The sequence below is a fragment of the Osmerus eperlanus genome, chromosome 17 (assembly GCF_963692335.1).
Source record: "Osmerus eperlanus chromosome 17, fOsmEpe2.1, whole genome shotgun sequence".
Classification (NCBI taxonomy): Eukaryota; Metazoa; Chordata; class Actinopteri; order Osmeriformes; family Osmeridae; genus Osmerus; species Osmerus eperlanus.
The window spans coordinates 3,435,710-3,497,845 of record NC_085034.1 but is presented as its reverse complement, the minus strand read 5'-3'; the positions used below and the strand labels follow the sequence as shown (position 1 = coordinate 3,497,845).

Here is a 62,136-nt window from a genome sequence, read left to right as displayed (position 1 = left end):
GATTTGCACTTGGCAGTGAGGAGGTGCTTTGATCAGCTACCAGGTGCCCTGACCTTCTCCTCTCTGAAGCTGGAGAGATGCTGGAGCTTGTTCTCCACACTGGCCTCTCTCTGTTGATCCATACATCACACCAAACATCCATTTGTTTTGTATCCGATCTTTCCCTCTCTTTGTCCTCTCCTCCCTGTCCCCCTCCCTCCCACACACACACACACACACGTGGATCCTGGTGTGTTTATAGTGTGTAACTGTGTTTGTGTGTGTGGATGAATGAGCGCAGAACATTAGTGCCAGGATATGTTCAGGAGACAATGTCCAGACAGCATAGAACAGTGTGTGTGTGTGTTTTCCAGTCTCAGGACTAGGGTAGCAGGCTGCAGAGTCTCGTTAGTCCCTGATTAATCAAATCTCTCTCTACTTCTTCCCCTCTCTCTCTCTCTCTCTCTCTCTCTCTCTCTCTCTCTCTCTCTCTCTCTCTCTCCCTCTCCACCTCTCTCTCCATATTAATGAATCCTACACAGCTCACTGTAGAACTTGGTCCGTTCAGTAAGAATGGACCAATTAGCCAATCCCCCAGAATCAGGGATGTTATGAGCAGAGATGACAGCCAGGTAGGAGTGCTGGCCTGTATTCTACAGTATAACACCACCAAGAGAGAGTTAGTGTTGTGCATTGTCCCCGTTCTAAGTCACAATCCCCTGCCCCGCCACACACACACACACACTCTCTCACACAAACACACACACATGCTCAGCCCCTGTGTAATCAGGTCACATTAAGTGAATGAGCTCCTAATGGTGAAGGGCTGGTCCGGGGGTGATTAGTGATGTGTGCTGTGCCTGCGGATCCTCCAGCCTCGTCTCCCATGTTCCCTGGCTTTCCAGGGCCACAGACACACGCCTCCCTCCAGCCAATCTGCTCCAATTAGCTGCTGCCACCCACAGAATCACAGATCAATATCTGGGGAAGGACTGCGGCCACCGGAGAGGATAGAGGGCCATGTGGTCTCAACCTGTATATAGGGCAGAGGGTCTTGTGTTTGTGAATGGAGGGGAAATCCTACTCCGCTCTGCTCCTATGCCTATCTCTTATCTCCCCCCCCCCCCCCCCCTCTCTCTCTCTCTCTCTCTCTCTCTCTCTCATCTCTCTCTCTCTCTCTCTCTCTCTCTCCGTTACCCTGATGTCCTCCACTCACCTGTTTGGCTGCAGCGTGGTTAAGTGGGAGGAGCCGGGCAGTGTGTGGGTGGTGCAGAGTGCGTGGGCGGGAGGGAGGAATCCGACAGGGCCGGGAGCAGAGATAGTCAGAGTGGTTTTATCTCCCGAGAGAAGAGGCGGCAGCTTACAGCACTGTACACCTGTCCACTGAGAGAGAGAGGGGTGAGAGAGAGAGGGGAGGGAGGGAGGAGAGAGAGGGAGAGAGAGAGAGAATAAGTGTGAGAGAGGGAGATAAAAGAAGAGAGAGAGCAGAAAGGGATAGGCGGTAAGGAGGTGTGAGGAACAGAGAAGAGGAGGGAGGGAAGAAGAGAGGTAGAACGCAGAGAGGGAGTGGGAGGGAGCAGGTAAGAGAAACAACAGGAGAGAGACAAGTGGGAATGATGGGAGAGAGAGAGAACAGTTGCACATACTAGAACCCAATCAAGAAGCTGTTTTCATCACCAAGGTGGGTTTGTATATTGTGGCGTGTGTGTGTGTGTGTGTGTGTGTGTCAGTGCGTGTGTGTATCGCATTGTGGACCTGGAGTTGTGTGCTTAGACAGACACATGTAGAGGCTGTGTGTGGTTAGCCAGCTGTGACAACTCTACTGTGTTATTGTGACCCAGCTCTGAACCTGTCCTCTACAGAAGAACGTCCTTCAGGATCAGCACGAGAGGGAGCACGTTTGGACCAAAGAAGGATTCTACGCTGTGGTCATCTTCCTCACCATCTTCATCATCATCATCACCTGTTTGATGGTAAGCTGTTAAAAAAACCTCTCCGTATCTGTCCGTCTCTCTTTGTATCTCTTGTTTTTTTTTGCACACACACGCAAACACTCACAGACACACACTGAGAGAGGCTAAGTCAATGATTCAGCTAAGGCATGCTTAGGGGTGATGAAACCATCTAGAAAAGGTGGTAAGTGATATTGTGTTGTGTGGCTGAGAATACACTACCCCTCATTAACACACCTGCTGCTACAGCTAACTGAGGAACAGAGAACATCATCTTCTGGCACAGAACATGACCCAGGGTAACTCTGTGTAGCTCAGTGAGAAACAAGCTTTAGCATTAGCATCTGATCCATCTGTAAAGAGACAAATTGTTTGTGAATGTGTTATATATATATATATATATATGTGTGTGTGTCTTTGTAGAGATCTAAGTGACAAAGGCTAAGCTCCATGATGAGATCACCTTTGACTGGTCCAAGGCTCTCACACATGATCCCTGACAAACCCGAATGGCTGCACCTCATAGAGGGGGGCGGAGTGAGAGATCAGGGCAGGGTAATCTCTGACATCATCAGCCTCTAGAAGCCTTGGGAGAGCGTCTCCTATTGGCTGACATGCCAGTGGTTACCTCAGCCAGTTAAAACCTAAAGCACAGGGTCAAGGTCAAAGGTTACTAATTCCCATTAAATGGGGGGTGTGTCTAAATCACCAGACCTGGTTTCCTTTGTCACCAAGCCTGGTCATCTAACTAATTGACTAATTTTTCACCCACACCCTCAGTGCTGTTGTTGTACCCATTTAGTCCACTGGGGGTCTCACTTGTCCAATGTAACATCAAGGGTTCAGCCCTCCATGAAGTGCAGTTACCGTAGGTGACAGGCCCCTCTGGTCAAGGTCTCTGTCTGCATCTTGTCCCCTCTAGAAGGGTGTCCAAACAGTCGGGTCAGTATCATGACGCTGTATGAGTGTGTGCTCTGGCCTTTGCCCATCCAGGACAGTGATTTCACCAGAGGGACTGTCCTGAGGTGACAGGTGTGTGGACATCTCCATGGCTATGCCAGGCTAAGCAGATTACTAGTCCTAGGCTCCTGTTATGGGACACAGGCATATGAGGATACAGATGTAGATCTAAACTTAACCTGACTGGAGATCTAGTATGAGACCATGTACACTATTGAGACGTATTGGAACATACTTGTATATATTCTTTCTCTCTCTCTCTTTCTCTCTCTCTCTTTCTCTCTCTTTCTCTCTCTCCCTCTCTCCCTCCTCTCTCTCTCTCTATCTCTCCTCTCTCTCTCTCTCTCTCTCTCTCTCTCTCTCTCTCTCTCTCTCTCTCTCTCTCTCTCTCTCTCTCTCTCTCTCTCTCTGACCCTGTCCTCCCTACCTCTACTAATGCTCCTTATAACTTGTTTTTCTCCATTCCCCCTCCCCCACCCCTCCCTCCTGCAGGTCCTATACCACCTGAAGGAGAAGGTCGAGTACTCTGACAGGCAGTTTAAGGAGCCCCCCGCGTGCCGTGACGTCCCACCTGACCCCTGTGGCGGTCCACGGCCCCGCCCAACCTCCGACGCCCCCTCTTCCTCCCCAGCAGCATGGTGCAGGCCAATCCCGTGCCCGCACCTACGCCCACGCCTCAGCAGCCATCAGAGCCTGCCGTCCTGTGCCCTCCGCCCCCGTGCCAATCCCTGTCACCAACGGCAACGCCCCGGCATCCAATCACGAGCTCAAGCCTGCCTCTCCGCCAGCCCATTCAGGATGAAGTCAGCCGCTGGTCTGCAGGAGAGGTGAGACCCTAGCACTGACCCCTGGCGCCCCAGTGAGGAGAGAGAGCAGTGAGGAGAGAGAGAGCAGTGAGGATAGAGAGAGCAGTGAGGAGAGAGAGAGCAAGTGAGGAGAGAGAGCAAGTGAGGAGAGAGAGAGCAGTGAGGAGAGAGAGAGCAGTGAGGATAGAGAGCAGTGAGGAGAGAGAGCAGTGAGGAGAGAGAGAGCAGTGAGGAGAGAGAGAGCAGTGAGGATAGAGAGCAGTGAGGAGAGAGAGCAGTGAGGAGAGAGAGCAGTGAGGAGAGAGAGCAGTGAGGAGAGAGAGCAGTGAGGAGAGAGAGAGCAGTGAGGATAGAGAGCAGTGAGGAGAGAGAGCAGTGAGGAGAGAGAGCAGTGAGGAGAGAGAGAGCAGTGAAGAGAGAGAGCAGTGAGGACAGAGAGCAGTGAGGAGAGAGAGCAGTGAGGAGAGAGAGCAGTGAGGAGATGAGAGCAGTGAGAGAGGAGAGCAGTGAGGAGAAGGACCTCGTTAGTTTACTGACACTGGGATTGTTGTAGCAAAGCAGGTGTTTTCAGGAGGCGTACGTGTGATCTGAGGAGTAGACCTCCTACACTATGTGTGTGTGTGTTTGTGTGTGTGTCTGTGTGTGTTTGTGAGAGAGCTACTTCATCTATGGGAGGCAGAGTTGAATGGGTCCACAGGTCATGGCGGTGTTTATACTAAGTGAGGGTGGGGGAAATGGGGGGAATATATCCGGAACACTCTATCAGGAATGTGCCTATTAAAGAAAGAGCAAGCAGGAACACAATGGAGCAACATTCATTAGGGTGACAGGCTGAGGTGTATGTTCCTGATAGATACACACGGGAACTCTGCTCTTGGATATGATGGTTGGAGCGTTGTCAAGGTCTTCTGTCCCAGGGTGATAAGACATGATAACCCTGGGTGTTTCCAGGTGCGTGGAAGACAAACACGGCTAGGTACCCGGGAATCTAGACAAGATCAATGACCTGTTTTAGTATCAAAGTTTTAGGACACTTCAGTCGAAACCTAGATGAGTAGTAAAGGACCTGCTTGTGCAGTCAGTGACACTCTGTACCCCCAGGTCTGGTTCCAGACCCGCAGACACACCAGGACACAGACTGACAGGGTGGGGGCTCGGCTACGTGTCAGCTGACTTCCTGTACAGGATACCGGCTACTTCCTACGTTGCTCCCTGGCTGATTGGACCTGGGATGTGATCCAGAGAGGGCCAGGCTCCACCCACCTGCTCTGCCAGGTCCTATAGAAGGACAGGAACTCTGGCTTCGTAAATGTTCGATACATTTACACACTAGCAGAGAGCCTGAGGATCAAAACTTGACTGACTTAGTTTGTTTAGGTGGCAAGTTTTCTAGTATGGTTGAAAAGTATGCAATAAGGCTAGGAGACTAGACACTGATTTGGAATTGATGACCACAGAGGCCAGTAGGTTCTAGCCAATCAGAGCTTAGAGCATAGGAAGGAAGGTTCTGTACACAGTGATTTGAGAGACAGAAGGGTCATTCTATGACCATGTTGTTGTTGTTCTACAACCCTGGGCCAACTCTGGACATTTTACACAGCTCTCTGATTGGCCCAGAGTAAACAGAGGGAAGTTGAAGTGATGTGTACGTGCAAAAAGAGCAAAATCGAGAGAGAAAGATAATGTGATGGGGTGGGGATGAAGAGAGGTTAAAGAAAGGTGACAGATTAATGTCTTGTCTCTCTATGCAGACCTGAACTATCCCCAAGGACTCTAGCTGTGTCAAGATCAGAAACCAAGCGGATGTAGTCCTCCAGCCAGGACAGCCTCTAACCTCTCTCCCCCTGTCCTCCAGTCCTCCAGCCAGGACAGCCTCTAACCTCTCTCCCCCTGTCCTCCAGTCCTCCAGCCAGGACAGCCTCTAACCTCTCTCCCCCTGTCCTCCAGTCCTCCAGCCAGGACAGCCTCTAACCTCTCTCCCCCTGTCCTCCAGTCCTCCAGCCCCGGACAGCCTTTAACCTCTCTCCCCCTGTCCTCCAGTCCTCCAGCCCCGGACGGCCTCTAACCTTTCTCCGTATCCTCCAGGAGAGGCTCCAATGTGTCCCTGGTGTTGGACATGTCGGCCCTGGGGGCGGTGGAGCCCCTGAACTGTGGGGTGGTGACCCCAAGAGAGAGGGCCTCTCAGGAGTACCTGCTGTCGGCCGGCCGGGCGCTCACCCGGCAGCGGCTGCAAGACGTGGTGCTCCACACACAGGCGCTGCATGCCGAGTTCGCCGTGAGTCACAGCCCCTCTGTTCCCACGGCAACCACCCCAGACACAACAGCAAACCGAGCTTACGCTCAATCTCCCCCGCACCTTTTAGAACATTTGATGGCGTACTGTATACATTAATGTGCGTGTGTTTGTGGTCTCACTGTTTTTGTTGTCATTGTCTTGACGATCTTCCTGATCCAACTGTTGTGTCTGTGTTTGTCTGTGTTTGTGTTTCGTTCTGCTTGAAGGAAATTCCGATGAACTTTGTGGATCCCAAGGAACTGGATATTCCCAGCCATGGAACGAAGAACCGCTACAAAACCATACTGCCGAGTAAGTCCACTGAACCGTACCACGAGACCTCTCTTTCTAAATCTTGGTTGGGCCTTCTGATCTGCCCAAGGTCAGAGATCATTCTTTTAAGGTGCATTTATCTCCAGGGCCTGTGTTTGCTAGGCCACAGTAACACAGGCAGGAAGTGTTTAGTGCTGTAGCTCACTGGGCTGACGGCCTACAGCAGGAAGAGTTCAGCGGTCAGAGGTTAACCACAGCCCAGTGAGATGTTCCTTCCTCTGGTTACCACTGTCACAGTCTCTCTCTCTCTCTCTCTCTCTCTCTCTCTCTCTCTCTCTCTCTCTGTCTCTCTCTGTCTCTCTCTGTCTCTCTCTGTCTCTCTCTGTCTCTCTCTGTCTCTCTCTCTCTCTCTCTCTCTCTCTCTCTCTCTCTCTCTCTCTCTCTCTCTCTCTCTCTCTCTCTCTCTCTCTCTCTCTCTCTCTGTCTCTCTCTGTCTCTCTCTGTCTCTCTCTGTCTCTCTCTCTCTCTCTCTCTCTCGTTCTCTCTCGTTCTCTCTCTCTCTTCCAGTGCACAACCTGATTAGCTCCTTATGTAACACTGAGAGCTGATTGGCTGCTGGCTCGTTATCAAGATCCTGCTTGGGACAGTGCTCTTCCTGCTGCACTCAGAGTGGGACGGGGGTGAGGGGTGGCGGGGGGGGGTTCCTTCCTGCCGTCTAATGTGTGCAGTAAGGAACCCCTTGCCATGACCTGACAGAACATTAGAACACTGGAACACTGGAACACTCTGTTGGCTTTGGACCAGGCAGGGAAAGAACGGTCGGACGGTTTAGAGTAGAGGGATGGAAGGAGACAGGCAGGGAGGTGTGAGGGAGGAAGGGAAGGAGGGATGGAAGGAGACAGGCAGGGAGGTGTGAGGGAGGAAGGGAAGGAGGGATGGAAGGAGACAGGCAGGGAGGTGTGAGGGAGGAAGGGAAGGAGGGATTGAAGGAGAAAGGCAGGGAGGTGTGAGTGAGGAAGGGAAGGAGGGATGGATGAGACAGGCAGGGAGGTGTGAGGGAGGAAGGGAAGGAGGGATGGAAGGAGACAGGCAGGGAGGTGTGAGGGAGGAAGGGAAGGAGGGATGGAAGGAGACAGGCAGGGAGGTGTGAGGGTGGAAGGGAAGGTGGGATGGAGAGATGGAGGGAGGTGAGAAGGGAGCGAGGGAAGGGGACAGAGGAATGTGAATCACAGGTAGAGTCATTCAAGTGACAGTACACACCCACCCACAGCCGTACTGGTAGTCAGTGTGGACCCCACGTCACACTTGTCGAGATGAGATAGTTGTGAGAACAGAGAAGGTCTGGTTGTCACCTCAACTCATTCTTTAATAGACATTCTTGATAGCAGCAGAAAAACCAGTGTGTAACAGTGCAGATTGACTCTGCACAAGGTTAAACCCTGCAGAAACTCCCTCTCAACTGTGTTGTGTGTGTGTGTGTGTCATCTGTAGACCCCCACTCCAGGGTGATTTTGAGGACCAAGAATTCGTACAACCCACTCAGCAGCTACATCAATGCCAACTACATCAGGGTGAGTGTCAGCTCTCAGCCCTCCTCTCGTACACACACCCCACGCTGCTTCCATCATCCATGACATCTCCGCTCTGATCACTGATGTCCCCTCGCCAAACATCTCTTTACTCACATCAGGCATGCCAACTCATTATCTAACTGATTCTCAGCCTAAATTAGACAGGTGGTCGCAGTCTAGGCTAGGCGGGTTCTCTTAACTCAGTCTAGACATCTCCACTTAAATGAATCCTGTTCTCCTAATGACCACTATTTACTCTGGACAATGACACACAGTGATGGCATGATTGATGAAGTAGTTGGTTTGTTTAAACGATTGTTGGCTGTTGGATAAACAATGAACACTTTCTTATCAGATAATGGATCTGTGGAAGAATGTGGAGGAGAGGAGTGTTTATTTAGTCTCCACAGAGAGAGGATGGGAGGAGAGGTAGGTGAAGGGGAGGTGAGGAAAGTTGAGGGAAAGAGGGGAGAGGAGAGGAACTAGTGAACTTACCTCATCGAGGCTGGAGAATTTACCCCCCACAATGGACTGACTTCCTGTTACAGGAAAACACAACAACCAGATTTCTCTTTCACCCTGAGGGGAGTCTATTGACTGTGACACCACAGTGAGGCAGGCAGGGTGGGAGGACGTATTGAGTGTGACACAGGGCCAGATCAATGCCCGGGGAGTAACAGGATGTCATAGCTGCCTACATACAAATATGGAGCTGATACAGTTGCCTTAGTCACTCTGCGGTCTAGACATCCACAACATGCCCTCAGTCACACAAAACCAGGATTAGACATATTCTTTATATGGAAAAAAACTATTTTAATTTGGAATTTCAATCAAAGCCATGGGAAAAGAACTATCCACTCCAACTGTCTTGTTTTGTCAGTTGAAAACCATGACCGTGCTGTGCTCTCTCTCCTGTGGGGCTCGCCCTGCGTGACAACCTCCAGTACGTCATCCACAGTGAAACACAAGCCGCTACACTGATAACACACATCAGACAGTGAATCAGGTTGAATCAGCGCTGTGATTGGCTGTAACCCTTTCCCTTCCTCCTGGTGGTGGCAGGGTTACCTAGGAGACGAGAAGGCCTACATCGCCACGCAGGGGCCGATGATCAACACGGTCAACGATTTCTGGCAGATGGCCTGGCAGGAGGACGCACCCGTCATCGTCATGATCACCAAGCTGAAGGAGAAGAACGAGGTCAGAACACACACTTGCACACACACACACACACACACACACTTCAACACACTCACACAGACATTCGGTCTCTGTACTCTGTTCCACTGTCTTTCAAACACACACACATGTTGTTGTATGTGTCAGAAATGCGTACTGTACTGGCCCGAGAGGAGAGGGATCTACGGCAAGGTGGAGGTTCTGGTCAACAGTGTGAGCGAATGTGACCACTACACCACACGCACGCTCACGCTCAAGGTAAGCTCTCCACTCTGTATCCTTCGCTATATAACATCATCATTGTTGAGCTGACCTCATTAGTGTGTGTGTGTTTGTGTGTGTGTGTGTGTGTGTGTGTGTGTGAGAGCAGCAGGGGGGTCAGAGTCACGTGGTGAAGCACTACTGGTACACATCCTGGCCCGACCATAAGACACCCGACAGCGCCCAGCCCCTCCTTCAGCTCATGGCTGACGTGGAGCAGGACAGACAGGCCTCTGGCTCTGCTGGACCCGTCATCGTGCACTGCAGGTGGGGCCCTCACTGCACCCGCCCACCGTCCTGCACCTAGCTGCTGGGTTACATCACAGGCCTCTGGCTCCATCAAAGGGGGGGGGGGGGGGACACGGCAGTCTCTGAGACGAGCCTCGGAATTGGCTAACAGCAGTCCTTTACCCCTGTTTTGCAGTGCTGGCATTGGTCGGACAGGCTGCTTCATCGCCACGACAATAGGCTGTCGCCAGCTACAGCAGGAGGGAATGGTGGACGTGCTGGGGATTGTCTGTCAGTTACGAGGAGACAGGTGAGCAGACAGAGAGACAGGCAGGTCAGGGAGGGAGGTTAGTAGTACTACAGATATACAAGCCAGCTCTAGATGTAATAACAGGTAAACCTCCCTGAACCCAACTCTAGGTGAGTGAGAGAGAGCGAGATTCATTTACACAGAAATCTCAAATGGCTGTTAAACCATGTTAATGTCAGTACATGGAGCATTGAAACTGGAAGCATCATTAAACTGTTAATATGAGTAATGAAGGGGCTACTGAGAAGCCTTTGGGAGACTAATTAACATAGAGTGAGAACATTGGCAGTTAGTCTCTCCTAAAGGAGGAAAGAGAGAGAGCGAGAGAGAGAGAGAGAGACAGACATATTAAATTGCAGTTATGATATCTATTAATGCAACTTAAATGTATTTTTTAATATTTATGTGTATGTCTGTGTGTGTGTTTCTGTATGTCTCTGTCTGTGTTTCTGTGTGTGTGTACAGGGGGGGCATGATCCAGACAGGAGAGCAGTATGAGTTTGTCCATCACGCCTTGAGCCTCTATGAGAGCCACCTCTCTGCAGACACCGGCCAATGATTGACCAAAGGAAGTTGACACCGGATTGGCCAGCTTTACCAGGAAGTGTAAACCTTCCATGGTGGGCAGCTGGCTCCTTGGAGGCTGACTCCTGAACGAGGAAGTGAGGTGTGGATGGGCGAAGGCGTCTATCAAACACAGACAATCAGGACTGCTGTAGAGTCAGAGACAGAGGCAGGGACAGAACGTTTCTTAGAATGGAATGTATCCTTTCTTCTTCTCTACTTCCTGTTCTTATTCTTCTAATACTTCTATTTCCTGTCTCGTGAGAAGCTTGAAGTACCTTGTGAAGGACCTGCATACTTTACTGCTTGGCCAGTTAGACTGCTCTGTGTCTACTGTCTAACCACTCTCTACTTTGTCATGGAGACAATAGGGTTTACTTGGATGCTATGTGGTTGTCATGGATACTCTATGATTGTCATGGATACTCTGTGTTTGTCTATGGCGATGGTGTTATAAAGTAAGATACATGTAGAAATGTAGAAATAGCACTTTGTTTCTGTGACTTTTCTGTGAGAATTGTTTTCAACAATGATTAGTACAGAGTCACAAAGGGTAATAACGTGAACCAGACTGTTAGCTCATAGCTAGGTGGTAACACCTGTTACTGTACGTTAAGATCATTCAAAGTTCCATGCCAAAGCTTGTTTCCATTTGTACCTGCATAGTCCCACCCTAGAATGGCCTGTCATCATAGCATCATCAGTGGGTAATATCTCAGTTAGCTCTCAGCTCCAGAGGTTTCGGTGACATTGTTTTATCGACATTGACAATTCACCACTGCAGCCTACCAGCTTCAGCCACTGTGAAAGGCGTTTAGAGGATGATGGTGCAGTTATTATAAAATTCTCTGATTGTTGTGTCTGTGTTTCATCGCAGAGTCGTGTAGATATATATTATTATTTTTATACAATATTGACATGTTTTGATATGTGTGCAACCCATGATATTTGCATTAGTCTGTGGTAGAATGGAGGTTCCTCTCTGACTGTCTGAATGGTTTAAATCATCAATACATTTAAATGTTCTCGCTTAAAATAAGACATTCAGCTCACTAACGACTGTTAGTTAAACAGCTAATCCAATAGCTAGAGTCACATTGTTGTCTAAACCACAGATTATCCAAAGATAAGAACTGGACTTCATTCCATAGAATTCCAAAACTAGTTGGAAAACAAATGGCCTCTATGTCTTCCCCCTCCTCCTCCCTCCTCCCTCCCTCCTCCCTCCCTCCTCCCTCCTCCCTCCTCCCTCCCTCCTCCCTCCTCCCTCCCTCCTCCCTCCCTCCTCCCTCCCTCCTCCCTCCTCCCCCCTCCCTCCTCCCACCTCCCTCCTCCATCCTCCCACCACCCTTCCCTCCTCCATCCCTGTTTTACAACAACAAACATGCACTCATTTCCTTATCTCTCTAAGTAGTCCCACTTTTTCTGAAATTCTTAATCTCTTCAGTTCCCACCTTCACTATCATGTGTTCACGCCTTGATTCATTCTAATAATTACACAATTAATATATTAATAATATTAATATCCACTCACAACATTAGACTTCAAAGTTATCTTAAATCCTCATGCATTCACAAATCTTATTCTAAATGTGTTCAGCCAGCCCTATTCCTCTAGACTGTTTGCAAGTCTCCTCGAAGGGCATTTAGTACTGAAGGTTCCTGTGTCTAAATGCTTGTCTTCATAATCATGTGTGTATACATTTATATACACAGTATGTATTAGTTGAGGAAAATGTACTCGTTAAAGTGCTATTAACTTTTATGTGGACAGGCTTACTGTATCTTCAAACCACATAAGAATCTAGCTGCTAAAACTGCAAGTGTTTGGGTCTCTAGATTAGGTGGAAGGGGAAGAGGAGGAGGAGGTGGAGGTGGAGGTGGAGGAGGAGGAGGAGGAGGAGGAGGAGGAGGAGGAGGAGGAGGAGGAGGAGGAGGAGGAGGAGGAGGAGGAGGAGGAGGAGGAGGAGGAGGACAAAGAGAGCCGTGATTGTTGTCTGACATCAAGGAACATTTAGGTCACCTGTTTTTGTATGTACTGATGATTTTTTATTATTATTTGTGATACAAAAGGGTTTTTGGAATAAAGTATATTTGTCTACTTATTATTATTACTTACAAGTAGTTAGCAGGTAAAATGCACAATATGTCAGAACTGGTTGGTGTTTGTTTCTACTCATGAACGTTTGTGCATAGTGGTGACTGTAGGTACTAGAGAACTGTATCCACTGTGTGGCAGCTGCAGGCCTTCAGACCTGGGACAAATAGTATTAGAGATCATTTGAGAAATGTTAGGTGCTCGCTTGAGTCTGCCTGGAATGTACAATAGGTGGGAGGTATCAATTTTTAGGACTACACCAGTCAAGATCAGTCAATGACAGATAATGTATTTGAAAAAACTACAATTTGACCCAGGTTTGAATGCCATACTAGCCAGTATATTCCAGTCCTTTCCTATGTATTACTAACCAACATGAATGTTGTGATCGGTTCACTGTCCAGCATAACCACTATCTAATTATATACTCTACCTATCACTATAACCTGTACATAGGACTATATGTATGTCTGGATGTAGTTGAGTGGGGAGTCAACTTGCGACGAGCTGACTTCTAGGTCAGCATCACCTAAAAGAAGGTTTTGTAGCTCCGACAGTACTTATAGAACTGTGATGGGTTCGAGGAAAAACCTGAACTTTGCTCTTGAACCTGTGTATGATGAAGAGACAGAATAAGTACAATAGGAAATGTTTGAATGCTCGACTATCTGTGGGGCTTGTTTTGAGCAGTTGTTGACAGTCTACATTAGCTACAGTAACCAGACTGAGGTTGGGTTCTGTTGAGATTCTGTTCACTTTGCTGGTTCTGACCTAGTTCAGATTCTGTTGAAAGAGATTCTTCCTTGTGTTGTGAAGATCTGTGCTACCTTAAACAGACAGAAAATCAGTCTGGTCAAACCTACTCTGCTATTTACTGTGCTGCTCTGTACTGTAATATATTATACTGTACTGTACCTTACTGAACTGAACTAAACTGTACACTCTACCTGTATCACTCTGACTGTATAGTCCCTACTGCCAATAAAGACTAAACTGTTTTAAACTACTCCTGATATTGTTCATAGTATTTTGTTCTTGGTACAAGGTTATTTGAATATTAACACTTGGAAAACAGTAATTGAAAGTTCAGAAACGTTTTTTTCTTGTAAGCAGTGGCCAGGAAGGGGAAACAGCTGGTTTTCTGTGGTAAGAGTTCTAGATGAAGACACAGTCACCAAATCCTACAGTAGCACACCAGAATAACACTTACATTTACATTTAGTAGACGCTCTTATCCGAGCGACTTACAGTAAGTACAGGGACATTCTCCCTGAGGCAAGTAGGGTGAACTGCCTTGCCCAAGGACACAACGTCATTGGCATGGCCGGGAATCAAACCGGCAACCTTCTGATTAATAGCCCGACTCCCTAACTGCTCAGCCATCTGACCCCCCTGATAACCTTCTGGTTCTCTTACTTTCTTCTTCCCTAGAACAGCTAGACCACAATGAATAAAGACTTAGTAGAAAACACTTGCAATGTTTAAAATAAACAGTCATACAATTAATATAAGCCTACTATACTAAATAACAGAGAAATTCTCTCACACACAGTAATGGGCATACTGTACATTCGGTGTACATTCACCAATATGTAATCACAAGCCATGGTTCACTTGTACAGCATAGTCTTCGACCAATTATTATAAATATAAATATAATTCCCACATGGGGGATGGGGGGTATGGAAAGGGCAGGAAGGAAAAAGGTGTGTACAGCCCTGAAAGTTGTTCAAACCACAGAACAAAGCCTTTTCATGCACTCCTACTTGGCGAAAGTTAAAGAACCACGCAACTGCTCCTTTTAGAAGAGACTTTTCAGACAATAACCGATCAAACTTTTAGCACAATCAATCCTTCTATTTCATACAAGGGAGGTATACTCAGTATATTATACCGTATTCGGACACAATAGTTGACATTGTTATTGTTCTGTTGCCTTTTGAAGGGTCCAGGTCCCTGCTTGAGGAGTGAGTCACAGCAATGTAGAGCTGATTAAGGATATCCTGTAGGGACTCAAGTATCTGAGTGTGTCTCTGATGGCTGCCAGCAACCGTTAGACACCAGTACAGTTCATCTACAGGAGTTACAACTGCGGGATACAGCTGAATTCTGCTTCTCTGGACCTTTAAACCGTTTAATCGGTGCTGCAACCGATGGATGTATAGATGAACGTAACTGACTAAATGAGGACATATCATTTCTAAAGGATTATATCGTTGGGACTATGGTTTTTAATGAGCCTTTGGATGCATTGCATATTTTGAGCGTCAAGGATATACAAGAAGAATCACAATGCTGAAGTGTAAAAGTGTTTTTCTGTCTCTCTGTGTGTTCTCAGGGATACTTATGGTGAGGCATAATGTTTTTAAAAGTTCTTCTTTACATTACTTCGAGTGCTTCGAAACAAAACTCCCATTTAACTAGTATACGGTATAGTCAGAATTTCATCGGTGAGGTTTCTATAAGCATGTACAGTTTATTTAACATCCTTTCACCACACATTTCACTATTTCTATTTCTTTGTTTACCAATATGAACATTGTTTGACCTTTTAACACTGAGCATAGCCGTTCTCAATAGCACCTCGATGTCTGTTATATAACCACCGCATACCTATGTCTGTACTTCCCGGATTGTACAGTTCTACACAATGTCGAGTTGGCTGACTTGTTTTACACCCTGGTTTTACATCATGTCACTGTGTCTGTTCTTTGCTAATTGTCAATTTTGACACTCTCTATCTCCTATCTCCCACAGAAGGTGACAGCTGTGGAGCAGACATGTAGCGTTGTAGCAGCAGAGTCCACCAGCGCTAGTATGGACTCGATCTCCCTCAGACTGTCCACACCAGGGCAGCACTGTGCCTTCTCTGTGTCCTCAGTGGACAGCATCTCAGAGACCATAGACTGTGTCCCCTCTGTGGAGCAGGACCACGGGGCCACGTTCGACTGCCTGGTTGGGAACCTGGAGCCGGGGACCTCCTACACCCTGGAGGTGGCTTCCAAGACAGACGCGGAGAGAGCCAACGTCACCCTGCACACCAGTAAGTCACGGCTCTGGGGACGTGTTGACAGGGTGCGCTACTGTGGCATGAGTATATTGTTGTTGAACACAGTCACAGTACTATGGGGAAGATAAACTTCACCGTTGTTCTGGAACAAACACAAAAATGAGAATATTAGACGGGACATAGATTTACAGTTGGTAAAACGGCTTGCTGCTACAGAGGCCAGGATGCTATAGAGGCCAGGCTGCTGTAGAGGCCAGGCTGCTGTAGAGGTCAGGCTTCTGCAGAGGTCAGGCTGCTGTAGAGGCCAGGCTGCTGTAGAGGCCAGGCTGCTATAGAGGCCAGGCTGCTGTAGAGGCCAGAATGCTGCAGAGGCCAGGCTGCTGTAGAGGCCAGAATGCTGCAGAGGCCAGGCTGCTGTAGAGGCCAGAATGCTGCAGAGGCCAGGCTGCTGCAGAGGCCAGGCTGCTGCAGAGGCCAGAATGCTGTAGAGGCCAGAATGCTGTAGAGGCCAGAATGCTGTAGAGGCCAGAATGCTGTAGAGGCCAATCTGCAGCCGAGGCCAGGCTGCATGTCACTCTTGGCAGCCTTGTCCCTCCAATGATGAGTCCTCATCATGATAATGATGAGGACTCAGTCACACAGTCACATAAGCCGTCATTTTTCACCACAGAAACCAGATCTGTCTCTTTTATTGATCAGTTGTAATGTATCTGGATGCCTGATGATATGATACCACTCTCCACAATGTTTTTGTTCTGTGAAGGTGTGAGCCCTTTGTGGTTGTTTCATGCTGCTTTCCTTTGGCCCCACTGATAAGCCACAGGAAGTGTGGGCGTGCTGAACAGGAGTGATGGAGCAGTAGAAGAATGTCTGTGTGTATGTGTGTGTGTGTGTGTCCTGGCACGGGTCCAGAACAGAAGTCTGACCTTAAGTGTGTATTTCCAGACTGGCTAGTGCTCTCAGCAGCCATTTCCTGACTCCATTGTTCCTTTGTTCTTGTGGATGCGGTGGGCAGTGCGTGGGGGTGAGGGACACACACATCATTATGTTCTCAGGGATGGGAGGAGCCCACAGCCCTGCCTCTGACCTTCTCACAACACAAACCCTGTGTGTGTGTGTGTGTGTGTGTGTGTGTGTGTGTCCATGCGATACTGACCACCCTATCTTTCTAGGCTCACTGCCCAACATCTATTGACCTTTGTGATATCACTTTATATTGAGAGCTATTTTTGAAAGAACGATCATTAATTTTCAACCAGACAATCGGCCACTCTGAATGAGGTCGTAGTGCGAGTAAAAAATAAACTCCTTTCATACTGACATTGGAGCTAGATCTGATAGATTCAGGATTTCAGAGGTCAAGTACTTGACCTGACATATCAGTAGAGGATCCAAATAGTAGACTTATGGGGGCTCTACAGTGATGCAGGAGAAAAGGATGGGTTCAGCCCAGAGGGAAGCCAGCGAGAGTAGACGTACCTCAATTTCCCCATCCTTCTCCAACACCCTTAAACACACACAAAGAACATTACGTACACAAACATACCACATCCACGTACAAAAACACTTCACACACACCCTCTCCGCTTCGCCTTTCTGAAAGGTCCTTGTCTTCCTTGTCTGCTTTCCCACAATGCACTCTCAGCGCACAGGCCCGGGTCTGACCAGCACCGAGAACACTAAACAGCCTCAATACAATCTTATCTCCTTCCGCCATCTCTGACCTCCAACATAAAACACAAACCTCTCTCTCTCTCTCTCTCTCTCTCTCTCTCTCTCTCTCTCTCTCTCTCTCTCTTTCTCTCACTGTCTCTCTCTCTCTCTCTCTCTCTCTCTCTCTCACACACACACACACACACACACACACTTAGAGACACCCTACAGAGTTTCTCAGGGTACTTGTAAACCTCCCGCCCTCCACCACTCTACATCTCTCCTGTCTCCACCCGGGCTGACCATGGTGTACTCCTCTTAGACCCACTGTTGTCTGGATATAGTCATTCACAAACTCATTTGTTGATAAGATTACAAATGTGTGAATTGGTAATATGATTGAGGTACTGTAGATGTGTGTATCTTTTCAAGTTCAAGTTCAAGTCTTTTATTGTCAGATGCACAGAACAAGTCAGACTGGGCACTGAAATTCCTAGGACAAGACAACGCAAAGCAACCTGGCATAACATAACATATAAGTACTAAGAACATAGATTACATCTATAATAAGTAAAAAATATAGTAAACCTCCTAATATACAAATAATATACAATATTCAATACAGTATACTAAACCTCTAAATACACATAATACACATAATAACCTATACTAACCTTATAAACCTATACTAATATATCTAATATGTAGTAGAGCCATCAATATGGTTGGAGATGTTCCTCAACCTGTCCTGTCTGCCTCCCAGGTCCTGCAGCGGTCAGCGGCCTACACGTGTCTCAGTCCTCCAGTAGCCTGGGAGTTTCCTGGCAGGCTGGCCCGGGGAGGACAGAGCGTTTCAGGCTGCGGCTGACTGATGAGTCCGGGGTGGTCCGGAACCTGACCCTGGGGAGCACCGCCACGGAACACACCCTCAACGGACTGACACCAGGTCACCGCTACAATGTTACTATGACAACAGAGTCAGCAGGACACCAGAACAGCAGCTGGATATTGGCACAGACAGGTAACATCTTAAACACACACATACACACACATACACACACACTGTATCAATGCTTAGAGGTGAAATGCTCCAGGGTTTACAGTTTTTCTCAATTGTTTACACACAAATACTGGTACTTGAGACACAATGACCACAACATGTAACTCATGCACCAACCCCATGAACCAATTGTGCTAAACTACAAGCACAATTCCTGCTTTACACTCAAATTGCAGTTCTAACACACACTTTTTTCAAAACACTACACACAATTCTCTGCATTTGGCACAATTTTCATGAAGAAAATCTTTTGTTTTCATAAAGAACACTGCCATTCAAATACGCACACTGACTCATCGCATGGACAAACACCTGTCACACAGTTTTACAATTAGCAATCAGAGCTTTAGAATAAAAGGGCAACAGGTGACCTTTTCTGTTTTTGAGCAATGGATGCCAACATTGGAAACAGAGGCAGAGGAGTGAGAGTAAGAGGAGGAGGACAGGGAGGACGAGGATGAGGAAGGCCAAGGACCATAATCTCTGATGAGATCCAAGCCGCTTTGGTTGACCATGTAGTCAACCATGGTCTAACAATGAGGGAGGCTGGGCAAAGAGTACAGCCAAATTTGAGCAGGTACACTGTAGCATCCATCATCGGGACTTTCCGAAATGAGAATAGGTAAGAAATCTACTCTCACTACAAAATTGCAGTAGGCCTACTGCATATCAATACAGTACTCAATGAGTACAGTAGTAAAGTATTGCCTGTGGACAGTTCTGTAGGACTGTAAAAATAAAGTATGTTTCAAGTATTTGGAAAATGTATTCCTACTTTGTATTCCTACACAGTATTTACAGTATTTTACTATATGTTTGGCAGAACTGAAAGATTACCAACACAAGGTGGTCGGGAACATCTTCTGTCTCCTGAACAGGAAACTGAAATCATGAACATGGTCCTAGAAAATAACGCCATAACATTACGGCAAATACAAAGAAAAATTATAATAATGTAACTGTATACACTATACAGTAAATTATTCTGTTGTTTTGTATGTAAACCACTGTATGTGCAACTGTGTGTTGGTTGGGATGTACACTGTGTACATATATGTAAAATATATTTGTTACCGTGTATTTCTGTGTTCTGAGTATAAAAACAATATTCTCAAATATTTTACAACACACTTATGTATGTACTGTCTGTAGTAAATGTAACACTGAACAAAAAAAGGCCTAAATCACTATGATGATAGTGTTTTACATTGAGCACATCAGTGTTCAAATGGTTCTTATAAATGTCGATTCATATGATGGGTTGTGTGTGTCATTTGAAGACAAAATACCATTTTGAGAAGAAATAACATTGTTTTGAATGTAAAGTTAAATTTTGCAGGAGAAGTGAGGGTTTTTTCCCATTGTGTGTGTGTGTGATTTGTGTGTAGAGTTCTGAGAGTATGAGGTATGCATTCAGAAAATGTGTGTAACCAATCGAGAAAAACTGTAATCTACATGTCTGTTTTAACTTCCATTGAAGTGGAGACAGCTGGATTGTGTGAAATGTGCCCGGGGTATTTTGAGCCCAGTTCCCAACCTTCCAACCCTCCTCCCTTCCTGGTTTCCATCAGCAGCAAACTGTCCTTGCTCATCCCTCTCCATTATGTCACTTCCTGCCTGTAGAACCACCAGACAGACACACAGTAGCCCTTTTGGAACTAACCCCTCTATCAACACGCTGGTAGAAAGGAAATTAAACACTCCCTCTCTCCCTCTTTTTCTTTTAATCTCTCTCTCTCTCTCTCTCTCTCTCTCTCTCTCTCTCTCTCTCTCTCTCTCTCTCTCTCTCTCTCTCTCTCTCTCTCTCTCTCTCTCTCTCTGCCTCTCTCTGTCTCTCTCCTACTCCAGTCCCATCTGCTGTGTCCAACCTAAGACTAGACAACAATGGAAGCCAGGACAGTTTGGTGTCATCCTGGGAGCGACCTCAAGGTGACCTGGATGGGGTTGTGGTCACCCTGACTTCTGAGGGGTCAACCCCTCAGGAGAGAACCCTCCCCCTGGAAACCACAGAGATCATCTTTGACCACCTGACTGCAGGACGGGCCTATCAGATCTCTGTTACTACGATGAGTGGAGAGCTGACAAGCCAATCGAAGGCCACAGCTCGAACAGGTAACACAAGGCTTCTGAACTCTGGTGCAGATGTCCTCATACCCTGGCTCAGATCTAACAACACAGACTATTTTCAGCAACTAAATATCCCAGATTTATAATAGCCTATTTGACAGATAAGAAGTTATAAAAACAGGAATGGCAAAGCATTAACAACATCTCAATATTAAGAAAGACTTGATTGAAAAGGAATTCCTTGCACTATTGTCTCATATTATCTGAGTAGAAGAGCTTGCGTGAGGGCTGCGATGGTAGGAGAGAAGCTGTAAATGAGATGCTCTCCACTCTGAAGTGAAAAAGAAGCACTGATGAGCTGCTGGTACTCCTCATCTAGATGACTATTCTGCCGTGTCATTAAACCCCTTCGAGGACCTCAGTGATGTCCAGCACACTGAGGGATTAAGAGGAGAATAATCAAGAGGTCTGGAGTTGATCATTAGCCTTTCCAGCAGGGCAGAACAATTGAAGAGAACCATGAAGTGCTTGTTTAATGTTGCGTACTTCAACATTCTCCTTCCCTCTGTGAGATGTTCTCCAGGATATCATGATTGTTTATATATCCGTCTCCTAAGTGGTTACTGATCCAGTCAGATAGTACTGTATGTGTTCAAACAGGGCTCTTGTCTCGAATAGCTTCCTCACCGCTCTTTTTTCGTCAGTCCCCGGCAAGGTGTCTCAGCTGGCTCTGGAGGGTGATGGGGAATCCAACAGCCTCAAGCTGACATGGGCTCCCCCCACTGGTGACTGGGAGAACTACAGCGTGCTGCTCTACAATGGGACACAGCTTCTGGTTAATAAAACGCTGAAGAAGGAAGCGCTGGAGGACAGCTTCTCTGGACTGCTTCTGCTTCCTGGGCGGCTGTACAGGGCAGAGGTCAGAGTGGAGAGTGGTGCTCTGGGCCCCGAGGAGGCCTGCTATGGGGGAATAGGTAAGCTGTCCTCTGGCCTAGGATCTGTCTTCTTCCTGGAAGGGCATGAATTAATTCTACAAGCATTTGAGCATTGAATCAGACCCTGTATTTGTGTTCAACACCTAAACACATGGACCACATCTATCATTTTACTTTGTAAGCATTTATTTCACCCCTCTCTCATCTCTCTCTCTCATCTTTCAATCTCCCCATCTGTCTGTCTCCTTTCTTCTGCTCAGACCCTCGACCAATAGCAGAGCTCCATATCCGTCACGCAGACGAGACTTCCCTGAGTGCCCTGTGGAGCCACGCCCCTTCCTCGGAACGCGACGGCTACCTCGTGGCACTTCGCCACGGCAACGTCACGGTCAACGCGCGCGAGCTGGAGCGCCACATGAGGGAGTGCACGTTCAACGTGCTCACGCCGGGACGACTGTACACAGTTACCGTGACGACCATCAGTGGGAAGCTGAACTGTTCTGTTTCGGTGGACGGGAGGACAGGTGAGTCAGCCGTCTGTCTGTCTGTCTAGACACATGTCTGGGTTCTTGCACACAAGTTATTTTGTTTTTCTCCTATTGATGTCCTGTGTGCATGTGTGTGTGTGTGTGTGTGTGCAGTGCCAATGGAGGTGCGCGGCGTGCGTCTGAGCAGCCACGGAGTCAACAGCCTGTTGGCCTCATGGGAGAGGCCCTCCGGCGACCTGGATTCTTACCGCCTGCTCCTGTTCTCCAACAACCAGCTTGTCCAGAACCAGTCTGTCCCGGCCAACACCAGCTCTCTGCAGCTCCTTTCCCTGACCCCCGGTGCCCTCTACAGGCTGGAGGTCTACACTGTCAGCGGCCCGCTGGCCTCTCAGCGCGCTGTGGTTGAGGGACGCACAGGTTAGATGCTTGTGTGATCACTAACTTTCTGAGATGATCCTGGATAGTAGTGGTTGAATACCCCCAGCTGTTGCTAAGCTCAGCCATCAGACCACAAGCAAAGGAAACAACCATTAGGATTTAGCTTTGAACCACCTTTACTACATAACCTTGTAAAACCTGTTCTGGCCCGTGATCGGTGGTCATGACCTTTTGTGCAAGAAAGTTCAAATGACAGGTCTGAAGACAATACAACATAGGTCAACGCCTCCAAAATCAATGGCTAGATAAGATCTGTCATGCAAAATAATATAAATATTGTGTTCGAGGCAGCATGAAAATGTTAGGAATGTTCTGGAAGTTCTGTGTGTCGAAAACAAAGCTGTCAAGCTCCTGGTTCAAAGACTTCCTGTTTCAAGGCTATTGTGTTCCCACAGAAAGTTCTGGCTATTTTCATCCACACACTTCCCCTCGCATAATTAACTCTCCGGTGTGTGTGTGTGTTGTGTGGGTGTCCACACGTGTGTGTGTTTGTGGGATTGTATGTTGTGTGTATGTCTGCCTATGTGCTTGTGTGTGTGTGTGTGTGTGTGTGTGTCTTGCAGTCCCAGCAGCAGTGGGTGAGGTAACGGTCAGTAACAGTGGGCGGTCAGACCTCCTACAGGTGTCCTGGATTCCAGCAGAGGGCGCTGTGGACAGCTACCTGGTGCAGCTAAGGGACCGGGACAGGACCGTACACACGCGCGTGGTCTCCAAGGCCAGCCCCCCAGAGTGTGTCTTCAACTCCCTCACTCCAGGCCGACTCTACACCATCTCCATAGCAACCCGCAGTGGCAGTCTGGAAAACAACACCTTGGTGCATGCCAGAACACGTGGGTGATAAACACGCAGGCACACACACACACACACACACACACACACACACCCAAACAGGAGTTTTTGACCTATTTAGTGACCCAGCTACATCTTCTCTCTTTTCCCTCCCCAGAACCAGCCAGTGTCCAGAACCCCACGGCGATCCACTCGGCCCGGGACGACTTCTTGAAGGTGTACTGGCGCCATGCGGGCGGCGACCTGGACCGCTACCAGGTGACCATCCAGTACAACCACACGGTGTTGCAGGAACAGAACGTGTCTCGCTCCCAGAACGAGTGTGTGTTCAGCGGGCTGGTCCCGGGCAGGCTCTACACTGTGTCCATCAGCACTTGGAGCGGCCAGTACCTGAACGGCGTTGCCACGGACGGACGGACCTGTGAGTACAGCACAGTACACTTCTGTAGGACAGAGCAGAGTACAGCAGAGCACCACATCTGCGTCTTCATGGAGGGAGTAGAACAAGTGACTTAGGATCTAAAAGATGACAATATTTTGCTGACAGTAAACCTTTGGGAACATGTTCTATTGTGTGTTGTGCTTTGTAGTCCCTGCTGCCGTGGGTAACTTGACGCTAGGGCACGGAGACACGAGCGAGCTGTCTGTGGCGTGGAGCCCCGCCCCTGGCGACGTGGACCACTACGAAGTGCAGGTGCTCTTCAACGACACGCGTGTATATCCCTCCGTAACCCTGGGCAACGCCGCGCGGGGCCACCGCCTGTCCTCACTCACCCCTGGACGTCTCTACAAGATCGTGGTGTCCACCTTCAGCGGACCGTACCAACGGCCCCAGTTCATAGAGGGGAGAACAGGTCAGTGGACCGTACCACGGAGAACAGGAAACACACCTCCAGACACTCTACTGCTCCAAAAATGATTTGTGTTTCATGAGGTTGACATCACAATGCCTTCTGATGGATGTGTATGTTGATTGCATTAACGTGGACGTGGTGATGAAGTGGGTGTTAGACTATGACCTCCAGTGCCTGCCTCTCTCTCCTTGTTCAGTGCCCAGTGCGGTGAGGAACCTCCTGGTCACCCCTGCAAGGCAGAGCGGGAGTCTGGCTGTGTCCTGGACCCTCGGGGAGGGAGACCTGGACATGTACACTGTCTCGCTGTCCCAGGGTGCACAGCTCCTGGAGACACGCCCCGTCCCCAAACATGTGACCCAGCTGGACTTTCTGAACCTCCTCCCTGGACAGATTTACAACATTGCCATCCAATCGCTAAGCGGCAAACTGACCAATGAAAACAGGGCCACTGGCAGGACAGGTGAGGGGGCACGCAGAGTCACTCACACACACCCATACACACATTTACATACAAACACACACTCACACACACACAACACACACACAGTAGACTGGATTGTGACAGTGTATCCTTCTCCAGTCCCAGCTACAGTGACAGCTCTACAGGCAGACAGTGACCACACCACACACAGCCTCACCGTTACCTGGGAAACCCCTGTGGGCGTGTACGACAGATACAGGATCCAGCTACTGGAGGAGGCTGGCACGCTCCTGGCCAACACCTCCATGCCTGCAGGCACCACCAGGCACCTGTTTGACAAGCTCACCCCAGGGAAATGGTACCATGTCCGGGTTCAGTCGCTGAGCGCTGGGGTCTACAGCCTGGAGGCCATCGCAGAGGGACAGACACGTAAATACACCTGCCTTAGTTGACAAACACACAAATGCCTAAATTGACTGGACTCACCTGGGTTATACTTGACAACAGTACCTGGAAGTGTTCGTGTGTTCATCTGCAGAGTCCTCAATGTAAATATAGAGTGGATGTAGAGTCTCTTTCTTTCAACTGCTCCCCACTCCCCCCCTCCCACCCCCTCTCTCCCCTCCCGCCCCCCCCCCTCCCCCCCCCCCCCTCTCCCCCCTTCCCCCCTCCCCTCCCTCCTCCCCCCCACAGGTCCAGCAGCAGTGAGCGGCCTGGCCGTCCTGTCCTCCAACTCCTCCTCCCTGAGTTTCTCCTGGAGCCCGTCTGACGGCTACGTGGACGGCTACGACGTCTCGCTCAGCGGCCTGGACGGAGCTCCCAGGGGCCGCAGCAGCCTGGGGGCGTGGGCTCGCCACTGCGCCTTCACGGGATTGGTCCCCGGGACGCTGTACAAGATGGCAGTGGTGAGCAGGAGCAGAGAGATGAGCAGCGACTCCTCGATCCTGGCCAGAACTGGTGAGACACACACACAGAGATCCACACATCCGCCTACACGCACACACACACACGCACACACACACAGAGATCCACACATCCGCCTACACGCACGCACACACGCACACACACACAGAGATCCACACATCCACCTACACACACACACACGCACACACACACAGATCCACACATTCACCTACACGCACACACACACGCACACACACACAGATCCACACATTCACCTACACACACACACACACATACACACACAGATGGACACAACACGTACTGTCACACACGTACACTTTACACACACGCATTTACTCCACACACACCTTCATCGATACACTTTGGTCATACATACTGAAATAATCTAATAGACCAACAAGTGGAAGGCCATCAGGGCTTACCTCATTTCCCTTGTCTCTGTGTATCAGTCTGGACAAAGTCATCAGTCTGTTTAATCAAATGTGAACACAAGCTTAATAGATGTTCTACTCCCATCATTAATCATCAGTCAGAGAAGCAGACAGAAGCTGTACTCATAACTCAATCTAGAAGCTGATGAGTCATGGACGTCTTTCTGTTTGTCTCTCACGCTGTCAACAGTTTGTCAGTTCATAGGCGACTAGCTACAATCTAAATGCTAATGAATAAAGTCTGTGAGTCATTGACTTTTATTTGTTTATTGAGATGAGTGGCGATGTCTCTTCCTCCGTCTCTCTCTCTTTCGCTCGTTCTCATCGTTTGGGGTCTTTTGACTGAGAGCAGCAAGGAGAGAGAATGAGACTGAGACTGGGCAGATATGGACTGAGCATCTATCCTTCTACTCTCCCTAACCATTAGACCTGTCCTCTCCCTCTCTCTGTTTCTCTCCCTCTCTCATCTCTCTCTCTCTCTGGCTCTCTTTCTATCTCATTCTCTATCTCTCTCTCTCTCTGGCTCTCTTTCTATCTCATTCTCTATATCTCTCTCTCTCTCCGGCTCTCTCCTCCCCCAGTTCCAGCCCCAGTGTCGTCCCTCCGGGTGCACAGTGGGGGCCGTACGGACCGCCTGTCTGTGAGCTGGGCGCCTGGTGAGGGGGGGTGCAGCAGCTTCCAGGTCATTCTCCTCAGCCCTGGGGGCGCCACTCTGGGAGGACAAACTCTGGGAGTGGAGACGAGGGGCCACATCTTCGCAGGACTAGTGCCTGGCCGCCTGTACCATGCTGAGGTCATTACCCACAGTGGCGAGCTCACCAGCACAGCCTCGGCAAAGGGACGAACAGGTTAGTGTGCTGTAAATCACACACACATGCTGTCAATGCACATACACAGGCATCACAAGCATCTGTTTATCTCTATTCTCTCCCAATCGCTCCCTCTAACTCCCGCATAAACAGAACCGAAAGCCTTTATTCCCCTCACGTCCTAACATTCCTCTGCGTATACCTGCCACAGCTCCAGAGCCCCCCACCCAGGTGTCCGTCAAAGACGGCCCAGCCAATGACACGATGGAGCTCTCCTGGAGTGGTCCCGCCTCCGGGGACCATGACACCTTTGACCTGCAATGGACTCCTCACGACCAGCTGTCAATCACAGCCTCTCAGCCAACCACTCGCCTGCTGAGCTGGATGTTCCCCGGTCGACTGTACAACTTCACAATATTCACAGTCAGCGGGAAAGGGGAGGATGGAGGACCTGTCACTAGGAGCCAGCCAATCCAGAGGAGCCTCAGAACCAGTAGGTAGAGCCTCCAGAAACAGAGGTCTAAGGTCATAACTGGTGTGGTGTTCTGCCGTATTAGTGTGTAGTTGCAGATATTGACCAATAGAAGGCAGCATTTTGCAGATAGTGTGTGTATGTGTGTTAAGGTCTGTCAGGGTTTGAAGTGGTCTAATGAAGGTTCTGCTGAGCATGTTTCTCTCTATGGAATTACAGGTTGAGCTGAGGTCAAATAGAATGGAAAATTGAGGTCCTGACAAGATTGAGAGAGGGAGAGAGAGGGAGAGAGAGAGAGAGAGAGAGAGAGAGAGAGAGAGAGAGAGAGAGCGAGAGAGAGGGGAGAGAGAGTGAGGGAGAGAGAAAGGGGATGAGAGACTCTTGGCCTAATTCAAGCGTACCCCGACCTCGTTGTTGCTATCTTATCTTCTTCCAATTCCTTCACATTTTTATGATAGTGGGATACACACATATCCGGCCACACACACACAACATAAATAAGCTAGAGGTTCATCCCATAATATTCCATTTGTTTCTAATTCAACATGTGTAACTTAATTCTAGACTGACAGACTCATTTGAAACCCTCTAGGATAACAAAGTAAAATGTGTTAAGTCTGCACTCCCAACCTCAGACTAGCACAGTCTCACAATACTCAGTGTCCTATATGTCTGTATACAGAGAGACATGTTGGTGGCCGCCTGGTTCATGGTTTATTCATCGTGGATTTACTGAGCGGGCTTTGGGGCTGCAGAGAAGAGGACAGGGAGTAAAAGAAGGAGAGAGGAAGAGAGGAGCGAGAGATGATAGGAAGAAGAGATGAGCGAGAGATGATAGGAAGAAGAGAGGAGAGATAGCGTCCTCTCAGGCTTTCAATAGCCCGTGGCCCAGTTTCTACTCCAGAACTCAAAGAGTGCTCCACTTGGTCCAAACGAACCATGTTTTCAGGCCACACCAGAACCAAGACCATCTGTTGCAGGGCTTCTCATGCTAGGAAAGGAAGACAGTGAATGCTTGAGTTCTTGATGAACAAGAACTCACGCAAAACTCCTGGCCTTACCTATGGAACATGTGGAGCTTCTCAACCTAAGGTTCTCAGCAGAGCCTAAGGTCTAGACCTGAGCTGTTAGAGGCAATTCTGTTCTGACAAGGCTCCTTTGTTCCAGACCAATCTTCACCTGGCTCTGTAAAGCCAGCCCCTCATATAGGAGTGTCATGTGATCCCAGTGCAGATGTCATGCCACAGTGGTGTGTGTCAGACTGGTGAGGCATTAGACCCTGCCTCAGTCACGGATGGCAACCATGTCAAATCAGATCAACCACAGGCAGTTGACAAGACCCGAGGGACTTTGTTCTCCTGATTGAACATCATGGAGAGCCGGAGCGCTCTACAGACTGGGCTCGGCTTCCTTCTTTTCGAAGAAGCTCTCCCTTTGTCTGGTGAATATTCATACACCACAACAATCCACACTTGAGCGATGTGAAGGAGGTGGTGTCTGGTGGAGAGACAGGCTCGTCAGGGGGTATTGTGGCCGTCTGGGAGGCGAAGGGGAGCCAGGACGGAGGCAGCGGAGCGGGGGGTGTGTCTGCGGCGCCGGCTGAATTGATCTGATTGGAGGATTGATGGCGAGGAGCTTTAGCGTGCGGCAGCTGTAATCAATGAGGCTATTACCAAACGGCAGAGTGTGAATCTGTGGAGACGGAGCTACCGTAGCGACTCTCGGCTTTCGTCAGTCACACTTACCGTGAGACTTGAGTCATCACTGCCGACACACACACACAAGCACATCCACACAGACACTTAAGTCATTTCTACAGGCACGCACACACGCACACACACACACATACACAACGCACACAGACTTACTCTATGCATCTTAAATCCCTTGCTCTCTCTCTCATATGCATACAGGACACATAAACAGTAGAGTAGAGTATCTATCAAACACTCTATATGTCTCTCTCATACACACGCACACACACACACTCTCACACACAAACACACACACACACACATAATATGCAGATCCACATAATGATAGGGTGCCTGCCGGCTCAGAGTTAGTTCTGTGCTGTGAGAGAGCACATCTCCTCTAGATTGCTGTCTGCTTGTACTCTTGGACATCTGTCATCTCTACAAAATCTGACACCATGCTTATCTCCTCAGCAAGGTAGAAATAGGATATTAGCCTATAATGCGATGGCATATATTATCTTCTATCATCCTTCCAAGGTTTCCTTGGTCATACACAGTCTTTGTGACCCTCCACATTGTGTGTGTGTGTGTGTGTGTGTGTGAGAGAGACAGAGAGAGGTTCTGTGTTTAAGGCTGTTGTTTGTTTTGAAGGACAAAGGGATGTTGTGATCAGTCCTAGTTTATCTTCCAAGGCAAAAGTTGTCAGATTGTGTAGGGATGCCGTCTGTAAGTGTAGGATTATTGTTTTATTTCATACCTTAGGTCTGACTGTCCTTGAGTTCGAGATACAAAGCACATACTGTACCCTTGCTGGCTGGTTAGAGTGATTGTGCATAATTGTGTGTCTATGTGTGTGTGTATAAGTGTGTGTGTGTCTGCATCCATCCATGCATGTGTGTATAGGTGTGCGCATGTGTGTGTGTAGGTGTGTGTGTGTGTGTGTGTGTGTGCAGGTGCGTGTGTCAGAGGGGCGAGAGGGGGTCAGATGGCTGAGGGGGTCAGATGGCTGAGCGGTTAGGGAATCGGGCTACCAATCAGAAGGTTGCCGGTTCGATTACCGGCAGTGAAAAATTATGTTGTGTCCTTGGGCAAGGCACTTCACCCTACTTGCCTCGGGGAATGGCCCTGTACTCACTGTAAGTCGCTCTGGATAAGAGCGTCTGCTAAATGACTAAATGTAAAAGATGACTAAATGTGTGTGCGTGTGTGCAGGTGCGTGTGTGCAGGTGTGCCCCTTGCCCTCCTTAATCAGCAGCTGGCTGGCTGTGAGTCACAGCAGAGGCAGACAGACAGACTGATGATGTCACTGCTCAAAGGTCAACGACTACATCAAAAGCCTTCATTAGAATCTACTCTACAATGTCACCTATTTTGCTCTCTACCTGTCTGTCTCTCCTCCTCTCCATATCATCATGTTAGACCTGTATCTGACAGAGAGAGCAGGTGGCCAATTATACACTCTGTTTCTGAACTACAGTTTAGAATGAGAAGTAATGAGAGTGTCTTCTGTGCATGTGTCACTGAGGGCATGCATGTCTGTGTGTGTGTGTGTGTGCCTGCGAGGGGCTATACATGGCCAGTGAATAGGTCCCTAGTGTGAGGGATTAATGAATGAAAGTGAATGGCTTTTGGCAGTATGTATCTCTATCTATCTTCTGAGAGAGACGTCTTTGTACTGCTGCCTTGTACAGTCAGACCATATTATGCACACACAATACACTGCATTAACCAGCGGGGATACATACACACATACACACACACTCATTGTCATTCAAATGGAACTTAGAAATGGGAAGCTGTGGATAATGAGAGTACAGAGCTACTGTGTAAATTGGCCAAATACGTTTGTTCTCTTGGGATGAAGATTATATCTTTCTGATTGAACATGTAAAGCCATACGAGCCATACAAGGACATTAAGTAATCCAGTAAAAAAGTTTAATGAAGTTAAAGCAATCCATCAACTCTGTCTCAGAGATGCTGTCCCTCTCTCTTCCTATTTGGGATCCATCCCTGAGTTCCACCTGGTGGTTCCTGACGTTCTCTGTGTTCTCCGCAGACCCGTCCAGTGTGAGGAACATGCACTGCTTCCCCATCAGCTCCTCCTCCATTTCCTGTACCTGGGCTCTGCCCCTTGCCGACTACGATGCCTTTGAGGTCATGTGCCGTCGCCAGGACAGCGGCGAGCTGGTGTCCGGCCTGCGTCTAGCCGGGGACAGCAGCGTGCTGGTCCTGGATAGGCTGGATCCCTCCCGCCGCTACGATGTCATTGTGATGACCGCTTCCGCTGGCCTCACCAGCCAACCAGCCCACGCCAGTGTGGTCACCATGATCGACCGTGAGTACCATGTCACCTAACACTGAACCTCCATCATACTCTCAATGTTGCACCCAGAAACACAAGTCAGGTTATTTTATTTATAATGTCTATCAATACCCGCCATGCCACCACCTTTCCACTCATCTTATCCTCTCTGTACCCCCCCTCCACACACACACACACACACACCCAACATGCATATCCAAGACTCCAGTACTTTGCCTGTTAGAGCGGTTGCTGAGTCGTGACCCTCCCAGCTCCCTGGCTGACACGTCCTCTCCTAGATCACCATGTCTCAACAGTCAGCTAATCTCCAGGCACTTCATCAGCAGAGGAAGCATCCCATGAACCAGGCTGGCCTTCCCCTCCCCAGAACAGGGACCACTCAATGAGCCGTGAAGCTCTGAGGAATATCCCAACCTTGGCTCACAGCTAGCGTCAGTGTTTGTCTTCTTTATAGAGTCCCGTCATTCGATTGAATGTAAGGGTAATGGTCTTTCAAAGCTCAGGTAATTCTCAAGCTCGCTCATAATACTTGAATGAAGCTTTAAGGTAGCTTAACTACGTTAGTTTATCAAAGCAGTTGTCATGCAGAAAGATGAAAGAAATCATGTCTTGTCCTTTTATGTGTGATAAAAAGATCTAATCTCTGTGATATCTAGTCCTCTGATCAAGGACATCGGGACACCTCATGTTGGTATGGTTCTTTCTGTCTGTTGTTGTGAGGAACTGAAGATGTGGAGCTGAAACTAAGCTGGTGTTTAGTCATGAGACTGCTCCACCGTCGAACCTTTTTATTTTATTAGATAAGATGGCCTGCAGCCCTCCTCTGTTGCTTTGCATTCCAGTTCTGTCAAAATGATTTATCATTTCAACAGCAAATAGGTAAAGGAAGGGAAGGAGAAAGAGAGAGAGAGAGAGAGAGAGAGAGAGAGAGGACATCGCAATAATAAAAGTTTTGTTTGTCCATATTCGATCATTTTGGCTCGCGTGAACTTCGACTTCTTGGAATGAAAAAACGACTAAAAAATAGAAAGCTATTATTTTACAGGAACAGCAACAGATTAAGTGTAACGTCTAAGAAGAGGGAAAGATGAACAAAGGCCCCAAAAGAGACACAGAGAAGTGGAGCAAGAGAGCGAGAAAGAGCACGGGAATAAAGATGGCGTCTTCAGATGTGCGCTCTCAGGCTGGCAGGGCTGGGGCGTTTGCATTAGTTGAAATCAGCTCTGGCAGCTTGGACGTGGTCAGCTCAGCTGGCATCATCTCCTGTCCCACAGAGCCAAAGAGCCGCCCGGCCGACCTGCTAAGTGCCCCCGCCCCCTCTATACCCCTGCGTCACATGGCGAGTGCAGCCAGCCAACAGCCATCAGAGGCTGGTCCTAAAGCAGACGGATGAAGGCAGGTCTGACGGACGGTCGAGCCTGTCTGATGACTGGGAGCACTACTGGCTCTATCACCTCGGCTGGTTGGCTGATCAAGCCCTGTGATATCATCCCATGGATGTAGGAGAAGCGTAGTGAGAGTAGGGGTGGGTAGGGCTTTCTTGTTAGCAAGTGCTAATTGTCTCAACTCTGCTACCTCAGAGACACGCAGACACATACACAGACACACACGTACACAAACAGGCTGCACATGTACACGCTCTTGGAGCCTGTAGAGTCCCTCACACTTAAATAAAGACATCCTCAAATAGCTCAGGCCACCTGGGAAAGAGTGTCGAAGAGAGGGAGCGAGGAAGCGAAGGAGGTGACGAAAGGAGGGAGAGAAAAAGAGATTTACAGGAACAGGCAACAATCAGGGCACTCAAATCCTGTGGTTGATTTCTCCCTGGGGAAGTGGGGGAGAAATGCCAGGGATTTGGAGTGAAGGATGGATGGAGGGACGGGAGGGAGAGAGAGAAAGAGAGAGGGAGGGAGGGAGGGAGGGAGGGAGGGAGAAACGACAGACTCGTCAGAAGAAACATAATTAGATCAGTGGTGATGGAGGCCATATTAACTAATAAATCCTCCTCCTGTCTGTCCTGATCGGATGATGTTGCGCCGCACAGCACTCTCTTTTCCTTCTCAGTGATTGGACAGCTTTACGAGGCTCATCATCATGGCCGTTTTTATTTGTCTGCTAACAACACAGAGAGCTGCTCAAACACATCTGTCTCTGTCAGGACTCTAGATCCATGGATAAGCAGGTTAGCTGTGTCCCTAAGTACCCAGAAAATCCCAAATGTCCCCCCAGTCCATGGCCCCTAAACACCCACCCCTGGCCCTGAGCCCCCAGCCTCCAGTCCCTGAGCCCCAGCCTCTCAGCTGTGAGGCCTCTCAAAATTGGAGGCTGCAGGGTTTCCGGTGACTTCCACAGCACCCCAGACCTCAGGGTTCCCCTGTCCTCCATCACATCTGTTCCATCCAGCTCCTCCACCTTGCCGGTTGGAAGGTTTGACCAACAATTTGACCATTGACCTGTCTCTTCTCAGGCCCTCCGGTCCCGCCCCCCAACCTGCGGGTCAGTGAGCGCTTGTCAAGGGTCACAGCGTCCTCTATCTCCTTCTGGTTCAACTGCAGCTGGTTCAGTGATGCCAACGGAGCCGTCAAGTTCTTCTCTGTCATCGTGGCTGAATCTGATGGTACACATAGATACCATCAGTCACTGCTAATAAGGAGATAAGCCTACCATTTCATGACTCCATTTTCGATCCACATAACTTTATTAACCCTGTCTATTCTTAACAGACAATGAATTGCTCCAGCCTGAGAAGCTTCATCCCCTACCTTCCTACCTGGACTACAGACACAACTCCTCCATCAGGGCCTACCAGACAGGCTACTTTCCTAGCCGCTGTACCCAGGACTCAGACTTCGCTGGTGGGCAGGTGTTTGAGATCAACCTGGGGTCTGGTGGGAAGTGGTTGGGAGGGGCCTGCGACTCAGAGGATTTAGACCGCTATTACGATCTGGACCACAGCCATTATGATGACCTCAACCCCTTCTGTGACGGGCCACTTAAATCCAAGACTTCCTACAGGTAAACTACCCTCAGAATACTGAGACCCCACATATCTGATTTCAGCCAACCCGTTGACTATATATTGCACATCAACCGTTAATGTTTACGTGTTTGTATTTGTGGATGCTTGTGTACACTTATGTGTACGTGTATGTGTGTGTGTGTGTGTGTGTGTGTGTGTGTGTGTGTGTGTGTGTGTGTGTATGTCTTCAGACTCAGTATGCGAGCATTTACCCAGCTGTTTGATGACGATCAGGGAGAGTTTCTTCATCCTCTCTACACAGACACATACCTCTCTCTGCCCCTCCGGACACACGCAGGTGAGGCCACACACACACATACGCACACACTCATTCCACACTCCCTTACACAACACAAGTTTACTCACACACACTCTCCCTCACGGACACACACTCACTTACACACGCACCCTGATGACTTTCATCGATTTAGCAATGAAAGCTAAGCTTCCTATTGGAGAATAAAGTGTTTTAATCTGCAGCTCTTGAGGGAGCGGTTCCTCTGTTGTCTGAGAGCTTCTATGATGCATTAAAAGCACTAACTACGGAGCGTAAATAGTTCCAGTCCTTCAGTCCTCCAGTCCTCCTGGGCCCCTGGGCCCCTGGCCTCAACCAGGCCCAACCTCGGTGGACACTCAGGTTCTGCCTCCATGGTTCAGCCTGGAGGCTGGTCTCTTTATCCTGGCTAGGGTCCCACACCTGTTCACATGCAAGGGGTAGTTTTCTGGTCAACTCGAAAGGCTCCAGCTCATGTTACTGCTGTGCTGGATAGAGTAGAGGTAAATATGAATGTGCTGTTGTCCTCTTCTCCAGAGCCCATGGGAGGAGTCATCGAGGGCATCAGTGCTGGCATGTTCCTCATTGGTATTATGGTGGCTGTCATCTCCCTCCTGGTCTACAGACAGAGGCTACGCAAAGTGTGAGTGGAGCACACACACGCACTAACACACGCACACACACACACGCACACACACACACACACGACTACCCCCCCACCGGATAATCCCTTTACCATTTTCTCCCTCATGGTTGGGGTATGAGGGAGAACGGGTATTTGATTAGGTTGTATTTTCTACAAAGGGAAAGGAAGGGTATCTGGACCTGTGAATTAGCTGATTAATAATTGGTTTCCTCAGTTGCGATGTACTAATACCATATCATCTTATTAGTCATCGTTTACTCTGCATCATTGCCTGGTGGAGTCATTTCCTGTCCACGAAACATGTGGCAATGAGCCTCATGGTTCATGTTTTGTTCTAATACTGTTTATGTGTGTATGCTTGTGTGTGTGTGTGTGTGTGTGTGTGTGTGTGTGTGTGTATCAGCAGGGCAGTACAGGACAGCCCAGTGGTCAGAATGAACATGTGGAAGGAGGTTCCCAACTCTGGAATGTACGTTGGTGTCAGAAGGTAAGTTTTTATTCGCAACCCACACTCTTTACCCGTCAATGTGATCCTGAAGGAATAGATTCTCGTGATCCCTGAGGTCAGAGGATGGTATTGTACTTCAATACCAGAGTTGTAGTAGTAGATGATGGGCAGGGCAGAGGGACTGTAGGGGAAATGTAGTTTAGTAATAAGGCAACGACCATCCTCTAAATGTTTCTTGCTCTCTCCCTTTCGCTCTTTTTCTCTTCCTCTGCTCTTTCTTCCAGCAATCGTCGCATCTCCAGGTGAGTGTCCCTTATGTTGATGAGATTTTGTCTCATTAATTAGTCTCATTAAAAGTGATACTTTGACTTGGCTTTGAAAGGTCGGTCTGTAGTGGGCTGACCAAGCTTTCTGTGTGTGTGTGTGTGTGTGTGTGTGTGTGTGTGTGCATATGTATCCCCTCTCCTCTCAGTCCAATCAAAGCTGCCCACTTTGAGTCTCATCTCTCCAAACTCCAGGCTGACTCCAATTACCTGCTGTCTGAGGAGTTTGAGGTAAACACAGACCACCAATCAATTAATCAATTAATCTACCCACCAATCCCTCAGTCAACCACCAGCCAGTTGTTAACTCACATCTCAGTAGAGAGTTAACACATGGTGATCATATTGACCTGCTGTGACCTTTGACAGGACCTGAAGGATGTGGGGAGGAACCAGGCTCTGGAGGCAGCCAGACTCCCTGAGAACAGGGGCAAGAACCGTTACAACAACATCCTGCCCTGTGAGTCGAGAGGTGGAGGGAGATGGAGGGAAAGATAGAGGGAAAGACTGCAGAGTTAGTGGAAAGGATCATTATCAATGATAATTATTGGATAGGTTTAGTCACATCAGCATTGAGAAGAGTGCAAGGACACAGAGGAGTGTGTCAATGGTCCTGAACTACATTTACATTTACATTTAGTCATTTAGCAGACGCTCTTATCCAGAGCGACTTACAGTAAGTACAGGGACATTCCCTCGAGGCAAGTAGGGTGAAGTGCCTTGCCCAAGGACACAACGTCATTTGGCACGGCTGGGAATCGAACTGGCAACCTTCAGATTACTAGCCCGACTCCCTCACCGCTCAGCCACCTGACTCCAACTGCTGAGAGAGAGAGAGAGAGAGAGAGAGAGAGAGAGAGAGAGAGAGCTGCTGCCGTCCAGCTGCTGCAGCACGCGGTCCAGAACCACGAAGGTGCCGGTACGGCCCACCCCAGCACTGAGAGATGGAGGGAGGAGGACGAGAGACATGATGGGAAAGGAGAGGGAGGGAGAGAGAGAGAGAGAGAGAGAGAGAGAGAGAGAGAGAGAGAGAGAGAGAGAGAGAGAGAGAGAGAGAGAGAGAGAGAGAGAGAGAGAGAGAGAGAGAACATCATTGATCTTTTTGACTGTAACTCTTGTTCTTCTATCCTACATCATTTTCTCTAATGTTGCTCAGGCACATTAATTTAATTGGTCTGGAATGATTTGGCTTGTTGAACGTTTCAAACAAAACTCTCCTTTTTTTGCTGTGCAGAATAACAAACTAGATAGACTGGTAGCAAAATGAATGTGTTTTGGATGTAGACATTACTTTGAGTGAGTTATCTATTGAACCATATACTGTTTTGCAGTTCAGCATAGAGACAACAGCGTTATTTTTGTCAGTTTGAGTCACGACACCTCCTTCTATACCTCCAGATAGCAGCGACTGACTCAGTTTGACAACAAAGTTAGCACAAAGCTGGTGTTGATGGAATACTTCACATCACAGACTTGCACAATTTGTTAGATCATGAATAGGATTAGAACAAAGCCACAAAAGGTTTGGCTCTGGTCTCTTTTTGGTCTCTCCTCCGCGACACAGGGATTGTACTTCTTGTCTTTCCACAGCATGGCATGTGGTGCTAACGTTTTCTCCTGTCTTCTCTTCTGTGTTCTAGATGATTCCACCAGGGTCAAACTTTCTTTCTTGGAGGACGACCCCTCCTCTGACTATGTCAATGCCAGCTATATACCTGTAAGACATCCCCTGGTCACTACACACCTTTACAGCACTTAAAGCTGCATACTGGAGCAGTAACAACACTGTTTAAAGACCTATTGGTCAGAGAATGAAATCCAACTAGTAGTTGGGAACTGTTCAACTGGACACAATGTTCTGAGCCAATCAGAGTTCATGCAGAAAGCAAGAGAGTAATCAGGAAATGGATCGTGGAATGGGGGAGGGGGGGACTAATGGACTCCCCTTCAGCGCTACCACGAAACACACACACACACACCCCATCACAGCAGGCAATGTGTGTCCATCAGGCAGTAATTGGGCTGAGTGAGAGATGGAGTCTGGGGGGCCCACCAGGGGAGTGTTACATACCGTATTTCTCACTTGTGTGTGTGTGTGTGTGTGTGTGTGAAGTGAGGGGGGGGGGGGTTAGATCTCTGCCTGTGTGTGTTAGAGTGGTGTCAGGTGAGTCATACAGTAAAGCACACACACACCCTCTCAAGCAGAGAAACAGGCAGACAGATACAGACAAACATGGTTCCTGCTTCAAACAGACAGGCTATTGGAGAGGTTTTGATGTACAGCCAAACCCAGTGTGACCTTACTGGTAAAGCAAACCAGTTTTGTATGAGCCGCAGTGCTGTAGGGAGTGGATGAGGCCCCAGGGCCACACTGGTGTGGGCTCAGTCACCGAGGCCCTAGCAGGAAACTAGCCGGAGAGTGATATGACCATCATGCTGACAAACCTTCAATACTTCTGCTAAACCAACCCCGTCTCACTTTCTCTCTCTCTCTCTCTTTGCCCCCCTCTCCCTCCCTTCCTCCACCCTCCCCCCCCCCCCCAGGGTAACAATTTCCGCCGAGAGTACATAGCCACGCAGGGTCCTCTCCCGGGCACCAAGGACGACTTCTGGAGGATGGTGTGGGAGCACAACGTCTTCAACATTGTCATGGTGACGCAGTGTGTGGAGAAAGGGCGGGTGAGTGGGCCGGGGCACGCCGATGCGTTGGCCACCAATGTTGTCGTCCCCCTGACCGTAACCATGGTGACCCAAGAAAAGATAAATGGAAAGATAAGAAAAGTAAACCTTTTGTGAGAAGTCTTCCACGTGGTTGTGGAGCCTGGTCTGAGCTTGAGGCAGCTCGCTTCCCTCTCACCATAAGGACCTGTGTTGGGTGACTCATGACCTCTCCACTTGCTAAGGTCATAGAGTACCATCTGATCAGGGAGAGACAGACGGACAGAGGCTTTAACCATGTGTTGTCCTCAGCTGTACAGGCCTGTTGGTGAATGTGTAGATTAAGACATGCCTGGGACTGACTCTGAGCTGTCTCAGATGTTGTGAGGTTGGAGGAGAGGACAGATGCTGTAACTGTGTGGACGGTGTCCTGCAGGTGAAGTGTGACCACTACTGGCCGTTTGACCGGGAGCCCCTCTACTACGGAGATCTGATCGTCCACATGCTGTCTGAGTCCGTCCTGCCAGAGTGGACCATCCGAGAGTTCAAGATCAGCTCTGTGAGTGGAACTGGACTTTGTGTATGTGTGTGTCTGTTTGTCTGTGTGTGTCTATGTCTTTGTTTATGTGTGTGTGTGTGCGTGTGTATTTAAGTATTCAAAGATGGATGTGGATACCTGGTCAGTACTGACCCCCCCCCCCCCCCTCTCTCCCCTCCAGGAGGGCGCGGCCATCTTCCCCCGGGTGGTGCGTCACTTCCACTACACCGTGTGGCCGGACCATGGAGTCCCAGAGACCACCCAGTCCCTCGTCCAGTTCGTCCGCACGGTCAGAGACTACGTGGACCGCTCCCCCAGCTCAGGGGCCACGGTGGTGCACTGCAGGTACCAGCCCCTCCCAGGCCCTGACCCCACACACCACCCCCTCCCAGGCCCTGACCCCACACACCACCCCCTCCCAGGCCCTGACCCCACACACCAGCCCCTCCCAGGCCCTGACCCCACACACCAGCCCCTCCCAGGCCCTGACCCCACACACCAGCCCCTCCCAGGCCCTGACCCCACACACCAGCCCCTCCCAGGCCCTGACCCCACACACCAGCCCCTCCCAGGCCCTGACCCCACACACCACCCCCTCCCAGGCCCTGACCCCACACACCAGCCCCTCCCAGGCCCTGACCCCACACACCAGCCCCTCCCAGGCCCTGACCCCACACACCACCCCCTCCCAGGCCCTGACCCCACACACCAGCCCCTCCCAGGCCCTGACCCCTCACACCACCCCCTCCCAGGCCCTGACCCCACACACCAGCTCCAGACAGCCTCCCGCCAGACTCTCTGTCCATTTTCCCCCAACCAATCAAATTACATGACTCGCTCTCTGGCCGGTCTACTGTTGGCGCTGTTACCATGCCGACGGTCGAGAGACATCAGTGCAAAGTTGGCTCATCTGTGATTAGCAGCAGCCTGTTGTGATTAGACCACGACACGAGATGTGGCAGTACACTTTTACCATACAGGAAATCTAATTTAGTTGCTTGTACATCCTGTCCTTTAGGTGTTGCATGGGCTTAATACTGACTCCTCCATGAGGCCCAGTTCAACATGCTTACTGTAGAAACCCTGTTGAAAATAGGTGATAATGAGTGTGGCTGATGGTACAAGACAGGCAGGCAGAGAGAGAGATAGAGAGCTTGCTCACTGAGGTGAAGAGGTGGGCACATCTGTACTCTCATTGCCAGAAAATGGGACATGACTGTCTCCCCAGGCAACAACACATCACATTATTGGGTGGTAGTCTCCTGATGACACTTTCATTACATTTCCCACTTTTTAATACTTCCCCTCCCCATGTGGGTTGCTATCCTACCCACACATGGTTGTACTGTGTGTGTGTGTGTGTGTGTGTGTGTGTGCGAGTGTCTCTGTTTGTGTGGGTTGAGCATGGCAAGATCTATACATATGGTTCCAAGAGCAATAAACGTACTATTAGTAAACCAATAATAAAAAGGATGTATAGTAAATGTCAGTCATTTAAATGTAAATCAATGTTGGTAGCCTCTGCAGCTTCTATATATTGACATGTGTTGTTCTCTTGGGTGTTCTGTTCATCAAACTATATCTTAAGGCTCATGGATACAGATTATAGTATGTCATCTGAATGTGTTCCAATCTCACGCGCTCTAGCAAACATGGAGACAGAATAGTTGAAATTGCATATATGTGTGTGTAAGTGGATCTCTCTACTGTGACCTCCAGACCATGGCAAATGGATTCGTTGCCGACCTATCTGACTCACTCCTCCTCTCTCTCTCTCTCTGAACACTACCTCTCTCTCTCTCTCTCTCTCTCTCTTTCTCTCTCTCTTTCTCTCTCTCTCTCTCTCTCTCTCTCTCTCTCTCTCTCTCTCTCTCTCTCTCTCTCTCTCTCTCTCTCTCTCTCCCTCCCTCTCCTTTCCCATCATGTCTCTCGTCCTCCTCCCTCCATCTCTCAGTGCTGGGGTGGGCCGTACCGGCACCTTCGTGGTTCTGGACCGCGTGCTGCAGCAGCTGGACGGCAGGGGGACTGTGGACATCTACGGCTCGGTGTTTGAACTGCGACAGCACCGCTCTCACATGGTCCAGACAGAGGTGACCTCAACATGACCACACCACGACATCAACACAGCCTAACCACATCAGCTCTGGATAACTTCACTTAGTTAGGTCTAAACATAGTCCAGCGTCAGAGCCTACATATCTGTCTTGTGTGTAGCACCAGTACTCTAGTATGTCTCCCATGTTTCATGTCCAGTCCCAGTACTCTAATATTGTGTACTCAGAAATGTGTCTCGTACCATTGCTCTAACATAGCAATATAAGTACAGTATTATGTCTAGTACCAGTGCTCTAACATAGTGAACTAAGTACAGTATTATGTCTAGTACCAGTGCTCTAACATAGTGAACTAAGTACAGTATTATGTCTAGTACCAGTGCTCTAACATAGTGAACTAAGTACAGTATTATGTCTAGTACCAGTGCTCTAACATAGTGAACTAAGTACAGTATTATGTCTAGTACCAGTGCTCTAACATAGTGAACTAAGTACAGTATTATGTCTTGTACCATTGCTCTAACATAGCAATATAAGTACAGTATTATGTCTAGTACCAGTGCTCTAACATAGTGAACTAAGTACAGTATTATGTCTAGTACCAGTGCTCTAACATAGTGAACTAAGTACAGTATTATGTCTAGTACCAGTGCTCTAACATAGTGAACTAAGTACAGTATTATGTCTAGTACCAGTGCTCTAACATGTCTATCCTGTTCCCCGTCTAGTGCCAGTACCTGTACCTCCACCAGTGTGTGAGGGACGTTCTGCGGGCCAGGAAGCTCCGTAGCGAGCAGGAGAACCCTCTCTACCCCATCTACGAGAACTTCAACCCCGACTACTACCGTGGTGAGAGAACTCAACAACAAGATGAACTCCAGAGTTCATCTGCCCCTGAGGCAGAAGCAGGCCTAGACGGTGTAAAGGGTATTGACGCAAACAGAAGATGATTATCTTTTTTCTCACCCCAGATTTCATCTATACTGGACGCTAGAGAGACATCACGCCACAGTGGGGGACGAAGATTGATCTAACAGTGTTAGTGTGGCAAGTTTTGTTGGCTGGCATTGTTACAGCTTGCCCTTCAACTAGCGTTGTTTTTGAGCAATGTAAGAAGCCCCTGAACCAGCGTCTATGTAAGAACCAGGACAAGGACAGAGCCGTTTGTTATTTTTGTTCCCACAGCAGTTCTCTAGATGTCCATTTCAATAGGACAAGCCACAGTATGATTGTTAATATTGATGTTGTGTTAAATCGTCCTTCACCAAATTGCGAGTCTTTGTTTTGAATAGTTTGCATTTCACGTCATATAAATACACCTCTCAGAAATCTCTCTCGACTAAGATGTTCTACTCTCCTCGACGCTGTATGAGAGGGAGATAAATGGGCTTTGTAAATTTACAATGAATAAGAGATTCATCAGGGAGATGAAGCCTTTTAGTGAAGCCTTAATTGATGCTCCCAGAGGAGGGAACTATGAGCCATCAGCAGACCCTTTTGCTTCTCATAGCCTCCGGCCCAGTGGGAGGCTGAGGGCTGTGTGGATGTAGAGACAAACAGGTAGACAAACTCTATTGACATGCATTCAGACAGCCATGCTGGAGAGCGCCAGGCCTTCACAATGGTGCCAGGCTCCTGCAGGCTGCATCAGCAACACTGATGGAGCCTATGTCTGATTCAGATGCTGAACACGTAGAAACAGGAGCTTCCAAAACACAGCGCTTGTCACGTACAGATGAGATTTTCATCACCACTTGTTGCCATGTCTGAGAAGCTGTCTGTCCATATTGTTTTGAGTATGTACAAGTATCCCTGGATTAGGTCACAACACAGTACTACTGAATGCGCTGTAAATAGGTCAGTAGAAGAATTAGTAAGCATTTAGTGCTACAGACACCTGAATGACCCAGTTCAGGCAATATCAACCCCTGTCCAAAATAGACAGGGTTAGAATAATATAATTTGCCACCTGGATACACAACCAAAGAATGAACTTCTCTCTCTTGCAATCTCTCTCTCTTCCTTATCTCTCTTCTGTATCTCTCTCTCTCTCTCTCCCAGGTTCAAGGCTTGACATTTCTGTACCTGAGCTTCTCAGTCCTGCACAGACCAGTTAGTGTGGGCAAACTGCCACTGTTCACACAGGGGGACACTTAGATAAGCCTGCCAGGCATGATCCTATCAAGAGTCTATTAGGATCTGCGTGAAACGTGTCTGTACGTAGCTACATTTAAAATATCAGTCTCACAAAGTCACTTCTCTTGCCTTCGTTTGAATCTCCCACAACTGTTTTTGTTTCCAGAGAAGATGAGCTGTAACAAAGTCTTATTTCTCCCGACAAATGATTGAGTTTCATGGGCATCGATTTCTGCTGAGCCCCAGTAACCTGGACGACTGATCTAGACTGTCAGACGTAGTCATTGATTCACCAGCATATTAAAACACAGTGCAGCGCCCATTATATGATACTCCGTAGGGTGGAGTGGATCAATCCTACTCTGCCTGCCCTTTACCCCTCACAAAACACACACACCCACCTGCACACACCTACACACAACCACTTAGAAAGCACACACACACACAAACTCCTCCCTTGCTGTCACATCCCTACTACCTCACTATCAGCCCATTAAAAAGAGCAGAACAGCATTAGGAGAGATGCAGGGGATCGAAATGATGAGCATAGCATATACTATGGCCTTCAACCTCAAAGAGCTAACACTGTCTTGAATATGCTGTATCAATATCCCGGTGAACCTACAGTATAATGAACACACATGCGGCAACATATGCAAACATATTTTATATTTACACTTACATGTACCCGTCTGTCTCTATGTAACAAGATGTAAGTTTATGGTCGATGTAGACGTTTGTATTTATGTATAGAGGTTTATCTCTCTTGTTTTCACATTTGATGATATTTATGAGGTGATATGCCGACTCAACTCTTCCACACTTCCCTGGAATATGAAGTGTGCCTCTCCCCATGGAGCTGTGCTGTGTTCATTAAGCGTCTGTTAACCTGGTGCATCAGCACTGAGGCGTCAGGAACCGAGGGGTGCCAGGAACTAGTGGTCTATGTAGGGTTAGGGCTATGTATACCCAACCACTGTAGTGTTAGCCTGCCTCGAGAATACTTTCTGTTTGTCTGTCCATGAGTATGTCTGTCTGACACTGTTTGTATATCTGTCTGTCTGTCTGTCTGTCTGTCTGTCACACTGAATGAATGTGACTGTATATTAGGGTGTAAATATGAGGTGCCTTGTGTGTTAAAACTGAATCAAGCAAAAGTGCTAACATTGTTGCAATATGAGATTGTCATTATGAAATGCGGAGGGCTATTATTTTAATGCTGTATTGTGTGTTCACGTAGGACTGCAACTATGTAATTGAACTATGAGATTTGTATGCATCTTAGCTTTGTTGAGATAGCACAATGTTGTTGTTTTTATATGTGATATATAAGCTGAAATATCACCATGCTGTACCCTTGCTGAATAAATAAAACGATGCACTGTTTATATCAGTAATTGTGCCAGAGAATCACCTGAAACACTCCCTCTGACTCAGAGCACGGCTGCTGAAAGCACATTCTGTAGTTGTGTCAAAACTAGAGAGGAGAGGGTGGGAGGGATGGGAGGGAGGGAGGGGTGGGAGGGAGGGGATACCTATGAATCTTCGGGCTGGATAATGATACTCTGATATCTTTTCATTCATCAGTCTCTATCTTCATCTCTCCATCATTATGTAAGATATTGTCTGCATGGAAGGAGAGGGCAGAGCACCCTGCGCTCTGACGTCAGCACTTGTTTCCAAGGTGAAAAAGCCACGTGTGTGTGTGTGTGTGTATTTCTGAGTGGCAGTGTTTCTGCTTGAATATTCATTGATAAGACAGGGAGCAATGTGGTCTGGCTGAGGGATCGTAGTCTGTGTGATTGAAGTGCATCGTGGGGTGACGTAGTCCGTCCTTATTGGCAGAGAGCCCTGCCCTCATCTCTAATGGAAATGTGTGAATGATTCTGTGTGTGAGCAGTGTGTGTGTGTGTGTGTGTGTGTGTGTGTGTGTGTGTGTGTGTGTGTGTGTGTGTGTGTGTGTGTGTGTGTGTGTGTGTGTGTGTGTGTGAGAGTGTATGTGTGAGTGTGTATGTGTTTGTGTGATAGACCTGGATACAAGGCGTTACAGACAGACGTGTTGTCTATTTATAAAGCCAGAGCCTCCTGCCCTAGTTCCTCTCAATCTGACACACCGGGAAGTAATATCCACAATAACATTCTGTTGAGAGCTCCTGGGATTGAGAGCGATAACCCGCTGGCCCTCCTGTCCAATCAGAACAGCCGTAATCCCGTTTGTCACAACAAGGTATTCCTAGTCTGGATTACTGTGGATATTACGATGTATATTCCCACCTCTCTCCTCCTCCAGCTGTACTTTGATATAATTGAGGCAGAAATTGGAATCTTTAATCTGTAATGTGTGGTTCTGGCTGTGGTTCTGACAGGATTTTAGGTTGAGGAACTGTGAACTGGTTCACTGCATGTGAATTCTAATGTAATCATGGGGTTTGTTACATAATCATTTAAATTCTATCTGGGCTTCTCATCGATAGAGTAAAACTGGGATACACTCAAATGTGAAAGTGTTTGCCTGTGTGTGTGTGTGTCTGTGTGAACATTATAAAACTAGTCTGTAAATGTCAGTCAAACTCCCTGGTCCACACTGTAAACCCTCTCTGGCCTGACTGCGTTAGAAAGCCTTACACATTCTTTATCGACCCCCCCAATCCCCTAAGCCTCCATCTCTCCATCCCCGAGCCGTCCCTCCATTTTATCTTGTTCTCAGACTGAGAATGAAATGTCTGGGAAGGAAAAGAAACAGTTGGTTCAGCATTGAAGCAAATCTGTGGTGTAAAGACTTCGATATGTCATGTTCCCTCTCTAAGTGATATTGGGTGTTCACACCTTCCTTCAACAGTTCTGCTAGACCTCCCTGTCTCTCTGTTGCCAGTCCTCTTTTTCTCTCTCTCCCTCCTCTCCTCTCCTCTCCAAGAATATCTAAGCCATTCTCTCTGATAAGCCTGGCTGTCATGGCAACCCTCGTTAGATACCGCATAATTAGAGACAGACGTCTTCACAACAAGAGGAAGATGATGACAACAATAATAATGATGAAGAGATGAGACAAGAGGAGGAGAGGGGGGAAGGGGGGCAGGGGTGATGGGATGTGAGGAAGAGGAGGATGAAGAGATGAGACAAGAGGAGGAGAGGGGGGCAGGGGGGATGGGGGGGTGGGATGTGAGGAAGAGGATGATGAAGAGTGTAACTAGGCCATCAGAGAATGTGATTCTTAGTGTGTTTAGTCTGTTCTAGAGGTTGGAAGGGGCTAGGATGGACACAACAGATTTGGGACAGTAGGACAGGTGTAGGACAGTTGGAAAATGTGAGTGGAATAATGGACAGTCCACCCTCCTTTAAAACAACACACTCACATTCTTAGGAGATTGTATTAATCTTTTTATTAAAAGACCTATTCAGGCACTATTCATCATTTGAACTCCAGAGAATTAGCTTTTGAAAAGCTTGTTTATTCATTCTCAGAACCACACTGAGCCTGCTAGAAGCCGAACGCACTGCAACTACTGCAGTCCCTTGCTGCACTCAAATGTTAGCATATGGCTTTAAGTACGAAATATCATTCATTTTTAGCTTAAGGACAAAAAAAGTCTTACATTCTGTCATACAAATACAGAGAAGCTACATGGGTGATAGAGGAGACTGAGAGATCATTTTCTTTGGAACAGAGTGTCACGGGTCATGTGGATAACAGTTCATACATGGAACAGTTGGAACAGTTTGGATCCCAAAAGACAGCTTAAGGGATACACAGCGATAACAAAAGTTTGCTACTGTGGCTTAGAAAAACCATTCATTTTGTGACACATCACAGTAAATCGAGAGAAGGAGAGAAAGGTAGCCGTGAGAGAAATATTCAGCAGATATTTTTAAGCGTGCGCAGTTCTACAGTCTTGAAGTCCGCGCTTCTGAGGATAATCCCGGGGTTCTCTTCCACAGTTGACGCAGGAGCAGGTGGAGAGAACAGCTTGTCCTTGTATGTGGTCTGACAGTAAGAGATGGACCAGCAGAGTAATACAATCTTCATTATCACAGAGACACAGACCAGCGATGTCTAAACACACACACATACAGAGACAATACAACAAGCAGCAGTGGTTTAGAGGTATGCTACAAGCAGACAGACCACTGAAATCCGAACGACGGAACACACACAGCATTGGGACATGTCTCTACGGGTCTGCCCCCAAAACCAGGGCACAGCGGGCGTCAGCTACCGGCATCCTCAGCTAGATACCCACCTAGAGGAGCATTGACCTTGGTTAGTGCTGTGTTAGACCTGGGTGAAGTCCAGGTGACACGAGCACACTCTTCTCCTCCTCTCCGTTCAGAAAAGTTCAGGTTTCATCTGCAGTCACGTGGACGTGTCTGACCCTGTCTAGGAGGTTGTTGCTAGGTGCTACAGGTTCGCAGTCTTCATCATCCTCCTCCACGGCATCATCATCATCGTCATGAACAAAACACACAATGTCTAGTTCAATATCCCGGCTCTGTGTTCCGTTGTTGTGTTAAACCCACGTGCTAGAACGGCGTTGGAGTCTTGCGTTCTAGTTCCGAGTTCTAGTCACATGACCTGTCCCCGTGGCGATCCCGTGTTCTAGTGCTCGCGGTCGCGGCGTCGGACCGGCACGGCGAACAGCGGCAGGGTGCGTGTGGAGGAGGCGGGGTTCACAAGCGTCTTGCCTTGTTCCGAGGCGTCGGCCACCTCGTAGGAGCACTTCCTCTTCTGGATGGCTTCGGCTCGGACGGCGAGGCTCCGCGCACACACCGTCAGGAGCACAATGAGCGTGCCCACCAGCAGGCTCACCATTGGCCAGAGGACACAGTGGAGGAGGACGCTGGAGTCGTGGGAACGACGCCAAAGGACGTCGTCTGGCCTGCAAGGGGGAGGGCGGTGTGAGGAGAGGGGAGGGCGGGGTGAGGAGGGGGGAGGGAGGGGGGAGGGGGTTAGACAGAGGAGGACAGGGATGGATACACGTAAATACAAGTAAGGATAAAACTAAGCAACGATCATGTTTGAGGGGCAACTTGGAAGATTAGCTTGCGGTTCTTATTTGTCCCTCCCAGCCTCTTAAGATGGGTTTATAAAGTGCAAGCCCTCCAGAACATTACCCCTGTCATCAGTCTGGAGTAGCTGGTACACAAAGTGCAGACTAAGAGTATGTAAGGCAGTCAGTCAGGCTGGGCCTAGTTTATTATGTGCATATATTAGACAAGGCCCTGGCTAAGCAGGGCAACGTGAGGCTGACAAATGGGGAGGGGGGAGGGAGGATAGGAGAGAGAATGGGAGGAGTGAGGAGAGGTCTATAGGGGTCTAACTACTGCCAACACTGCACCACCTACTGCAGAGGATAAAGAAAGACAGTCAGAGAGAGAGACAGAGAGACAGACAGACAGAGCAAGAGAGAAAGAGAGATGGAGAGATACAGAAGAGAGATAAGGAAGAGAGAGACACACCAGTGTCATTCCACGAGGTTGTCATGTGACATTCTACTATGCCACCTGGTCTCCCTGGTAACGTCACATTGTCAGAGCTTCTCACATCCCTCCTCCCTAGTCCCCTAACCCAGAAATAGATGGTGACACACAAACACTTTCTCTCTCTCTCACACACACACACACACACACACACACAAACACCCCCACACCCACATGAACACAAACACACACGTATTTGCTCACACACTCCATCATTGAGGCCTGGCCTGGACAAGCTCAGGTCCCTGGGTGAAGGGAGGAACAATACGTAACAGAGTAAACACTAGTCTGGATGCTTGTGCTCTCTCTGTCTCTGGGACTGGGCCGTGTGTCTGTGTGTCTGTGTGTGTGTGTGTGTGTGTCTCACCGTCTCTGCTGGTTAAAGAAGCAGGTGAAAGACTGAGAGCTGACCTCCTTGGTCCAGTAGTCCTCCCACCAAAGAACGTTCTTCTGGTTCTTCTGGTTGTCTCGCTCGCAGGGCGGAACGTACGAGCACTGTGTGCAGGGAGCAGCAGGGGCAAGAAACAGTGTTACACATCGGACCTGCAACACAAACCTGGGGCATACTGTATACAATATGTACACTCAAATAATAGTATAGAGCTACGAGACTGTCAGAAGCTAGTTTCCCAATTCTGCACTACTGCCCTACATGGTCTTTTCTAAACATAGTCCAGGGTTGTCTGACTCAGAGGACTGTGTGAGGTCTGAGGCAGGCTTCAGCAGCTGTCTGTCAGCCTGTGTGTCTGTGTCAGGCCCGTCAGGAGGCCCGTACCAGACAGGGCCGTGTCTGGGTCTCCAGCCCAGCCAGAGACAGACCTACTCCTTCAGTACAGGGTGAGGATAACTCCAGGGCAGCAGCCTCTCAGCCTCATGATGGGTCATACACCAACAGGGCGACACACACAAACACATGTGCGCACACACACGCACACACGCGCACACACGTGCACACACACACGGGGCCTGATTGTAATCCTGCCAAGGTTCCTTCTCACCGGGGCATCAGGGTTTTTGTGGAAATGCTCTGATTACGGCTGGGTTAGTTGGGGAGGGGGCCCTTTGTGTATGTGTGTGTGTGTGTGTGTGTTGTGGATTTTATGTGCTTTGAGGTGGTTCAGATAATACTGCCTGTCTGAGTCATGCCTTAAACAATTACCTCTCCTTTATGAATGAAAAAAACTGAAACAGCATGTCACATAATTTGGAGATCGTGGAGACACATCCACAAACATGGCTGAACACACACATGACTTGCAAAGACATTGCAAGAGTGGACATGTATTGTATTATCCATGAAAAGATAATTATATCAAACCAAAAAATCAATAACATTACTGCAATGCACACTCAGTTACGTAACATCAAACTGTCACGCAATGTCATTGGGACTAGACTCTCGTAACTGTAACTAGGATTACTGTAGGTTACTGCCTGGGAGAGAGAGAGAAAGAGAGAGAAAGTAAGAGAAAAAGATTATCTTTTGACCCTAACCAAGCCCCCCCCACACACACACACACACACACACACACACACACACTGACTCTTCTGACCAGAGCTGTGCAGCTCTAAGTGTCTTATGATGCCTGCACTCTGCACTGGCCTGGCATTAGGGGAGATTGAGAAAAGCTGTGCAGGGCCTCTGCCAGCCTGGTGACCCTTGGCCCCGTGGCGGTGTAGCGTTGGCAGGCCACACTCTGCCTTGGCCTGGCTGGTGGACAAGCTAATCCGGATGGAGCAGAACTGCTCTGGAACCATTCTGTCTCCACATCATCCACTCTCTCTATCTGCCTGTACCTCAGCTTTACTCTAACCTCTCCTCCACTCATTTGTCCTGACAAGCACATGTGTGTTTGTGTGTGTGAGAAGATGCGTGGGTGTTGTGTGCTATAGTGCCAGCACGCACTGACAGGACACCCGAGCAGCCTCGTGTTCCACTCACACACTAATCTGGTTGGAACAGACAAGAAGAAAATAACATTCTTTTACGGAGGAAGGACAGAGGAAGGATAGCTTGAAAGATAAATGCAGAGAGAGAGAGACAGAGAGAGAGAGAGAGAGAGAGAGAGAGAGAGAGAGAGAGAGAGAGAGAGAGAGTGAGAGAGAGAGAGGGGAGAGAGCGAGAGAGAGAGAGAGAGAGAGAGAGAGAGAGAGAGAGAGAGAGAGAGAGAGAGAGAGAGAGAGAGAGAGAGAGAGAGCGAAGAGAGAGAGAGCGAAGAGAGAGAGAAGGGAGAGAGAGAAGAAAGAGAGAGAAGAAAGAGAGAGAAACAGAAATGGCCAGCTCAGCAGTGTTCTATATTCAATTGAGACCAAAAAGATCTGTCCTTGTCCTATACCAGCTAATTCATCTCAGATCTCCTCTCTTTTCTTCTCCTCTACTCTCCTCACTTCCGCCCTCTCTACCTGTCATCCTGTTCCTCTCCTATATCCCCGTCAAGGCTCCTTTACATCTCTCTCTCCGTCCCTTCATCCCTTCTTTGTCCCTCTCTCCTTCCCTGTTTTTCCTCTCCCTGAGGTTGAATGAAAGTGACAGATATGAATCAGCAAATCCTCTTTCTCCTCTGTCTTTTCGATCTTCCTCTTTACCATGCTACTCTCCCTTAACCTGGTGGTTAGCAGGACTCATGGGAGGTAGTTGATCCCCATGGGAGGAAAGCTCCTGTCTGGGCAGAGAGAGAGACTGTGCCCCCTGGGAACTCTGGAGCCCCTGTCTGTTCCTTATTAACGGTAATTAGCTTACTCAGGCAGAGTTACAGGAGCTAGACACACACACACCCATGAAAACACACACTGCACACACACACAGGGCGCTCTCATTAACCGTGAACCTCAGCCCAGAGGAATCCCTCATCTATCCCCAATCTGAGTGATTCAATCTCTGCCTCCTAACTGAATAACACATCTATCATGACAACATATGGAGACTAGGATGAAAAGAACAGCCACTCCTGTTTAGAGGATTATATCGAGACAGAACACTTGTAACACACACACGCACACAAATAAACACACACATGAGTCAACAACGTGTGTCACAACACACAACTCTTCAAACACAGCATGTAGATAGTCCATGAGCAGTCTTTGTGTTTGTTTGCTTGTTTGTAACCCCTATCATAATATTGTGGGACAAGTTGAATATCAAAGCGTTTGCCCTGAAACAACCTGGTAGAAATTGAAATCCACTTCTCTCTCTCCTGCTCCCCCTTCCTCTCTCACTCTCCGGCTCTATCATTTCTCTGTGAAAGAGAACGGCTACGTCTGTCAACTTGTGTCTCTATTTTACTTGTAGAGTAATTACCCACGAACGCCTGGGGCAGCCATTACAAAGCGTCACCCTGCTGGCTTGGTCCTGATGGCTCTAAATCAAACTCCAGGATTATTCACATCTAGTTATTATTAGTCTGTCTGTGTATAATCATTCAAATTTGTCCCAGACCGGCAGATGGAGACCCAGTCTCTGGCACACACTCAGACACACATTCACATATACACACACACATGCTACTGCATTTGTATTGGAGTGTACTCAGAAGCAGGCAGCCTCTCTCTCTCTCTCTCTCTCACACACACACACACACACACACAATAAGTGAATGGAAGGACAACTGCTGAGAGATCACAGTACAGAAATACCAGGTAGCAGTGAGCTGCCAATCAGAAACCACATGACAAAGAAGAGTAGTAGGAGTGTGATGATGGTGACCTTTCCTGAGGAGAGAAAGCATCTTTTCGCTGGACATCACTGTGATGTCATCTGTCCCCTGATCTCTGCAGTCTCCCTCAGCCTTTTGGACAATAGACAGGGAGAAAGAGAGAAAAAGATTGAGGTCTGTGAGTGAGTGTGAGTGTTGTGCAGGGTTCTATCTGCCTGGTGCTGTAGATCATGTGAATGAGACAGGTCATGTAGACATGGCCCCTGAGAAACTCCCACTGCTCACATATATCAGGACTGGGAACGACTGTCTTTCCCCAGCGGAGACCAACGCACGCACACAGACACTTTGTCGGAAGATTGGATGTTGAGAAACAGAGATTACCTCAACCCATAAACTCTCTATCTCTCTCTCTTTCTACTTATAGTGCCATTAGGTCAAGTCACAGAGTCATTCAAAGAGAATTTATAACTCGGGACATTCAAATATGGAGCGCACTTCATCAATAAATTACACACACACACACACACACACAAACACACACTGAATGCTTGTTTGCACATCCACACGCAGCATGAGAAGCGAGAGGAAGCGTCTGCAGATCAAGGCTGATCGCTCGGTTCCTCTCGACAGCCTGAGGGACCGAATCAATGGCCGGTTGACTACAAGTCTCCAGGAGATCTTGCATCGAGGTTAGATCACAGTGCCTCACTTTCACTTTCATTTAATCCGAACTATCTTAAGAGCCTGGTTACTGGAGGATGATTGACCTCAATTAATCTTCTTCACCCTCCCTCCCTCCCTCCCACCCCCATTCTCTCCTTCCCTCGTCCCTAAGAGGGAGGAAAGACTCATTCGTTTGGTGGAGGTTTAACATATTCAGGATGACACGAGGCTCATCAATATGACCTCTCTCCCTGCACGCGCGCGCACACACAAGCACGCATGGCACTCCCTCTGAAGTGAATGACCCTGTGTAAAATGGAAATGGGCTCCACCAGCATCCATTCAAATGGATTCAAACAAAACCTAAAGAGTGAGCAAATTACTTTTTCTCTCAGCCGATGGTGCTACCTTTCCACTCTCTCTCCCTTACACTCGCAACATTAAGAAAAGTCCATAAAGGCCAGTGGAATGAATCACATCAGTCCTAGAAATTCCATCAGCACACAGCAGACAGTGTACACACAGACAGGGCTTTGAGGCAGGCCTGAGGACGTGATATATAACACAGACAGATACTGGAGGGGACAAGCGGTTGATAACCGCACACACACACCATGCCACCCACACACACCATGCGACGCACAATCACACCATGCAACACACACACACACACCACTCATCTGGATATTTCCAGTTGTCTCTAGAACAAGAGTTATAATCTGGGAGGGAAGGTACATAACCAGACAGAAGAACACAGCTTGACACATCTGGAATGTAATCCCAACAATCCAAATCTCTGTTTGCCTCTCATCTCCTCTCTTCAGAAGTCAATTTACATCCTTACTTGGATGGGCAGTCTACCTCTCTTAAGTACTGAGTTGCGGACTGGAGGAACTTGAGACAGATGGGAGCATGTATATATGTCTATGGATGGGAGGTAGGAGAAGGCAGGATTCCATTCTCTACTGAGAGGGTGTGTGCGCGCGTGCGCGTGTCTGTGTTGGTGTGCGTGCGATATGTGCGTATGAATGCTATCACAAGACCACACTGATGTGGCACTTTAGACTTTGCACACTTGCACATGTGGCCCTTGTATGTGGTATGAATATCCATTTCCTGGTACTGGCTTTGTGATTGTATTTGAAGCTTGAGCTAGAGATCCCAACCTTGGTCCCAGTCTCTGGAGTGGAGGGAAGTTCCGAGGTGAACCGATTCCCTGAACACTCTGCTCTCCATCCATAAGGGCTCTCAAACCTCTCAGCTTGTAATTAAACGGTGGTCACATCGACCACCTCCGTGTGGTTATCTGCCTGTGTGTGTGTGTGTGTGCGCTCGTCTGTCTGTGATTATTCGTATTTGTTTTTTTGTGTTTGTGTGTTTATTCCTATCGATGTATTGTACCTGAGTGCGTGTGTGTGTGTGTGTGCATTTGTGATCATGGCTTCAGAAAGTGTTCAAGGTTGAAGGGTCTCATCTCCTTGGGAAACATTAGACATTATAGTACTCTGAAGGAAAAAGAAGTGCAGCTATGTTGTTAGCACTGCAGCAGAATGGAAGGTTTGACAGGGACCACACTTACACAGACCCACACACACACACGGACATGCTCTGACAAGCGTGAATGAGGGCACTCTAAGATTGTCTTTTTACAATCCCATTTTGTTTTCAAAAAGAGTTCAGCTTTGTTGAGATAGAGTACAAATTGATCTCCGCTACTTGTCACTTTGAGGCTAAGCAACAAGGCAGGGCACAGCCAATGGACCATTTAGAGTATGGATCAACACAACAGAGTCTCATTTAAACCTCCGCACCCTGGTTATTTTGGAATGTGTGTGTATGTGTGAACTGTGTCTGTCTGCGTGCATGTGTATGTGTTTGTCAGCTTCGATATAGGCACTCAACAACAACTCAACAACATTTACAAACCATCTGTCTGTCTGTCCGTCTGCTTCAACATCAACAGCCAGTCCTGCTTTATAGCGTTACCATGACGATAAGAAAACGTAAGATGGGTACGGGAAGGAGACATGCTGCCCCGTGATTGGTGAACATGTTGGGAGCTCCAAACCAGCTGACGTATGTGTGTGTATGTGTGGTAGAGGCATACAGTGTGTGAGTGTGTGTGGTAGAGGCATACAGTGTGTGAGTGTGTGTGGTAGAGGCATACAGTGTGTGAGTGTGTGTGGTAGAGGCATACAGTGTGTGAGTGTGTGTGGTAGAGGCATACAGTGTGTGAGTGTGTGTGGTAGAGGCAGACAGTGTGTAAGAGTGTGTGTGTCCCGTTCTAATGTCACATCACTCAGCGGTTCCACAGGTGCTTTAATCAAGTCATTACGACCCTCAACTTCCCAGGAGGCTTTGCTCTCATTACCCCTTTTTCCAAAAGGTCAACTGACCCCCAGAGACAAACCAACTACTAAGGCTGTTGATGACATAGACCTTCATTCATCTGCTCCTCAATCTGCTCCCTCACTCTACTCCTTTTTCTGTCCTCTCATCTTTTCTTCCCTTGTTCATACACCTAGCAGAGACCACTGGAACGCTCGTCCTGTCCTCCTCGTCCTGTCCTCCTCGTCCTGTCCTCTGTCCTGTCCTTCTCGTCCTGTCCTCTGTGCTGTCCTTCTCGTCCTGTCCTCCTCGTCCTGTCTTCTGTCCTGTCCTTCTCGTCCTGTCCTCTGTGCTGTCCTTCTCGTCCTGTCCTCCTCGTCCTGTCCTCCTCATCCTGTCCTCTGTCCTGTCCTTCTCATCCTGTCCTCTGTGCTGTCCTTCTCGTCCTGTCCTCCTCGTCCTGTCCTCCTCGTCCTGTCTTCTGTCCTGTCCTTCTCGTCCTGTCCTCTGTCCTGTCCTCCTCTTCCTGTCCTCCTCATCCTGTCCTCTGTCCTGTCCTCCTCGTTCTGTCCTCCTCGTCCTGTCCTCTGTCCTGTCCTCCTCGTCCTGTCTTCTGTCCTGTCCTTCTCGTCCTGTCCTCCTCGTCCTGTCCTCTGTCCTGTCCTCCTCGTCCTGTCTTCTGTCCTGTCCTTCTCGTCCTGTCCTCCTTGTCCTGTCCTCTGTCCTATCCTCCTCGTCCTGTCCTCCTCGTCCTGTCCTCTGTCCTGTCCTCTGTCCCGTCCTCTGTCCTGTCCTTCTCGTCCTGTCCTCCTCGTCCTGTCCTCTGTCCTGTCCTTCTCATCATGTCCTCCTCGCCCTGTCCCCTGTCCTGTCCAGTCCTCTGTCCTGCTGCTACTACTATACAGTGCAGACTGGCCCAGTCACAGCTGAGCGGTGTCATTATCTGCAATTATTATTTAATCAAGTCTAATCAAGTCTATAGCCAACCCTTCATAACCACTTCAGCTACAAGGCCATCGTCTCCACTTACCCCTAATGCCGCTTCAACCCCCCCACCCTGTCTCTCCTCCTCTCCATCCCCCAACACCACCTCTATACCACTTCCTTCACGTCCTGTACCTGTCGGTTTATCCTATGTGAGAAGGAAGGACTGAGAAATGGGGGCGGGGCTTGGAAGGACTTGAACACACACACACTTACACACACACACGTAAACGCACATACACGTTTCCTCTTCTGTGGTGTAATCAATGAAAGCGTTATGAGCACAGAACTGTGACCCTGGAACCCACTTAAATGAAGTGCCAAATCTATATAATCACATTTTATTTCCTCCTCCTCTGCCTTCAGACTAACTATTCAGCTCCCTTTAAGGGATGCAGGAAACAGCAGCTCTCCTATTTACAATGGTGCATGTGTGTGTTAGCAGTTAACAAATCGCTGAGGGATCCTCAGTGACTAAGAGGCTGTTTTTGTCCATGACAGCTTTTAACCTTAACTTCCACAGTCTTTAGAGACTAACTATCTGTTTTGTTTGCCTCTATCAAACCAAGGCACACATACACACAAACCCCAAACATACACAAACATTTGGAAAGCAACAATCAATATCAGCTGTTTTAAGAGCAAGTCACGCATTGAATTCTAGCAGTCCACAATCCTTAGTCACGACAAACAGAAAACCTTTGGTTGGGACTGAGACAAGCCTTCCCTGAGCGGTGCTGCAAAAAAACCTCAGACAGCGGTTTGTGGCCAAAGTATAGACATACTGCATCCTTTCATGTTTACAGATTCATGGTCACACAGTCACCCGAGGGATTGCCTCCCATGTGTCCTCTAAACGATTGCTTCTTTTATTTGGGAGGGGTGTTTTCAGTGAAGTCCTGTGCTCCAAACCCTGCCCTCTCCCCAGACCTGGGTGTGGACCAGGGGAGGTAGCCTCCCGCCTCTCTGCAACACGTGCGGCTACGTCTGCCGGCCGTTACCATGGCCGCTCCTGGCCGTTGCCATGGCAGCCCAGCAAATATAGAGAGATGTGACAGGGAGTTGGGGAGAGGAGGGTGCTGTGTGGTTACCATAGCGCCAGGGGAAGAGGGGATGAGGGCCTACGGGCGTGACGTCGGTGGAATGAGGTCTGTTAGTGAGAGCAGAGAGAGAGAGGACAGAAGGGAGGGAAGGATTTGGGGGTGAGGAAAAGGTGAGGTGGAGATGTGTGGGGGTGAGGGGGAAGATCTAAGGAGGATGAGGAGGGGGTTGAGGAGGGAGGGAAGAAAGGTGACAGAAGGGGGTGTGAATGCCCAATAGAAGACTTGACACTGGATGATCACACATGTATGTTCTATTCTTTGAAATGTTTGTAAAAAAAAAAAGTATGTATGCTTGCAGTTCAGCAAGCATACAAACGCACACACATACAGACACACGCACACACACACACACACATATATAAGCACACACACAGACACACACAAATGCGCACACATATATAAGCACACACAAAAACACACTTTTATTCTGATTTTTCTCCAATCTCTGGTCCTTTCATCCATACTGCCTGACTCATTAGGACTCATCTGCACCAGGCTGTGATGATTTTGACTTCATGAAAGTTTAACTTGTGAAATACTGAAACGTTTAAATCCACTATATCAGTAATAATGTTTTTTGTTTGTTTGTTTTTTAAGTTTTTAATAGTCTGGACAAGACTGTAAAAGAAAGTATTCCAAATCGCTCTTCCTACTGATTTGGTCAGCTATGAGAAACTTGGCATCCCTAGCCTCATGTTGACCATTAATCATGATCATTCTACACCACAACCATCACCAGCGAGTGACCGAGATGAGATGGTCGCCTTTCGAGGACTCACCTTTGGATTGAGCACCAACTGCTGTTCGTCGAAGTGGAGGAGAGCTACAGAGTTGGACTCGGAGTTGTTGACAAAGATCTGGAGGCAGGGATACAGCGACGTGCCCTTGCAGTCCGCCCCACACGTGAAGACGCATTCGAACATCTCCTCTGGCCGGAGCACGGACACCACGGTGCAGTTGGAGGGCTTGCTCTGCATGCTCTGGAGGGTCGGGCTGAGCCAGCAGAAGCCGAGAATGAAGAGAGAGAGAATGCCACAAACTATAAGGAAGAGTCCCAGTCGAATACTCTTATCTTCCGCCTCCGAGTACTCGTACGAAACCCTAATTTTCGCCATCATTCCTGGTCCGTGCGTCTAGCTGGCTGCATGGATGAAAAGATTGCGAAGCGATGGAGATGGGCGCGTCTGTTTATCTCCTGCCAGCCCAATAGGAAGCCCCAAATAGGAGCTATTTCCTCTTCCAAACTTCCCTTTGCCACTCTCTCTGCTCTCTAGTCTTTGTGGTCTGCCGCCCGGTGTCAAGAGAACTTGGCAAAAGCGGAGTCGCCAGTGCTGCCCTGCCCCCTCCTCTTACGCGTGAGGTTTCTGATGCATATCTCGACGCTCCATCCAGATTTGGACTTTGTTGAAGCTGTATGTTGCATCTGGGATTATGTAAGCCTCTTATGCAGAAATAGCACGGGGTTCTGAGCAAATATGTGCCCTTGCCTTGGATGATGTGCGCTTCTGTCTTCACTGCCTCCACTATACGCCGCACGGACAGTATAGCTCGGACTGGCCGGATAGAGACTGCTCTCTCGGCCGGCCGAAGCTCTGGCAGCGAGCCTAGCGGATGGCGTGCCAGTAAGACAGGATGAAAGTTGAATGTAGTCTACCAACAACCGTTTACATTTTTTAAAAAAAGGGCTAAAACAGCTGAAAGAAGGGAAAGACAGTTGGGCACTGGCGCATCGCCAAGGGCCGTTAGAGACAGACTACAGCGGACCTGTTGACTCAGTATAAACTTACCTAGATGAAGAACGTCTTCAATCTGTGATTTAGTCTACCCAAATTGCCACAAGCATGATCAAATACAAGCATTTCGCACGAGGACGTGACATCACAGTTTGGCACAAACACAGAGATTAGGCCTTAGCCTACGTCCAGATATATAAAAAAACAATCATTATGCGAGCAGTATTATTGCTATGTCCGAAGCAGCGATTAGGCAAAAGCAACGACGTGTAGTCCACGTGCCTGAAAGGCCCGTCTAGGTCACATCTGTTCTTTTCCTCGACATGTTCTTAAACTGTTAAAGAACCGAGGTCCTAATCTCCAGTAATTCTGCTCATAGATTGTCTAACCCCACAGCTATTTGCTTAGAACATAAGTTTCAAACGAAATGTTATAGAAGTCTGATTTGATACCAACTTTGAATTCGATTCTGACCAGTTTAGGGATTTGACATTGGAATAGGCAAGTATACTTTCCCCGAAAACATTCATTTTCATAGTGACCTATGACGTACAAAGCACAAAGACACCCAACCAATCGTAACCTATCAGGAGAAAGTATCAGTCTCTTTCCTCGGGGGTTAACAGTTATTATGAAGCTGCCAGACAGACAGGCTTCTCTGGCAGATCTACAGGGGCTGTCATGGGGTGAGAGGAGAAAGAGAAAGGGAGAACAGGGAAAGGGGCATGGCTTAAGAGCAAGTCTGTGTGTTTGGTGGACAAAGACAAACACAATGTGTGTGTGTGTGTGTGTGTGCGAATTTGTGATTGATTTTGATAGTGTGTAAGGTAGCTCTGGGAGGGGAGTGAATGATGTCACCTATACTCCATTGACACTATTCAATAATAGTCAACAGACCTGTCAGCAGACCTACATTGCCATCAGACCATTTACATTACATTTAGTCATTTAGCAGACGCTCTTATCCAGAGCGACTTACAGTACAGGGACATTCCCCCCCGGGGCAAGTAGGGAGAGGTGCCTTGCCCAAGGACACACCGGGGAATCGAACTGGCAACCTTCTGATTACTAGCCCGCTTCCCTCACCGCTCAGCCACCTGACTCCCACAACCGTACTCTCGGTAGGAAACTCAAGTAGGCCCTTAACCTTGACTAAAGGAGACTCCTGATCCAATATGTCACATTTGCTTGCTGGCTTTAGGTCTGGTCTGTACCTAACACTGCTGGCACATGAAACCAATTCAGTTATATCTTGTATTGTATTGTAGGCTACCTATTCTAGTTGATTGTATTCGGTTCGATTTCAGCTGTTGCTATGGCCTGGCCCTTGCCCTCTGAGGAAACTTTGGTCTGTGCTTTGTCTCTGTCTCTCCAGGAGAGGAGCTTCCCTCCCTGCCTGCAGCTGGGACTCTGCTATGTGGGTCAAGATGTTTTCTGCACAGCCCTCTTCAGATATCTCTCATTAGCACACACTGGATAGCAAATTGAATGTGAAATAGGATGTCCTAGCCTCTTGCATATTTATCGTGTAGAAGTAACAGTGTGCTAGTTTGAGAAAGATGTGGGTTTTGTTTTGCATGTCTGCCTGTATGGTCCCTATCAACTGGATTAGTTCTTCCTAATGCCATCAGAGAGCTGGGTAAGTCACTGTCCTCTTACTCACACAGTGCTCCTCCAGAAGGCCTATGTCAAAGGGAAGATTGCTTTCCGCCAACCGCGCTAGGCAGTGGCTGTGCTGATCGGCTTCTGATTATCAGCTGGTCCAGCGAGTGCACCTCGTCCCTCAAATATAGGGAACCAGATGACATTTGGGTTTCTTAAAGAATATTGCGTTTATACCACAGTCCTACAGGTCCTAGGCCTATATGTTTTTTAGACTGTAAATCTTAGGCTATTGGTATAGCCTACCCGCACTCCCTTAACCCTTGTGCTGCCTTCGGGTCACATGACCAAAAGGTTCATAACGAACCATCGTTGTGTTTACCCAATTTTACACAATACAAAAACAAATAAAAATAATTTTCTTTTGACCTTTGCAATGTGGGGGGTCTGAGACAGCCCAACGGTTAAAAGAAAATGCTTCACTTTGTTTTTGTATGCAGTAAATTTGTCGCAATACGACGGTGGGTCACAATGACTGATGGGTCAGAATGACCCGAAGATAACACAAGGGTTAAGATGAATACTCTCCCTGTCATACGTTTAATGTTTCGATATTTTATATTGAGGACTGGTTTTATTACCGTATTATATTTTTAGTGCTCTCACCTTGGTCTCACGAGGAATGGGATGGCAACAAATCATCGACCGACACACAAGGCTTTAAAGTTATTGTCTCCGTGCAGTTATCGGCTCTGTACTGCGCCAGCTCCGTTATTTTTCTGGCCCGCTGCACTGCTGGAAAGTGGTTCAGCTTTTTAAAAGAAATTCGCGGTGAGTTATTACGCCCCAGAGAAACACCAACTTTAATTTGCTTTTGCCTAATTGCAAATATCGGTTCCCAGAACAATTAGATATCCTATATTATTTCTTCAGTTTTACTCTTGAAAAGCTACGTAACTCGGACCTGAAATGCTTCCACGGATAATTTAATCAACCAATTGGGCCTTCATATGAAAATAAGAGGGGTTTGGAGTGAAATATTTCTCTATCGCAAGTCCACCTACTCTTGACTGTCCAAAAGATGGCGCTACGTACGTTCTTGTATTTTAGGGAGCATTAATAAGAGGTCTTTGAATTAGACCTAAGACAAAACCAAAGAGATACCTTTTTAAAGTCAAGACTTTCGCTTGACCACTCACACATCTCAATTTCAATCAAAATGCACAGCAAAGCAAAGTTAAAATCAACAATTTCGCACATATCCAAAAAAATCAACTCCAGACATAACCTGTCAGAAATGCCATACACAGAGCACATCCAGGACAGGCTTACGACATCATTACAAAATCAAGCAGCCGGAATTACAAAATACAAGATCAGTTTGTTCTCATTATCAATATTTTTTTTTATTGGTTTTTCTTTTCCTATGAAAAGCTGCCGTTGAAAACAGCCAAACGTCAAAGTGCCTCAGTCCTTCTGCTCCAATCATATCCCTCCACACGGGTCACATGGGTGTGGGTGTCCATGGCTCACTCAGCGTTTGGCTCTAGTTGTGTTGTCGCCGTGATTGTTATTGTTGTCCAATTGTCAGGTCAGGTGTTTAGGCATTGGCCCCTGGTCAGGTAGTTTCAGAACAGTCTGGTTGACACTGCCCCCTACGG

At 48.2% G+C, this 62,136-nt stretch overlaps 3 protein-coding genes across 3 annotated transcripts; 2 read left to right on the top strand and 1 right to left on the bottom strand.

Annotated features, from left to right (window-relative positions):
• The first annotated feature begins 1,527 nt into the window (after positions 1-1,527).
• On the top strand, positions 1,528-11,561 carry ptprr (protein tyrosine phosphatase receptor type R). The gene is made up of 11 exons (XM_062483437.1): positions 1,528-1,664; positions 1,845-1,952; positions 3,384-3,718; positions 5,783-5,972; positions 6,200-6,284; positions 7,737-7,816; positions 8,882-9,019; positions 9,146-9,256; positions 9,369-9,526; positions 9,684-9,797; positions 10,263-11,561. The coding sequence occupies exons 2-11, from the start codon at positions 1,950-1,952 to the stop codon at positions 10,354-10,356; spliced, it is 1,308 nt and encodes a 435-aa protein (XP_062339421.1). The 5' UTR covers positions 1,528-1,664; positions 1,845-1,949; the 3' UTR covers positions 10,357-11,561.
• Positions 11,562-14,210: 2,649 nt separating this feature from the next.
• ptprb (protein tyrosine phosphatase receptor type b) lies at positions 14,211-44,314 on the top strand. The gene is made up of 31 exons (XM_062483436.1): positions 14,211-14,808; positions 15,217-15,502; positions 17,886-18,143; positions 20,031-20,294; positions 20,954-21,223; positions 21,445-21,708; positions 21,826-22,089; positions 22,674-22,940; positions 23,057-23,320; positions 23,490-23,753; positions 23,950-24,213; positions 24,334-24,603; positions 24,868-25,131; positions 26,111-26,377; positions 26,550-26,831; positions 30,566-30,844; positions 33,300-33,449; positions 33,556-33,847; positions 34,043-34,149; positions 34,663-34,768; positions 35,178-35,258; positions 35,504-35,521; positions 35,692-35,773; positions 35,912-36,002; positions 37,183-37,259; positions 38,087-38,221; positions 38,637-38,759; positions 38,920-39,083; positions 40,693-40,828; positions 41,521-41,641; positions 41,764-44,314. The coding sequence occupies exons 1-31, from the start codon at positions 14,752-14,754 to the stop codon at positions 41,784-41,786; spliced, it is 5,790 nt and encodes a 1,929-aa protein (XP_062339420.1). The 5' UTR covers positions 14,211-14,751; the 3' UTR covers positions 41,787-44,314.
• A 1,996-nt stretch (positions 44,315-46,310) lies between these two features.
• LOC134037688 (calcium-activated potassium channel subunit beta-4-like) lies at positions 46,311-58,933 on the bottom strand. Its single transcript, XM_062483148.1, has 3 exons — positions 57,920-58,933; positions 48,771-48,898; positions 46,311-47,802 (listed from the first exon to the last, which is right to left on the bottom strand). The coding sequence occupies exons 1-3, from the start codon at positions 58,256-58,258 to the stop codon at positions 47,523-47,525; spliced, it is 747 nt and encodes a 248-aa protein (XP_062339132.1). The 5' UTR covers positions 58,259-58,933; the 3' UTR covers positions 46,311-47,522.
• Positions 58,934-62,136: the final 3,203 nt, after the last annotated feature.

Excerpts from the sequence above, each read along its gene's own strand:
- ptprr (XM_062483437.1), top strand. Across the intron at positions 5,973-6,199 it reads CGCTGCATGCCGAGTTCGCC|GAAATTCCGATGAACTTTGT; the intron begins GTGAGTCACAGC and ends TTCTGCTTGAAG. Across the intron at positions 9,527-9,683 it reads CCCGTCATCGTGCACTGCAG|TGCTGGCATTGGTCGGACAG; the intron begins GTGGGGCCCTCA and ends CCTGTTTTGCAG.
- ptprb (XM_062483436.1), top strand. The coding sequence starts at position 14,752 with ATGCTGAAGTGTAAAAGTGTTTTTCTGTCTCTCTGTGTGTTCTCAGGG. Across the intron at positions 23,321-23,489 it reads TGCCACGGACGGACGGACCT|TCCCTGCTGCCGTGGGTAAC; the intron begins GTGAGTACAGCA and ends TGTGCTTTGTAG. Across the intron at positions 38,760-38,919 it reads GAGAGTTCAAGATCAGCTCT|GAGGGCGCGGCCATCTTCCC; the intron begins GTGAGTGGAACT and ends TCTCCCCTCCAG.
- LOC134037688 (XM_062483148.1), bottom strand. The coding sequence starts at position 58,258 with ATGATGGCGAAAATTAGGGTTTCGTACGAGTACTCGGAGGCGGAAGAT. Across the intron at positions 48,899-57,919 it reads AGTTGGTGCTCAATCCAAAG|TGCTCGTACGTTCCGCCCTG; the intron begins GTGAGTCCTCGA and ends CCCTGCACACAG. Across the intron at positions 47,803-48,770 it reads TTCTTTAACCAGCAGAGACG|GCCAGACGACGTCCTTTGGC; the intron begins GTGAGACACACA and ends TCCCCCTTGCAG.